The sequence below is a fragment of the Grammomys surdaster genome, unplaced genomic scaffold (genome assembly GCF_004785775.1).
Source record: "Grammomys surdaster isolate TR1022 unplaced genomic scaffold, NIH_TR_1.0 125504, whole genome shotgun sequence".
Classification (NCBI taxonomy): Eukaryota; Metazoa; Chordata; class Mammalia; order Rodentia; family Muridae; genus Grammomys; species Grammomys surdaster.
The window spans coordinates 47,341-103,342 of NW_021620360.1; the positions used below are offsets into that span (position 1 = coordinate 47,341).

At 44.7% G+C, this 56,002-nt stretch overlaps 4 protein-coding genes and 1 pseudogene across 6 annotated transcripts in view; 1 reads left to right on the forward strand and 4 right to left on the reverse strand.

Annotated features, from left to right (window-relative positions):
* LOC114638114 (rano class II histocompatibility antigen, D-1 beta chain-like) overlaps positions 1-3,582 on the reverse strand; it is a 10,752-nt gene extending 7,170 nt beyond the window's left edge. For both annotated transcript variants that reach the window (XM_028786482.1, XM_028786481.1), the window contains exon 1: positions 3,463-3,582. In XM_028786482.1, coding sequence (XP_028642315.1) covers positions 3,463-3,562 — 100 coding nt within the window. In that variant the 5' untranslated portion in view covers positions 3,563-3,582. The remainder of the gene's footprint in view (positions 1-3,462) is intronic.
* Positions 3,583-12,591: 9,009 nt separating this feature from the next.
* Positions 12,592-22,394, reverse strand: LOC114638038 (H-2 class II histocompatibility antigen, I-E beta chain-like). Of its 2 annotated transcripts, XM_028786376.1 has the most exons (6): positions 22,240-22,394; positions 17,998-18,267; positions 14,352-14,633; positions 13,634-13,744; positions 13,208-13,231; positions 12,592-12,910 (listed from the first exon to the last, which is right to left on the reverse strand). In XM_028786376.1, the coding sequence occupies exons 1-6, from the start codon at positions 22,331-22,333 to the stop codon at positions 12,897-12,899; spliced, it is 795 nt and encodes a 264-aa protein (XP_028642209.1). In that variant the 5' UTR covers positions 22,334-22,394; the 3' UTR covers positions 12,592-12,896. The 2 variants fall into 2 exon arrangements, with proteins under 2 accessions (XP_028642209.1, XP_028642208.1); XM_028786375.1 differs by lacking the exon at positions 12,592-12,910 and having other exon boundaries at positions 13,143-13,231.
* A 1,999-nt stretch (positions 22,395-24,393) lies between these two features.
* On the forward strand, positions 24,394-25,371 carry LOC114638061 (H-2 class II histocompatibility antigen, E-U alpha chain-like). The gene is made up of 2 exons (XM_028786416.1): positions 24,394-24,688; positions 25,214-25,371. The coding sequence occupies exons 1-2, from the start codon at positions 24,394-24,396 to the stop codon at positions 25,369-25,371; spliced, it is 453 nt and encodes a 150-aa protein (XP_028642249.1).
* A 4,060-nt stretch (positions 25,372-29,431) lies between these two features.
* On the reverse strand, positions 29,432-32,914 carry LOC114638062 (annotated as a pseudogene).
* Positions 32,915-40,180: 7,266 nt separating this feature from the next.
* Positions 40,181-49,952, reverse strand: LOC114638039 (H-2 class II histocompatibility antigen, I-E beta chain-like). Its single transcript, XM_028786377.1, has 6 exons — positions 49,778-49,952; positions 45,553-45,822; positions 42,064-42,345; positions 41,345-41,455; positions 40,919-40,942; positions 40,181-40,627 (listed from the first exon to the last, which is right to left on the reverse strand). The coding sequence occupies exons 1-6, from the start codon at positions 49,869-49,871 to the stop codon at positions 40,614-40,616; spliced, it is 795 nt and encodes a 264-aa protein (XP_028642210.1). The 5' UTR covers positions 49,872-49,952; the 3' UTR covers positions 40,181-40,613.
* Positions 49,953-56,002: the final 6,050 nt, after the last annotated feature.

The following is a 56,002-nucleotide window of genomic DNA, read 5'->3' on the forward strand; positions in this document are numbered from 1 at the left end:
AGAGAAGAGAAGAGAAGAGAAGAGAAGAGAAGAGAAGAGAAGAGAAGAAAACTTAAGGATGGAGTAGTCCAGTAGCAGATAAATTATCAGGGAAAATCAAGGTCATTAATTCAATCTCTCATACTAGAGAGTAAGAACAACTTGGACATCAGGTCCCAGTTTACAGGTGTGTATCAGTTATTTGTCACTACTTTGACTAAATATCTCTTAAAAAACAACCTAATAGAGTCCTTAGTTTATGGGACTTCTGACATGGCAGAATAAAGGATATACAGTGTGTCATTAAGGGGAAGCCACAGAAGATGGAGCACAAGGTAGCTCTTCACATTGTCTGTGTGATCAGGAATCAGAGAGATAACAAGAAGTGGTCCAGCTATAAAGCTGCAAGGCCCACTCCCAGCAACATATCTCCTCCAGCAATGCTCTAATCCCTAAAGGTTCCGTAGCCTTCTAAAACAACATGACTGCAAGGACTGAGTGGATACAGGTGCTATGGGGTTCATTGCCTCCTCAAACCACAGCAGGGGAAACCCTGCTCTAGGGGTTACTGTAAGGTCAGCAGGAAAAGCCCTTCACACCCTGTCACAGGTAAACAGCAGCCTTCACAACAGGAGAGTGAAAGTCCTTTCACACATGACAGTTTGGGGCACTTGGGAGCCAACTAGTGATGGCTCAGCTTCAGAGAAGGGATTTGCTTTGGTTCATACATTACCCAGAACTCATGCTGCTGCCAGTTACTGTTAGGGAACTTTTTTTTTTCAGAGGGTGACTGACAGACAACCTGCTATACCAGCAGAAGCCTTGAATTAGTGTGCACCTCACTAATGCATGCAAAGAAGGAAATGGGTGGGTAGAATGGCAGACAGACAGGCAGGCAGGCAGGCAGGAAGGAAAACATAGTAAAAATAACCTCGAATACAAATGAATTGAAGTCACCAATCAACTGATATAAACTAGCTGAAAGGATAAAAATAAGACTCAACTATATACTGGTTGCAAGAAACTCATCACCTTCATGGACCTATATAGAGGCTAGGAAGGAAGGCTGAGGAAAGATACATCACACAAATGGAAACAAAAATGGAAGCAAAGTAACAATACTCATACCATGGAAAGCAGACCTTGCATTTTAACAAATGAGAGAGACAGTAAGGTCACTGAATAATGATACAATGATAAATTTAACAAAATTATGGAATGATCTTAAATAGACAAATATATGTGTGTGTGTTTGTGTGTGTGTGTATACATGCAGCTAACTTGGGAACAACACATTATATAGGTCAAATATTAATAGATCGAGAGAGAGAGAGAGAGAGAGAGAGAGAGAGAGAGAGAGAGAGAGAGAGACAGACAGACAGACAGAGACAGAGACTGGATAGATGGCTCAGAATTTCAGAACATTGACTACTCTTACAGAGGACCTGGGTTCGATTCCTAACACCGACATGATGGCTCACAACCATCTTAACTCTGGTTCTAGGTGATCTGATTCCCTCCTCTGGCTTATATAAATGTTTTAAATATATAATCTTTTTAAAATGTAAGCATCAGAAATCCAAACAAGTCAATCAAAACCCAGGAAAGACAACCTATAAAGCTACCTTTTAGAAGACATGACATGCTAATGGCCAACAACCCTTTGAGAGATACCCAGTGTCACCAACCACATGGAAAGTCCAAACCCAAACCACAGTAGGATAGTGTGACAGCCTGTGGGGCATCTCAGTGGACATTAAGAAGTGTTGGTGTGGACGGACAGAAGGAAAAATGAAGTGAAATGAAAATCAACACAAGCATCATGGTAAATGGTTGGAGAATCCTCATGTGATGGTTTGAATATGCTTGTCCCAGGGAAGTGGCATTAGAAGGAGGTGTGGCCTTGCTGGAGTGGGTGTGACTCTTTGCAGGTGGGCCTTGAGACCCTTCTCCTAGCTGTCTGGATTCCACTCTTCTCTCTTTTGCCTTCAGAACAAGGTGTAGGTACAGGGACGACCATGTTGTTGTGAGAGTTGGATCATTATGCAATGCGGACTTTTAAAAGCTCTGGCTCTCTCATCTCTTTCTCTCTCCTTGTGTCTCTGTCTCTGGCTGTCTCTCACCTCTACCTCTGTCTCCTTGTCTCACTAGCTCTCTGTCTCTCTCTCTGTCTTTCTGTCTCTCTCTCTGTCTCTCTCTCTGTCTCTCTCTCTGTCTCTCTGTCTCTCTCTCTCTGTCTCTCTCTCTCTCTCTCTCTCTCTCTCTCTCTCTCCCTCAGTTTTCTGTCCTGCATCCCTACATCCCTGCATGGAATCATGAAGCAAGCTCTCACAGTAGCTGAGAGCACTTGAACATTGCATTTCCCAGTATCTAGAACTAAAAGATACTGGCATACTCTCATGTGTGCACACACACATGCACACACACATGTGTAAATGTGTACACACACACACACACACACATATATATATATATATATATATATCTCACTAGTTGGGCTTTCTTTCAGGTCACTGTACAGCCTAAGACAACAGGGAAAGATCAGAGAGAAATCGTGAGGACCAATAATTCCACACACAGAATTGAGACCAGAAGGAGAACAGAAGGTGAGAAATAGAACCCACAAAACTTGGGGAAGTGGCACCACATTAGAGACTTTATTTCCTGATTGTCTTCTAACCCCAGGAGACTTTGCCAGCCTTCATGCTGTCTGCCTCTGGCTCTGCGAACTCAGTGTGAACCATATAAACTTGTTGATCCTGACCCCTGCTGACATATGAAACAGAACTTCACATCTGAACCCAGGTGCATCCTCTCCTTTACCCTCAGGCAGGAGTGCAGCTGGTGCTTGAGACACAGTGCAGGGTTCAGAGGAACTGTCAAGTTCGAGATACTAAGACCATCTGTGTTCCTTGTCTAGAAGAAGGCAGACTTAGGAAGTAAATTCTAGGGTCAGCTCTAGGGTGCCAACAACAGCAGAGAGAACCCTGACTACTTCCCATGGCAGCATCCCAGCACAGGGATGGCAGTTTCATAAACACCGTGGTTCAGGGAGAAGAGAAAGGCCACAGATCCCAGTGAGGGCACAACACAGTCTTCTAGGACAGAGCCCCTCAACTTCCCTTAATTGCACATGAAATCTTCAGGGAAATTTTCCATCTTAATGTTTTAGAGAGTTTGAAGACAGGTCCTTATTTTAGTGCCCTGTCTTCTTCATGTCTTCAGGCCCGTAGGAAATGTGATGTCTGGGTTGACTGGTCACATGAGGAGGGAAGGAACACGGACCATGTGTTAATTCCATTCATGGGTCTCAAAGGAACATCAGCTAAGACACTTTTACATGGAAATATATGACATTTGTATGATTAAGAGAGGTGGTCAACGAAAAACTGACAAGTTTTTAAAAGCCCATTGTAGACAAAAATGAAGCTAGCCCCTTTGTTCCCCACCCCCAGGAGCTCAGAGCATGAGAGGTGAACTTACGTCGGGGGTCCCTCACCAAAGCCCCTGGATGGCTCAGCATCAACACACCCAGGATCACAGCGGCCACACTGGTGCCTCTGGGGAGCCACAGACACAGCATGCTGGAGGAGAGGAGAGGTTGGTGGCCAGAGAGGCAGGACAACCTGGCTGACTGAGGAGGGTGAGCGACTCCACCCACTGGTGCTGGGTTGGGCACCTTCAGTGCTGAAGAACCAATCAACAGCCGAGGCGGGCAGCAGCATCAGTTTCTGGTCAGAGGTGCAGAGTGAAGGTCTTTCTGAAATTTCCAGTTTCCTTTGTTAAGCAGACAGACTGCTTCAGGTCAGGGCTGCTGAGCTTTGATGAGGTTGAGTCTGCAGCAGTCGCATGGACGCTGTGCTGAGCATCCAGTTCTGACTGAGGGGAGCCTTGACACCGTCAGTCTGCCCGAGGATATTAAACCTGTGAGAGTGCAGTCCCTGTTGGGGTTCAGCTATGACTCCCCCGTTTGCTGAGGGAAATCCTCTAACATTTGCTCCTCTTCTGCTTTATCTGAGGAGAGGTCATAAGAAGTCTTTGCTACTGCACGCATGCAAGGTTAGAAGGAAGACAATCAGTGAACACTAAGTATGAGTTACAGGTTTAAAACACAATCATACTATTTGTGAATATGAACCTTGTATTGCCCAATGATTACACATTACATTAAATAAAGGCGTTGACTTAGATTAAGGATGTGCTTTGAGTGACAGTTCAGAATAGGAACTCCAAGATTAATCCACTATTCTGATGGCTGCTCTTTATCTGTGTTGTTAGTTCTTGAAGTAGGATTTGCCACCCTGCAATGAATATCACTGGTATTTATTGAGTGAGATTTGAAGCAACTAGCTTTGTACTTAGAGCTATTCCTGGGACTTTCTCTCAAAACTTTTGTTAAAAAGAAAACTTCATACAATATACTTTGGTTGTGTTTTCCCTCAGTTCCTTTCTACCTCCTCCTCACCCACATCAACTTTATGTTCTGTCTCTCTCTCTCTCTCTCTCTCTCTCTCTCTCTCTCTCTCTCTCTCTCGTGTGTGTGTGTGTCAAATAAACCAGAACAGAGAACAAGAAACACACATAAACAGCAACCCCCATTAAATGAAAATAAGAACAAAATAAACAGAAAAACGGATGTTGAACAATTTTAAACTTTCTCTGAAGCATTTCACCTTTGAGAACTCTCTGTTTAGATCTGTAATCAGTCCTTGTATTTGGTTTGTTTATTTTCTTGATGTTTTGAGTATTTTTTAGCTCTTCATGTATATTAGATACCCTCAATCATACATATAATTGGTAAAAATGTTTTCCCATTCCATTGGCTGCCACTTTCCCCATATGATGGTATTCTTTGCAGTATAGAATATCTTCATTTTCATGAGGTCACATTTATTGATTGTTGGTCTTATTGCCTGGGCTCTCAGTGTCTTGTTCAGAATCTCTTTCCTATGCTAATGAGTTCAACCCTGTATCCCACTGTCTGTTCTGTCAGGCTCAGGTTATCTTGTCATGTGCTGAGGTCCTTGATGAGTTTGGGGTTGAGTTTTCTCCAGGGTGATAAGTATGGATCTAGCTGCCTTCTTCTGCATGCAGAATATCCCTTTTGACCGGCACCATCTGCTGAAGCAGCTGTTGTTTCTCCACTGTGTCTTTTCTACTTTTTTTGTCAAAATGTTTTCTTATGTCTTTGTCTATTGGTGGGTAGACTTATGTGGGTTCTTGTTGGGTTAAAATGTGTCCCGTGTGTGCCCAGCCATGGGACTAGGGGCAGTTGGGGAGACAGATGTGCAGGATGTTTGACTGCACTCTCCCCATGCAGGCACAGGGTGGATATTGGGCTATGGGAAGCTGCAGGACCCCACTCCTGGTGTGGGGATGCAGTCTGAGGTCCCTGGGGACTGTTGGAGTTGGCTGGGGTTCCTTGGGCCTAAAGGTTTCTAGGGACCAGCTGGTTCTCAGGCTCTTGGGCTTCTGGGCAGTGCTGGGACCCACAAAAGAGGCACAAACAAAGTGGGGCACACAGGCTGGACTAGCCTGTGACTGAAGGGGAGAGAAAGGGAGAGAAGCTCTGGCTGCACCCTGCAGGGAAGGTCCTTTGTTTGGCCTTGGTGGCTCCAAGCCTGGGAACACATAGAGGTCTTCTCTGGAAGATTAGACAGCAGCTCTGTAGGCGAAGTTCTGCTCCACTGTTCCCCACAGTGGATCCTGATGAAAAGAAGCAGTCCATGGTTTTAAGATGTTTATTGTCATGGTGGAAAGAAGATGAGAAACTGTACCCAGTATCTCAGGGTGGGCCTGAGATTAAATACCTTTTGCAGGGAGGAGTGTCTGGGAAGGAAAACTTAATTGGCTATGCCCTTTTGGCCTTTAGGTACCTCATTAATATGGAGATCTGTCTTGAGGCTCCATGGTCTGTAGTCACACCCTCTACCTGTGGAGGGGATAGGGGGTGTTGTCCTACATGAATAAAGGACCCAAATCTAAGGAGGGTTGAGGGCTCGGGTCAGCAGCCTGGAGTCTGGGGGCATCACAAAATGCCTGCCTTCCATTTGGATCACCTGGGGTCTCCAGCGCTTTCTAGCCTATGCTCGACCAGAAACCAGGCTGCCTTTCCCAGTCCAGCAGGTCCTCAGTTCCATTCCACTGATCACTGTGTCTGTTTTCATGGAGAACCGAGCTCTTTTGATGGTTGTAGCTCTGAAGGTGATTCCCCCAGCAGTTCTCTTACTATTCAGGATTGTTATCTATCCTGGGTGTTTTTGTGTTTCCTTATGGAGCAGAATGTTGTCCTTTCAATTTCTGTGAAGAATAGTGTTGAAATAATGAAGGGGCTTGCACTGGATCTGTAGATTGCTTTTGCTAGGATGACCGTTTTTGTGATATTAGTCATTGATCCAGGAGCATGGGAAGTTTTCTATCTTCTGATATCTCCTTCGATGTCTTTCTTCAATGTCTAAGAGTTTTCCTTACACAAGTCTTTCATCTGCTTGCTTGCATCATAATTCTTGAGTCTATTTGAAAGGTATTGTTCCACTGTTTTATTTTCTCAGTCTGTCATTAGTATCTAGGAAGGGTACAGATTTTTGTGTTAAGTTTTTTTTTTTTGTAATTTATTTATTTATTTTTTCAAATCGTAATTTTTACTCATTCACACAGGGGTTATAAACACAAAAAGGCAGGACGTGGGGAAGGGGATGACACTGGAGAGTGGGTGTTTGGGGGAATACAGATATTTTTCAGAACAGGGTATCGGTTGGGTGAAGGTTCAGGGGACAAGTCACTATGACTCTGCCTATAACTCGCTTGTCCTTATCTAAGTTGGTATTATCTGCCAAGGCTACCTATTTACAAGGTCTATAACTACTCAGGCTGGTAAATTTCCACAAAAGCTGCCTGTTTACATTAGCTTATAGCCATCTGTTTCAATGCTTTTCCACAGAGACCCAAAACTTGGTGTTAGTATACATGCATGACAGGCCTATTGCTGATTTTAGAGCTATGGCTGATTTTAGGCCTTCAGTGTATAAGCAGGGCTGCCCCTGACATCTCCTCCCTTCTCTAAGTATAGAAGGGCTGTGGTGATTCTAATCTTGTGAAGACGGGGATAGAGGCCTGACCTCTAGTGATTGAAGGGGACCTTGTAATGGCTCAGGTCCCCCTGTCGTTGTCCAGTGAGGCATGATGGCCATATCCATCCCGATGTCTTTTTCCTGAAGAGGGGATACTTTTGACATCAACCCCTATGCAGTCAGGGAACCCAGAGAGATATTTTTAACTTTTATTTATATTCCCTTGTAGTGCTTAGTCTCGTAGCCTAAGCAAGAATTCAGATCACCAGTCAGAAGGGGTTCTGGGTGGCCCCTCTCTGATTGGTCTAGGGACAGGAGTCTCCTCTTTTAGGTTGAGTGGAGATGGGTTTTGGGAACACCCTGGATAGAGTAACAACCTCATCTTGAGTCTCGAGGTCCTCCATAGCTAACTTATGATAATGTATCTGAATAGGTTTTGCTGCCAAATTATTTATCTGTTGTTTCACAGAGTTAGTCAGCTTATTTGAGGCCCAGGGACCAAAAGAAATAAGCAAAAATAATCCAATTAATGGTCCCAAGATGGAAGGAAGTAGGGTTGACAAACATGGAGAGGCTGAAAACCAATTCTTGTACCAGCATTCATCTTTCTCTTTCTCTCTCTGACTTTTCTCAGGGCCTTCTCTGACCTTTTTGATGTTCTCTTTAACCATCCCTGTCTTGTCTATGTAAAGGCAACATTCTTCCTTAAGGGCTGTACACAGTCAAGAGCTGTACACAGTCAAGAGCTGTACACAGCCTTTTCTATTGTAATAGAGTAAATCAAGTCCAATAAGGATCTTTGCGATTTTTGGAGGTCTCTTCAGACAGTGAAACGAGGGATTTCTTCAGATTAGTGATGTCAATCTCTAGCTGTTTGATGTTCTTGTCAATGGCCCGTTGAATGTCTGAGTAGTATAAGTTCGGAGGCCAGCACCTGGATTAGAACTTCTAACAGCAGATATCACGGGTGATTCATTTTTAACTGGAAAGGAAAAAGAAGGGACTTCTCAGGGAGATTTCTCTTCCCTGGATGTCAATTGTTATTCATCTTATTTATGGTTGGGCCTGGCTTTGTGGGGGTATCTATTTATTTCATTAATCTTTTTTGTAGCCAGTTAGCTGTGCCTTCTGTGGTATCAAATAGGCATATCAATCCTTGGCCCCATAAGGGAACTGAGTCTGGGCCATTCCCTTTAAGGGTAAGAGGGTCCTTCCCCATAGCTGTGGCATAGTTTTTATTGGTCTCAGTGATACCAGAGGCAGTCAGCAGCAGATTTGCCATGAGCTTTCAGTTTTAGAGAGTTAAAAGTGAACAAGGCATGATGGAGAATATTTCAGGGGGACTTCTTCTGGGGTGGGTACCGTTCCCCCTCTTTTGTTTTTAAAGCCAGTTTTTCAGGGTACTTGTAAAATCTGGACAGAAGTGCCAACAGCCGCTCCTTCCACACTCAGAGAGTCATGAAGACACTATTTCAAGAGATATAAACCCATATTAATAAATCTCTTTTATCAAAGGACTGTTATAGCACAGCCAACAACTAATCAGACTATACAATATATCGATTAATAATAGCTTCTTCTACTTTTTGTGAGATTACTTCTCTTTTGTCAATTAATTGATGAGGAAAATTAGGATTTACATCTCTCTTTTGTAGAGAGCTTAAAATAAGATCTTAGCCAATTAACATTTCCTAGAAACTTTTGAAAATAATTTGAAATAAGTAAACTCTCTTTTTTTTTCAGACCCTTCATCTGTTTTTTTTATTGGATATTTTACGTATTTACCTTTCAATGATATCTCCTCTCCCATTCTCCCCCAAAACCCCTTATCCCATACCCCTCCTCCTATTTTTTATGAGGGTGTGCTCCAAACATCCTCCCAGTCCCATCTTCCATCTCTCGAATTCCCCAATGGGGAATTGTGTTAAGTTTTTATCATTCTACTTATTTAAAAATTTTATCAGTTGTTGGAGTTCCCCAGTGGAATTTTTCAGGCCACTACTGTATAAAATCATGTCACATCATGACTTCTTTCCTTCCTGTTTGTATCTCCTTGATGTCCTTCAGTTGTCTTGCTGCTGTAGCTATGTCTTCAAGTACTATATCAAACACGTATGGAAAGTGTAGAAAACCATGTCTTGTTCTTGATTTTAGTGGAAATGCTTTGAGTTTTTCTCCATCTATATTGATGTTGGCTGTGGGTTTGCTGTAACTCTCTTTACCTTGTTTTGAGACATGTCCTTCATAACTCTAGTTTCTCAAAGAATTTTATCGTGAAAGGGTGTTGTAATTTGTCAAATGCCTTCTTTGCACCTGATGAGTTGATCATGAGCTTTCTGTCTTTCAGTCTCTTTAAGTGGCAGATTGCATTCATGTATGTGTGTGTGTGTGTGTATGTGTGTGTGTGTATGTGTGTGCTGAACGTGCTTGAATCTCTAGAAAGAAATCAACTAGATCATGGTGGATATTCTTTTTGATATGTTCTTCAATTTAGTTTGCAATCATTTCATTAAGAGTTTTTACACCAACATCCACAAGGGATATTGGTCTATAATTTCTTTTTTTTGCTAGGCCTCTGTATGTTTTTTTTTAAATTCACTTTACATACTTATCACTGCCCTCACCCACACACAGTTTCTTCCTACCACCCTCCCCTTCTCCTCTGAGTGGGTGGAACACTTCCCCCTACAACTAGAAGAACATATTCCACACACAGGCAACAACCTTTGGGATAGCCCCTGCTCCAGTTGTTTGGGACTCACATCTGCTACATATGTGTCTGGAGGCCTAGGTCCAGCCTATGTATGCTCTTTGGTTGGTGGATCAGACTCTGAGGGCCCCAAGTGTCCAGGTTAGTTGTCTCTGTTTGTCTTCCTGTGGAATTCCTATCCTCTTCAGGACCCTCAATCCTTCCTCCAACTCAGAATTCCCAAGCTCTGTCCAACATTTGGTTGTGGGTCTCTTCATCTGTTTCAGTCAACTGCTAATGGAGCTTCTCAGAGGGCATTTATGCTAGGCTTCTGTCTGCAAGCAAAACAGAGTGTCATTAATAGTGTCAGGGATTGATGCTTGCCCATGGGATGGGTCTCAAGTTTGACTGGTCTTGTTTTGCCAATCCCCCAATCTTTGCTCTATCCCCATCTCTGCATATCCTGTAAACAGGATAAATTTTTGTCAAAAGTTTTGTGGGTGGGTTGGTATGCGTATCACTCCACTGGGGTTCCTGCATGAATACAGGAGGTGGGCTTCTTCAGGTTCCACATTTCCACAGCTGTGAGTCTCAGCTAAGGTCACCCCCATTGTGAGCCTCCCCTACAGAAACAGAAAGAACACTGTCAAACTCTTTCTATGAGGCCACAGTTACCCTAATACCTAAACCATACAAAGACTCAACAAAGAAAGAGAATTTCATTTCAATTTATCTCATGGACACTGATGTAAAAAAAATGAACAAATAAACAAAAAACCAAACATCTCACAAACCAAATTTAGTAACACGTCAAAAACATCATCTACCATGATCAAGTAGGCTTCATCCCAGGAATGCAGGGATGCTTTAATATATGAAAATCTGTAGTTTTATTTTTTAAACCTTATTTTTAATGATGGTTTTAAAATGCCTTAACCTCTCTTTTAGCCCACCACCCACCAAAGATAGTGAAAGAAAGGTACACGGGAAGTGAACCGTTTTAGAAAGATATTTTGGAGCAACTCTCATCTGTGTTTGTCTGGAAATCAGCAGTTCAGTTCAGATTAGCAGTGTCAGCTCTATCCACCAGCAAACACCTCACAGATACACCAGCAGTCCAGTTGGGTAGTGTCAGGATAGCAAATACGAATCAGCAGTGGTGGCACTACCTAGCAAAGAGAGCCAGGCCTCAGCCTAGCTCTAGTCAGGAGGAGGGACAAGGAGGAACGCCAGGTGTTCTCAGCTGTACCTTTCTCAGGGAACTGAAGATCATCTATCCTGCTTTACAAAGGTCTGTCAGATGACTGATATTGGGCCAAAAGGTTAAAGACAGATGTTCCAACATTATAAGAAATTAGGAGGCTGTCCAGATAGTCAGCTGTCTCTTCTATTGCTTAAGTCTGACAAGCTGTGTTTAGTGCTTCCTATGTACCCAGGTAATGTATTAGTCAATCTCTGATTTCTGACAGGGTTGAAGATTAGTTATAGTCTCATAATCAAACTCAGGTTGTTCAGCATTGAGGGAGAGGTTATAGAGTGCAAGGCATGTTTTTAGATGGCATTGCAGGCTAAAATATAAACACAATTCAGGGATAAATCACAATTCTTTAAGTCAGGAATGATGGGAGAGTACTTTATCTAACTGACAAATATGATAGGCTAGATGTTGATTGTATATCATGCTTTGTAATTTACATGATTGTTGTGCTTTTGTTCAATTTATGTCTGGGTGAAGAGGGTTTTTTTGTATTTGTTGTTTGTTTAATTTTTTTATTAGACAAAAAAAAATGTGAGATGTAGAGGGTGGTTCTGATGTGAAGGTCCTGTTCCCCAACTGGTTCTTGATCAATAAATATACATACCAGTGGCCAATGACTGAGGACTGGGTGGACACTTTGAGTTGTGTGGGAGGACTCAGGGAGAGTTGGAAGAACTGGAGGAGAAGAATGAGGCAGTAGTAACAGGAGATAAAGCCAACCAGCCATGTGAGTTTTTGGTTGGAGTGGCCAATGGCCTGGGGTGGCAGGGGAGGTTTAGGAGTGCACAGTCCTTGAGTTAGCAAAGGCATTTTAAGATTAACTGGTGTGTGTGTGTGTGTGTGTGTGTGTTTAATCTGTGAATCCAGTAGAATCTGGGTGAGGACTGGTCTCATAGTTCACCTGGAACTTAAAGTGTGGTAGCAAAAACTACAGGCTACAGCTTTCATTCCTTGAGTCATCTCCCTGCTCCTCATAGGTTTACTTCCTGTATAATTTCTGTAGGAAAGATATATCTCTGAGGAAATTACCTAACAGCTTATTGACTTTTGAGTCTTCATTTTGCTTGGCTTTGGTTTTATTGTCTTTGAATTGTTACAGTTCCAGGCTCTTAATTTTTTTTTTTTTTTAATGTGGGTCCTTGTGTGCAGAGGCCAGAGCAAAGCCTCAGGTGTCTGCAGAATGGTTCATCAAGTGGAACCCCACAGCTGAACCTTCCAGATTCTCAAGCAAGTATCTTTCTCAATCCATCCAGCTGCTCCACAGAGCAAAGGACAGAGCCTGTGGGATTTGGAGTGTGGCCCCAATTGTGTTCTCACTTAGACTGTGACAAGGCCCACAGAAACATCTCCCTCCTTTACCAGCCTCTCACAGACATCCCTTCCTGTGTGCTTAAATGACTGGGTATGTACTGATCATATGTGGTTTTCTCAAACTTATTCCAATTGAGAAAAATATTTTAACTGACACGTAACAAATTAAAACTGAATTTATTTCTTGCACACTATCCTCCATGCTTATTATGAATGAATGGTTTCTTATAGTGTGCCCTTCTTTGTCTTTGCTATTTCTTCTGCTTGAAATTCTATGAGGCAGATGACTTTCATTCTTTGTTTATTTGATAAAAATGTAAGAAAGCATATGACAGCACACTGGCTCAGAAGCACCAGACAAAGGGCAAGGGACAAAGGGAGCAGGGGAGGTAAGGAGAGGGGTCTAGGTCCCAGGACTGCAAGGTCTGGGCTAAGCACCCATCAGGAGCACAGATCTCCAGGGTGGAGACTCAGGAGGATCCAGGTCCTGGGAAAGCACTGTCTCTGGAGGAATGTAGACCAAGCAGGGCATGTTTTGATAACGTGGAGACACGGGGAGAACACCTTTCTTCAGCCTTGTTCCTTCACCTCAGCTCAGGAGTCCTGCAGAGCACAGGGGACAGGGGTGTTTCCAGACCTAACTCTGCAGTGGCTTCTTTGACCACCTCAGGCCTCTCCTGACAGCATGGCAGGGAGCAGAGAGGAACTTCTCATGTCCTGAGTCAATGCTGCTTCAGAGCACAGGCCTTCAGTACGTGCACGGAGCAAGGCTCAGTGCAAACTGCCTGGCCAGACCTGGGATCTCAGTCTTCCCCATTGCTCTGCCCTGTGTCCATCACCCCAGCCCCCACACTGTAGGGAAAGCAGATCTGTCTCTGAGAGAAGACTGAAGGGTGTTACCTGTGGGCTGAAGTCCAGACTGTCCTAGAAAAGAGAGGATAAAATAGATGCTTGCATGCATGGTAGCAGATCTGTCCCCAGACACATGTTCCCAGACTCGGAGCTGCCACCTGAGATTCCTCTGGTAACACCACCCAAAGCACACAGGACCAAGAGGAGCATGGACAGAGGGAGGGGCTCAGGGAGCTCCACCCACCAGTAGTGCCCATGGCTCTTCCCCAGTCTTCCTCTGTTCTCAGGTCTCAAAACAGAATCACCTTAACCTTTGCATGTGTTATCCCCCCTCAGGGTTCAATCAAGTAACTACAGACTGTTGTGTTCAGTGTCCATTGGGAGCTCAGGTCACAGGGCCAATGCATCCTGAGTACAAATCCATAACTCTTCCCTGGAACGCTATTCAGTCGTGGCCCCCACCAGACTCCTTACCTTTCTGGTTCCTGAAGTAGATGAACAGCCCAGCTCCAAGGAAGAGCAGACCCAGCACGAAGCCCCCGACTCCACTCAGCATCTTGTTCTGTGCAGATGAGGACTGTGCCTCTGAGAAGGGAAGCCAAAGGTTTGGAGAGTTTTAGCCCAAATCTCATTTCCACTGAGGACCCCTGAGACTCAGAGCTTTGAGACCAAGGAAGAAGTGTGTTCTAGAAGAGCAGTAAGTGAACACTCCTGGTCATGTTGAGAAACAAAGCAAACAGGAATAGGCTCACACCATGAAGAGCCTTAAATATGGCCACCCTGAGCTGTGCTGACAGGAAGGCGCTGAGCTCTGAGAGTAAGAAAAGGCTGAGTTGTGACTATGTCCGTGAGTTCAGCTATGACCCTGCACTGCTCCAGGATCAAGAAGATCCCAGGACCTGTGATGTCATTGGCAGGCTCAGATGATTGTATGAGGGAATAACTGCTTTCCAGGGGACAAAGGTGCTTGTGGAAGCTTCACACACCTACCCTGTAAGCCATGCTGAAAGCCAGGACAGCACAAAACCAGTGAAAAGAGTGTGTGGGCAGAGAAAGCTGACTGGGAGGGCTAAGCCACGCCCCTCCCTGGTGGGCAGGCATTCATTGGGTCAGAGAAAGCTGACAGGCAGGGCTAAGCCACGCCCCCTCCCTGGTGGGCGGGCATTCAGAGAGTCTGGAAGTTACTACTCACTCCACTCCACTGTGACAGGGCTGGTCAGGCTGGGATGCTCCACCTGACAGGTGTAAACCTCTCCACCATGAGGAACTATCTCCAGCATCACCAGCGTCTGGAAGGTCCAGTCTCCATTTCGGATCAGGCCTGTGGACACCACTCCAGCCTTCTCCTCCTCACCATTCCGGAACCATCTAACTTCAATGCTGCCAGGGTAGAAGTCACTCACAGAGCAGACCAGGAGGTTGTGGTGTTCCAGAGGTTGTGTCTTTGCAGTGTACACAGTCACCTTGGGCTCAACTAGAGGAGAAAGAGAGGTGGGAAGGACCCATGAGGGCAGAGCTGTCCTTCCTGTGGACTGCCTGCCTGTCTCCACCCACCCAGGCTAGATTTGAGGCACGCCTAAGGTTCTACCACACAGTCGCCCAGGACTTAGGTTCTTTATTCACCATTTACTGTCAGTTCCCCTCTCAGGAGGAATCACCAGCTGGAGGTGAAGCTCCAGGCAGGGAGAGACATGCTCTTCTCTCAGCTGTGGTAATTTTACCAACAGCTAAGTGACACCCACATGTCCTGTGGGTGTAAGCACATGGGTTCTGTCTCTTCTTGTCTGTAGATGGTGACGGTTCTGTGTGTGAGGCAGGAAGACTTACCTCTTTTGGAAGACTCATCTCTTTTGGCAAAACTCTAAAAAAATCAACTTTGCCATATCTGACATCATCACTTTCTTAATGTCTGCTACACAGGGATTCACAGTCACATCGGCAGGGGCCAGACAGAGTGAGATGCAGGGATTGTGGGCTGAGCTGCAGTCTGCACACTGACCCATGCAGAGCAGTGGACAAGCTGCAGGTGGCAGTTTGTGGGGAGGGCCCTATTTCAGCTGAAGAAGCTAGGCCCTTTTTCGTGTGTGTGTGTGTGTGTGTGTGTGTGTGTGTGTTTTGTCCTGACAAGACATTTAACAGCCATTCACATAACCCATTATTGTAAATAATCTCTTGATCCATTAGTTTAAAGACGCCTTCATTTCCTTTGACTATTTTCAGTTCATCTCGCTACAATCTTCTGAAGCTGAGTGAAGAAGCTGTCATCCCATTTTGAGCTGTGCAGAAGGTGTTGTGTCTCCCACCTTGAGTTGTGCAATCAGGATTGGGGGTTTCAACATCACAAACTGTCCTGGGTAGTTTTCTGTACAATTTGCACAGCTAAAGTCACTTGAGAGCAGGGAACCTCAATTGAGGAAAAGCCTCCATAAGATTGCGCTGTAGGCAAGCCTGTAGAACATTTTCTTAGTGATTGATGGGGATGGCCCCGCCCACTATGGGCGGTGCTGTCCCTGGGCTTGTGGTCCTGGGCTCTATAAGAAAGCAGGCTGAGCAGGCTACGAGGAGCAAACCACCCTTCATGGACTCTGCATCAGCTCCTGTTTCCAAGTTCCTGCCCTGCTGGAGTTCTGTCTTGACTTCCTTTAATTATGAAAAGCATATAGAAGTGTGAGCTAAGCAAGCCCAATATTAATTGTAATTATGCTGTGGACCTCAAATCCGATCCTTGGACTTTAGACTTAGGAAGTCCACCTTGGTCTCAGCCTCTGCCTAGAGTATGGGTTCTTCTCTCGGGTCTGATCCACTCACCAGGCACTGTCAAGAGCCTTGGCTCCCAAGGACCGGAACAAAGGTCTCATATTTTCTTCTCACCAGAGTTGAGTTAGACAGTGTCTCTCAACCTGAGGGTTGTGACCCCTTTGGCAAACCTCTCTAAAAATATTTGCATTATGATTCATAACAGTAGCAAAATTACGGGTATACAGAAGCAATGAAAACAATTTTGACTAGATGTTACCACAATATGAAGAAGTATATTAAAGGGTCACACTCAAACACCTTTGACTTGAGCCTACTCTACCGTCTACCACAGTTGTACCCCAGGCAAGCTGGCAGCAGGCCACTCCATCCTCAGGTCTGGTAAAGGCTGAAAAAATGGATCCAAGGTCTAAAACCAGATGGCCAGACACCACGGTGATGTGTGCAGCAATGTTTATCTAAAGTAGGTTGGTCTCAGATATTGTCTTGATTCAAAATGACAGACTTTCTAAAACCTGCTGGCACACAGGCTTCAGTCCGACTGTCCCTGGATCCAGGATTTTGGGAACCGAGCTCTGGCAGTCCCTCCCTTCCCCCGCAGCAACACCTGTGTTCCAGCTTCAGTGGCCGCACACATGTCGATCCAGGTGCCGCCCAGCCCCACCCATGTGACCTCCCTCCTGTCCTTATACAGCATTGGCAGCACTGAGTGGCAGCCGCAGTGGCGGAAACCACCATTGGCTTCACTGTGCCTGTCCCAGCTCCTGTGCCGGAGCCTGTATACATTCTTAGTGGACAGCGGTACAGCGATGCAGTAAAACGGAACACTGTGATGGGTGCGCCCGATTTCACTGCCCACAGCTAGCTGCCAGCAACAGCTCCACGCGCCAGAAAAAAAGAAAATACATAGACACAGTAGAGGCAGGAGGGGACCTTAAGGTGCAAGCCAAACAGTGACTATGCCACCTGCTACCCATCCATATATATTCCAGGAGGACAGTGAAAACCACAAGGAAAGCATAAAGACATGACTGGTCGCCATCTTTGTTGTGGGAGGAAAAAAAAAGATAGCTTCATAGTCATCTTGGTAAAGGGCAGTCACATGACTGACTGTGCCATCTGTGTTACGGGAAAGTCATGTGTTCACTGCCATCTTTACTGAGGGTTGCCAGGTATTTTTTAGTACCTTGCTGACAGCCAAATCTAACTTTTATGTCTTTTAAACTATAGCTCTTTGGATAAACTAAGTTATACAGAAAACTACAATGGTCTATAATAGTAATGTACTAAAATACATAATATGTACTAAATATAATAAATATTATATAATAATGTATGAAATAATATAATAATTATATAATATGTACTGAGTAATAATGTATTAAATGCAGTAGGATCAGCAGAATTGCCAGCTTCTCTGTGAACTGCAGTACAATTAATAATTTTAATAGTAAAAACTTCATTTTAAAGCCTGATTTTTAAGGCCCAAACGTTACAAGTATGAAATCTAAAACCCTAGTCTTAAGAAAGCTGCTAAATTACTGTTAAGTTGCTAATGATAATTTTAAAATCCAAGAGTCATGTCCGTCCACAGCACCTCCAGAACCAGCTTGTGTATCTCTCTTATCAAGAGAGAAAAGAAAAGTAGATTTTTAGGAAAAAATTTGAGTTGCAACCTGAGATTCAAACACTGTACTTGGCTGAGTCCTTAGGCACACCGGGCAGGCTGCTCTCCCTTTGGGAGGACCTCACCCTGGGGTGCACCTTTACTTTCCTCTGTCTACCCCTCTCCTAACCCTTCTGCTTAAGGTAAAAGTATGTTTAATGCAGTTTTCACCCTGACGTCACTGTCCAGGGCATCTTGACTTTTTTCTCGGGGCCGGTGAGGAGATCAGCAGTTAACATCGCTGCTGCTCCTGCAGAAGATGAGTTCTGTTCCCCTGCCATGAGTCTGCTTAAAGCCGCCTGTGGCTCCAGCTGCAGGGAAGCCAGCCTCCCCTGTGGCTTCCGCGCACATGCGCACCCCGCTCCCGCTGCTCCCCCACCGTGGCTTCTCCCCTACCCGACCCATCCAGTCTCACCTCTCCGCTGCACAGAGAAGCTATTAAAGACCCCGTAGTTGTGTCTGCACACAGTATCCAGCTCGGCCCGCTTCCGCTCCAGGATCTCCTTCTGGCTGTTGAAGTACTCGGCCTGCAGCAGCCCCAGCTCGGTCACCGCGCGGAACTTGCCCACATCACTGTCGAAGCGCATGATCTCCTCCTGGTTGTGGATGTATCTGTCCAGATACCGCACGCGCTGCGTCCCGTTGTAGAAATAACACTCAGATTTAGCTTGTCCCAAAAACCGTGCTGTGGAGACAAGAATGATCTTCTCTGGGGACAAGATGCCTGGATCCCTCTCAGCTGCCCAAATGACCAGACCCAAGTTCGACCCAGCTCACTTCTGACATCCTCCTGACAACTTACAGGTCAAAAGGACACGCACCCCAGCTCCAGCCCAGGCTGAAGTCACTGTGTTACTGAGTGATGTGATGAAGGAACTCAGGGAACCTGCCCTCTATTCCCAGGAGAGAGGAGACAGTCCTCCCTTCAGTCCTCTCTCCTTCATTTCTTTAACCCTCATCAGGACCTCCAGTTCCTGAGCGACAGAGAGGTCGATTGGCCATTTTGTCTCCCACTGGATGCTTCTGTTTTGTTTTTTAAAATGATATTTCTCATACAATATATTCTGTTCAGTTTCCCCTCCCTCAACACCTTCCAGATCCTCCCCACCTCTCTGACCACCCAAAGCCACACTTTGTACCCTTATAGCTAAACATCAATCAATTAGAAGAAAAAGAAAAAACAAACAAAAAACAAGATGAAACAAAGAAAAATGAAAAAGAAAAGCCATAAGACATAGAGACACACACATTCAAACACAAGAATAACATAAAAACACAAAACCTGAAACCATGATGTATAAGCAAAAGATCTGTAAGACAAATAAATAAATAAATACTTTAAAAAACCTCTCCAAGAATACCATTGAGACTGCATTCTGTTGCAACATCTACTGCTGGGCTAGACGCCTGTCTGTAAGTGTGGTTCACACCCAGTGAGACTATTATTTTTGAGATTGTCACACAATAAAATCATTTCCCCTGTTCCTTTTCCTCCCCCTGAACCTTCCTATGTACACCTCCATGGTCTCTTTCAAATGCATGGCCTCTTTTGTCATTAATTGTCATATATACACATGTCATACATACATTCATTCATACATACATACATACATAAATATATATATAGACATATGAGTACATTTCTAAATACATAGACCCTCAACATACCATCTGTATGATGTTACTTGTATGTATGTTTTAGGGCTGACTATTTGGGATTGGATAACCAATAGGTGTGCTCTTCCCTGGGGAGACTATTTCTCACACCCCCAGCCTTCCTCAGCTGCCTGTGGTCCCTTGTGTAGGTCACAGTCTTGTGTGTTTCCCTGCCACAGGCTCTTGGTCAGGGCCACTCTCTCATGCTCAGTTAGGTCTGGACATTGCTGCTGGTCCTGCAGCAAAAAGGGGGAAATGGCCCATTTGGTGTAAACTTGAGAACAGAACAATCCTGTCCCAGGCCATCCAGGACAGACAGGGGTTAGTGCCCAGAATCAGTTCATTTCCCCAAAGAGCAGCACCCCACATGTGTATCTCTTGTATCTCCTGTATTCCAGCAGCACAGGGGCCAGCAGGGTGTGCCCCTCCCTGATCCCACACCTGCCCCACCTGGAGCTAAGCTGGAAACCAGGACTCACAGCTCAGAGGACACCTCCCTCCCACCTCTCATGCTCAAGTTCCTTAACACATCACATAGAACACAGTAAATCTTCCTCAGTGCCGCACTGTGCAGGCCTGCGGTGCCCATGGGAATCCAAAGAAGAGAAACAGACACCTCCGTCTAAGTCAGAGCTTTAAACTGTGAAGGTGGGGAAGAGGAGAGGGGGGGTGGAGTTCCATTAACAGGAAGCCTTGAGTGACAGGAGGGGTAGAGAAGCACTCTGAGGACTGACAGTGAGGACCTGTCACAGGTGTGTCACAAGTGTGAGCCAGAAGAGGGTGGTGGCTACAGATGTCAGAAGAAGGGATACAGGGTAGATGTGGGGACACCTCTCAGCTGAGGTAACACCTCATGTCAACACCTAGTTCATGAACAACAGACCTCAGGGCATGAGGGCAGCAGTGAGAGAGGAGGCTTTAGGATCAAGAGCAGCCCCAACTCAAAAGCCTTGGAGTTGATGGGGGCTTTCTCTAGTTTACTAAGAGGGAACGACTGGGGAAGTTTCTGCAAATTGAGACCAGGATCCCAATACTGAGCCACAATCTCTTATCTGAATTACAGATGCAGAGAATTCACAAACCTGACTGTTTTAAAATCAGATGACAAATGTGACCCTGGGGGAAAGGTGAGCGTGTATTTTCATGCGCTGGTGGGTCAGTCAGTCACATTAGCTTCTCTAGTCTCAATAGAGGAAGCCACATATGATGTCTCTTTTCGTCTTCACATTTAATCTAACGCAGAAAATGTACAAGAGGTTTGTGAAAAGCAACTGAAATAAACGCAAGCACCAGACATTATCAATCTCACAAACGCTCTGAAGGATGAAGAAGTTTGGTGCGTTTTGTGAGAAATATTTGCATCAGTCACCACTGTGGCTCATGACTTTAAAAGAGAGATCACTGAGACCTTCAGAGACGGAATCACTCATCCCTAAGTTGTATTGTCTGATACAACACAGACAATAGTGAGGAGAATGGGTTTGATTTTTATAAAATACAGAATGGAAGAAAAAGGACAGGTTGGAAGCATTAAGAATGGTCCATATGACAGACGATGATGCGAGGGCAGGAGCCTGGCCTGTGGGAGGTGTCAATGAGGTCATAGGCAGTCTGGAAGCTTCTGAGTGCCCTTTGATAACAGAGGTGATAACAGCTTACAGAGAGGAAGCACACAGTGGGGCAGCAGGACCCTAATGCTTTACACATCATCCCTCACAATCCTCAGACAGCTCAATGAAAAAGATCATTTCTCCCGAATTTTACATTTCAACCAAAGCAGACAGGGTTCAGAGGGCTTGCCCACATTCCCAACTTTCTGGGGTCACAGAATAAGTTTTTAATTATTTATTTTCATTGATATGTATTGGCGTTTTGCTTACATGTGTATCTGTGTGAAGATGTTGGAACAACTGACACTGGAGTTCAGACAGTTTGTGGTTGCTGGGAATTGAACCCAGGTTCTCTGAAAGCACAGCCGGTGCCCTTAGCTACTGAGCCATCTCTCCAGCCCAGGGTCACAGCTTTCCGCAGTGCTAATAACCCCATCTTTTACCCCCAATGTGCATAGCACAGACTTTGATTTTCTGTGTGTGATGTATGTGTGTGTTATGAAACTAGGAAGGGGATCATATGATACAAAGAGAAGTCTTGTCCTTTCCATGGGCTCAGGCCAGAGACTGTGGGAAGAAAATAATATATGAATGTGTTCAGATCACAAACACTGAACCAGCTCTAACCTGTCCCAGGGTCTCAGAAGGGGCCTCGAGTTCTTTAGAACAGCCCACAGGTGCCCATCAGTTCAAAGGCCATTTTCAGATCTAAGAACCTCAGCATTAGCTGCTGTGTGCTCCCAAGGAGAAAGGGAAACACTAACCACCACGCAGAGGTTCCGCACAGGAACAGGCTGCACAAGCACTGGAGTCAGGGAGACAGAAAGAGGAGCCCTGGATTCAGCCTCACACGTGTCCAGGCAGCCACCTCACAGCCTGCAGAGGATGCACAGGGGTCTCCTGGGATGCTCTCAATGTCCCTTGACTCTATGACACTCCCACAGAAATCTGATACCAATATTTTACTTTTTTACCTAAAGCAACAGAAAACACACATAAAAAGTAGTATAGAAACACACATAGGAAGTTCTATTTTTAAAGAGAAACCTGTTTGGCATAGTCAATACAATGAAGACAGGGCCTGTCTCAGAAGTTAATTTTCCATCATGATTTATCAATCTTTCCAGGGACCTAAGGGAATATGACACAAGGTATAGATTTTACTGGGAGAAACTTGAAAAGCAATGGCTGATACACAGGGGTGTCTCATATAGATCTGAGAACACAAACATCCAGGCTTCTATTTGGGGACATAGTGTAGAGTTCATGTGAGGACTGTGCGTGGTCACAGGAGATATCAATAGTTTCAAGGGATTTAGCCCCAACAGTGAGGAAGTTAGCTCCTTCCTTTCCCCACTTGGAGCAGCCCAGCACCTGAGGTGTGCACTTACGTGTGGGGTCTCTGGTCAAAGCCACGGGAGGGCTCAGCACTGTCAGCAACAGGATCACAACTGCCATGCAGGGAACTCTGGGAAGCCACATCATGCTGGAGGAGAGGAGACACAGGAATCGGAGGGGGAGACAAGCTTCAGACTTTAACTTTATTCTCTTTACTCATTGCTAAGATAGTAAGAACCAGGGGATTCACTGCTTTGCCGCTGGATTGGGTAAGACCCGTGCCAGGGAGCCAATCAGAAGCAAAGGCAACCAGCATCATCAGTTGCTAGTTAGAGATTCAGTGTGAGGGTCCCCTTCTGAAAGTTGCAGGAAGGAGACTCAGCCTGGGCTGCTGGCCCCTGCCTCATATCCCAGCGCTCAGGGGGCAGAGGCAGCTGGGTTTCTGTGAGTTACAGGTCAGCCTGGTCTACATAGTAAGACCCTGTCTTTAATCAACAAACAAACAAACAAACAACAACAACAACCCCTCCAAACAAATAAAGGAGAATAGGGTTTTGTTTTGGGGTTATTTGTGTTGTTGTTTTTTAAAGAAAGTAATTTGGGAGGGAGACATGTGGGAAGGTTCCAGAAGAAGCTGGGAGGCGGTCGTGGGTGGTGGATAGAATCAAAATACATTGTATGCACATACAACAACCTCAGGGTATAAATTACATATCGTTTTTTAAAGGATAATTTTTTCCCTTTTTTAAATGATGGATCCAGTTGCAGCTGAAACACTTTAATCAGGCCGTGAAGCTGGGCCCGCTCTGGGATGGTCAATCATTCATTCAGCAGTTTGAGCACCGAGGGAATAGTCACCTTTTCTACATAAAGCTGTGAGGACAACTGTGTGTTTGAAGCTGTGTGAGAGCAAAGGAGGTGAAGGAAGACGACTGTGTAGCCCGGCACCTTTAGCCTGGCGCTCACTGCACCTCAGCTCAACGGTGTAGATGTCAAAGTTATTGAAGTGTCCCTTGGACGCAGTCTTCCCAGCCATCACAGGCAGAGGTACAATCCCCATGTTTCATATTAGCGATTTTTAATTTATTCTAGTCTCACTGATGTGTTTCAGAGAGGACATAGATTGGGACATTTTAGAGTGTACATTTTACCGACATTCCCAAACTCTTGAAATTTTTTGTTCTGTTTGTCTGAAAACATTTTTTTTTTTTTGGATAAGTGGAGAAATTTCTTGTTGAAGAAAATTATTTCTTCAAATGTTATATAGAAACTCTAATACTAAATAGTGGACGGCATAGGAATTTCCCCTCGCAACAGAGGTGTAGTGGGAGGTGATAGCGAGACCAGCACGGCCCTGCTAACTCCGGACTGCCACCAGGCCAGGCAAGGCTAGCTCCCGGGCAGCCGCCATGTTCTCAATGTATCCAAAGCATTGGCTAGCCAGGAGTGCCGGCCTCGGGCCCAGGAGACATTAGCCATGGCTGCTGCCTCCGCTGATCAGCTTCGTGGAGTCCAACCCCCAAACCCATGGAATAACCGCCATCCTCCCATACCCGGGAGACATGAGACTCTTAATGCTTAAAGATTATCCGATGGATTTATATATTAGTAATGATCGATACACAAGATGCCCACACAATAGGAAGTGTTACCCAATATCTAACCTTTTGATACGTTTTATTACTTGAGACTGCTAGAGATCGTTTGTGCTGTTATTGTTATTGCTGTTATTTTTATTGTTATACTGAAGTGTTGCATTGTTATATTGTATTGCTGTTATTAAAGACTGCTAGAAATAATATTTTTCTGTTATTGTTATTGCTATTTTTGTTATTCTTGTAATGTATTGTTATATTGTTATTGTTATATTGTAGTATTATTGTAACTGAAGACTGCACAAGATCCTATTTTGCTGTTATTGTTATTGCTGTTATTGTAGTCTTGGTTTATTCATCCATTATTGTTTATGAAATCCTTGCTTCCATTCTACACAGGGGGAGTAAGGAACTGGGCTGGGGGTGTGGGTGGAACTAGCTGGGTGGTTGGATACCTCATACCTCAACACTGGCTCCAAAATGTCAGATCTGGGAATAGGGTAACACGACTGACTCCTCAGGGCACAGCTTTAGAGTCATGAGGTAGCATTGCACCACAGGCCAGCATGGGAAGAGCAGAACAAGCTTAGGGAATGAAAGCTAATTTATGCCATGTTCCCCACAGTGGCCCCAGAGGTGACTGTACTCTCCAGAAGCCCAGTGAACCTGGGAGAGCCCAGCATCCTCATCTGTTTCGTGGACAAGTTCTCCCCTCCAGTGGTCAATGTCACCTGGCTCCGGAATGGACAGCCTGTCACCAAAGGCGTGTCAGAGACAGTGTTTCTCCCGAGAGAGGACCACTTCTTCCACAAATTCCACCATCTGACCTTCCTGCCCTCCACAGAAGATTACTATGACTGTGAGGTGGATCACTGGGGTTTGGAGGAGCCGCTGCAGAAGCACTGGGGTAGGATGCATTCATTACTTCATTTCCAGGCATCCTGCTTCAATGCTGGATTCTGGACATTCAGCATTCACAGTGTAGGGCTGTGAACACAGCTCAGTGTTAGAGCAATTGTCTCATAGGTGTGTGGCTTCAAGTTCAATTACCAGCATCACAGACTAACAGAGTTCACAGTGTTTCATAACACTGACTACAATTTATATTCGTTCTCTCATAAAGCACATTCATTCACTTTGAAAAACTTATGCATGTGGGTGTTTTGCCTGTGTGTATGTCTGTGCACCATGTAAGTGCCTAGTACCCTCAGAGGTCAAAAAAAGGATGTCAGATGCCCTGCAACTGGAGCCATGTGCAGTTGTAAGCTGCCATATGGATGCTGGAAATGAAACTTAGGTCCTCTGCAAGAACACACAGTGTTTTAAACTAACGAGTCACCTCTCTAGCCCCAGTACACAGTCTGTTTCTTATATTGGCCACTGATATTTCTTACAACAGCAACTGACATCTCCTCTGCCTTATTTTCCCCAGAGTTTGAAGAGAAACCCCTCCTTCCAGAAACTAAAGAGAGTGTTGTGTGTGCTCTCGGGTTGTCTGTGGGTCTGATAGGCATCGTTGTGGGGATTATCCTCAGCATGAAGGGTATTAAAAAATGCAATGCTGCAGAACGCCACCAAGGAGGCCTGTGAGATGCCTGGAGGTGAGTTAGATGTGCTCAGAGACTGACAGATGTGTGGTGTCTGAGAGAGGAAAGCAGGGATGTGGTGCCTTTAAGAGAAGGGTGGGGGTTGTAGTGTCTCTCAATTCCTTGTATTGGAAAAGTGAGCTTTGGCATCAGATGCTACCCAAACCTACAGGATTGATGGGTCCTTTCTTCGGTGTTCCTGGAGGACTTGAGAATCTTGGAAAGTTTGTTTAGTTCCCAAGAGTGTTGACTCACAGGAGAACACAGCATCCTTGTGGCATGAGGGAATTACTCTCAAGGTTCAGGGATGTGGCACTTCCATGTATTGAGGCAGCAGCCATAGCTCCAGAGTCTGAAGCTTTTGGAAAGAGGCTCTTGGATCTGTAGCACGAATGGAAATCTCCTGAGTCCATGACTAGTGTCAGTCCTTTAGTCTGAAAGGGATCTAGGAAGGGGCAAGGGATGTTGATCTTCAGGCAAAATAAGTTTTGGGGTTCATGGTGGGAACTCAGGTCAACACTTAAGGAATTTTTAAGAGTCACATGGCCAAGAGAGACCAGGAAGGAAGCTGAGGGGCTCTCAATCCTTACTGGGAAGTCCCTGGTAATGCTGTGTGTCCCACAACAGGTGATGCCTTCAGTAAAAGCTCAGTGAAGAAACTTGTTGTGACAGCGTCTGAGGCTACCTTTTTTCTCAGTTGTTCACTTCAGCAGAGACCATATCTTCTGCAGTTTCCAGCCTTAAGCTGCAAGAATGGCGGCATGTTCTCTGGTCTAATGTCTGGCTGGGGTTCTCCATCTCCTTCCTGTATCTATATTCCATCCTCCATCATTTATGGTAATTCCTCTGTGACATACATCACAAAGTTCTTCCTCTGCTGTGGAACTTTCTTAGAATGGAGGCATCTTCTGTTCACTTATGGCTTGACATTTCTCCAAACTGTGTTCCTTTTTTTTCTACAAATAATAAACATCTTGGGTTGTGAAGTGTGTTTGTGGTGTGTGTGTGTGTGTGTGTGTGTGTGTGTGTGTGTGTGTCTGAGCAAGTTCTTGATAGAGAGTAGGAAACCTGAGGAGTATGTGTACTTCCACCCATGACTGAATATTGAGTACCTTTTACATGTTCTGAATTAATCTCAAACCCAGACTCACTAGGATTTTAAGCATCTGTAGATATTACTGCATAAGACATGTCCATCTGGTCAACCCCAGAGTGAAGCTAGAGTTGCTGTATGGCAGACTGTGGACTGATGTGTGGGGGAGTTGGAGGTGGGATATGAGAGTGAATGTGACCTTTTCCCCCTCCCATTTTATACACTCGTAAAATTCTCAAAGAATGTTAATGAGATTCTGGATGCAAGGAACAACAACATTAACTAGACTCATTATGTATCTATCTGTTTATGTGAGTGTGTGTCTGTGTGTATGAAGATACCATAAATTCTAAAAGTTTGTGAAGGTGGATAGGGCATCATGGGAGAAGCTGGATGGGAGAGGAAGGGGTGGAAATCATGTAAATAGACAAATTCAATATACTTATCTGTGAACTCCTCAAACAAAAATTTTTTTAAAGGAGAGAATGAGAATCAGTATTTGGCTTGTGAGATGGCTTTTAAGTATATCCTTAGCAGAATAATTCTCAAAAGTGAGGGCCTGGCCTTGGGTAACTAGTGAGAATGACAGAGCAGGGGCTGTTGTGGGTAGAGCTGGCAGCACACTGAGAGATCCACATGTTACAGAACACTAGTACTGACCAGAGACCTCACTACAACATCCTTTGCATTAGGAAATGGCCAGGAGACTTTGAGAGTCAGGCCTGGGTTCTATGGCAGAGTCTCATCCCTCAGATCCTCTATACTGGCTGATGGTGAAATTTGGGGAAGTGGTGAGCTTAGCCTCAGAAGTAGGTCACTGGAGTCAGGATGGTGAAGGTTTTCCTCAGTTCCTCATTGCAGCTGCAGGGGCTCTGCTTCCTGATTTGTCCACTCAGCTTCCTTTCTGTCACTGTGACAAACACTCTGAGAAAAGCAACTGTCAAAGATGCAGTTGATTTGTTGACAATTCCTATCACATCTGCAGTAACATTGAGGCAGAAACACAAGAGCCTTCCATGCACATTCAAGAGCAGAGAGAGTGGATGCTTGTAGTATAGACATGCAGAGTCAAGAGCTGAGAGAATAGATGATAGGAATACAGACATGCAGAGTCAGGAGCAGAGAGAACAGATGCTGCTGTGTGGGTGATGAGCTATCGAGATAGAGACTACATCCAGTGACATTATCAATTTATGCAGAAAGGCCAAGGTGTTCAACATTTGAAAATCAGTTCATACAGTTCGCACTAATTGAGAGATGGATATAAACAACATTTGTTCACCCAGATGGACTCATGGAATGAACGCTGATGGACTTCAGTACTGGGTCTTAAAGTTGTTGTTATTTATTTCTTTTTGCAAGAACTCATTTCTCAGGAAATCTGCAATGAAAAGCAATTTATTTGATCTGGGAAAAGATGTCTGACCTGATTCTTAAATCAGGAATGGAGAAAGAGTATCCAGAGTTTTCCCACTTGGTATGTAGAACATTATGAAATTGGGCAATGAAAAAATGGCAAAATAAATACATAAAAATTTATTAGGGTTTTAAAGAATACAAAATTGTCACAGTTTCCTCTAGATATAGCCGGATACTGAGGAAGAAAAACCCTCAGACTTCTTTGTAATAAGAAATTTAATAATGTAGAGTACAAAGTCACTTTAAAACAAATTCCGGCAGAAACAAATGAAACCAAAGTCAAGAAGATGATACTTTCAACAATAATATTAAAGAATGCCAACTGTCTACTGCATGCTGCTGCTCCTCAAAATTTAATGTCTGTATATACAAGCACAAGATATTTTTCATCAAAAAGAGGTATACATCTTTGTCTATGTATCTATCTATGTATCTATCTATGTATCTATGTATCTATCTATCTATGTATCTATATATCTATGTATCTATCTACCTATGTATCTATCTATGTATCTATCTATGTATCTATGTATCTATGTATCTATGTATGTATGTATGTATGTATGTATGTATCTATCTATCTATCTATCTATCTATCTATCTATCTATCTATGTACCTATCTATGCTAAAAAAAATGCCAAATACTCAGACAGCACTAGCAACACATGAAGAATACTTTTGTTTAGAAAACTCTAAAATATTATATGAAAAAATAAGTTGAGATAAGCACATGGATGAGTGGACTAGGAGACAGTAAGGCTGAGTGTATTTGTGACATCCACACTAAATCATTCTGTAAATACAAAACACCTCAGAAAAGCAGAGTGAGCATCTTCATTTATTTATTTATTTTTACTTTCTGGTTAGTATCCATTCATTGCCTCTGTTACTCATCCAGGGAATCATTACGCAGTGTTTAAACTCCACATGTAAACCATGAGGTTTAATTAGATAAGGAAAGTATTGGATCTAAGGTGAAGCTGCCGACTTGGTGTGAAACACATCTAACATCACTCTACGCTCACCAAATTCCTATTAGAAAATCGAGTTTACATAAATGCATAATGAACCTTAACAAATGCATAACAGAGACTTGAATTTTCCCTGACATGAAATGAATGCTATATGATTGTGTGTCAATCACCCTGCATCATCAGTCACTGTGCTGAAATAGACTTCTGGGTAACTGCTAGCTTCTTACTTTTGAAACTAACTCGTCAAACCTGACTGGGACCAACTCTCAGGTTCCTGCTCTGTGCAGGTCCACAGAGGAACAGACATCCATCATATGAACTAAGCCTCAGGTCCTCTTTAAACTTATCCAAACAGTTTCTAGCTGTCCTCATGACATCTTTGGTGCTCAGCTGCTCTTACAAGGTTTTAGATAAGAGGCAGTGTGGTAGTTTGAAGGAAAATGGCTCCCCTAGGATCAGAGGGAGTGCACTATGAGGAGATATGACCTTCTGGAGCAGGTGTGGTCTTTCTTGTTGGAGAAAATGTGTCACTGGGAGCTGGTTCTAGGTCTCAGATGCTCATCCCAGGCCCGATGTGTCATTCACTCCTGCTGCCTGCCAATCTGGAAGTGGGGCGCTCAGCTCCTTCTCCATCACCATGAGACACTGATCCTGCTAGAAGAGAAAGTGGGGAATAGCCTTGAATTCATCAGTACAGGAGACAATTTTCTGAACAGAACACCAACGGCTCAGGCTCTAAGATAAACAATTAATAAATGAGACATCATGAAACTTAGAAGCTTCTGTAAAGCAAAGGACACCATCAATAAGATATAACAGCAGCCTACAGAATGGGAAAGATTTCACCAATTCCAAATCTGGAAGAGGGCTGATTTCCAAAATATATAAAGAACCCAGGAATCTACACATCATCAAATCAAATAACACAATAACAATGGGGTACAGATCTACAAAGAGAATTCTCAAAAGAGGAATCTAAACTGCCCTAGAAGCACTTAAAGAAATGTTAACATTTTTAGTCACCAGGAAAATGCAAGTCAAAATGACTCTGAGATTCCATTCTGTACCTGTCAGAACAGCTAAGATCAAACACACAAGTGACATGCTGGCTAGGATGTGGAACAAGGGGAACACTCTTCCATTTTGGTAGCGGTTCAAACCTATGCAGTCACTATGGAAATCAATTTAGCAGGTTCCCATAAAACTGGAAATTGATCTACCTCAAGAACTATCTATACCACTCAGGGCGTATGCCCCAAAGACACCTCACAATAACACAAGGTCACTTGCTCAACCATGTTCATACCCACTTTATTTGTAATAACCCAATGTTGGAGTGAATGTAGATGTTCCTCAACTGACTCCTTACCTCTCAGATTCCTTAAGTAGACGAACAGCCCCACTGCGAGGAAGAGCAGACCTAGCACCATGCCCATGGCTCCAATCAGCATCTTGTTCTGTGCAGATGTGGACTGAGCCCCTAAGAATGGAAGCCAGGTGTGGGTTTTATCTCAAGTTCAACACCTCACATTGCAACCCTCATATCAGAGCACTGGGGGAGCTAGAACTTGTCACTTCTGGAAAGTTAATTTGGAGTCACACACAAGAACAACAGTGGAAGTCATTGACTGAAGCCATGGATGAGAATGTCAACATCTAGAGTTGTTTTATCCGTCTATGTCATCTCTTGTAATGTAACTGGTAAATCTTATCTGTTAACTGAACAGCTACAGCTGGTGGGTGGGGAGTGTTGGGTGTTACAATGTTGCCCAATAATATACTATGTACCAGAAATGTGTCCATCCTGAAGGAGCAGATCAGACCAAGAAGCCAATGGTGGTAACCACAGGCATTTTCTGAGCCATGGCCTACTGAGAGAGTCAGCCACAACATAGATCCAGAATGGAACAAGACCAAGAAGAACCAAGTACATGCTGACCCAAACATAGAGTGGCACTTTGTCCTTAACCTGTTAATGCTTCTGTCTTGTCCCAAGAGAGACAGTGTCATCTGCATATTGTCCTGTAGCAGCAGCCACCATGACCGTTGAGTGTCCCTGCAGGATGCATGTGCATATCAAGTGTTTTCAGGGGGTCACCTTCTCTTGCACTTGTGGGGTGACAAAAACCGGGAGCTACCTGTGGTTATAAGTAACTTGGTCCAGTGTTTTCTGTAGCTCTGTGGTCAACAGTGTGCTGTGGAGAACCTACATCTTACTTGAGTCCTCTACACTCTAAAGAAATAAAATTTGGAGTAATTGACCATTGACAGATATTTTGTAGGATGGCCAGCAAGCCTTTGATGGCAGCTGTACTTTGCTCTTAATAGTGGTTGCCCCTGAGGAAGTGTATCCTTCTGAGGCTGTGGATAAACCTCACAGGTTCATTTCATCCTGATCTTGACAAAGAACTGAGCTCATGCCATGTACTGTACTGGGGACATTTGTCTTCTTCACTGAAAAACTTGGCAGAGGGCACCCAGAACCTTCACTCAGTCTATCTTGATCTTTTCTTTTTCAATGAGTCTCTGTTTAGAAACATTTCCACAAGGCCTCACTCATAAACACCAAGTATACTGGGCATAGATCATTAACTAGGTGAGGAATAAAAGGTAGTAACTCAAGAATTTTATTTATCTTTCCTTGAAAACCCATGCCCTTCCCTGGAGGGTAGGGTTTTGCAGGGTCAATGGGTTTCCTACTCACTCCACTCCACTGTGACAGGACTAGTCAGGCTTGGATGCTCCACCTGGCAGGTGTGTAAACCTCTCCACCATGAGGCACCGTCTCCAGCATTACTAGGGTCTGGTAGGTCCAGTCTCCATTTGAGATCAGGCCTGTGGACATGACCCCAGCCTTCTCCTCCTCACCATTTCGGAACCATCTGACTTTAATGCTACCAGGGTAGAAGTCACTCACAGAGCAGACCAGGAGTTTGTGGTGTTCCAGAGGCTGTGTCTTTGAAGGGTACACAGTCACCTTGGGCTCAGCTAGAGGAGAAAGAGAGGTAAGAATGAGCCATGAGAGATGAGCTGTCCTCTCTGTAGGCTGACTGCCTGTTTCCATCCATCCAGGCAGAAGATCTTGCTGGATTTCAAAACCTGTCCCTCATGTAAATCCTGACATCAGAGCCTGTTGGAATTGGAAAAATAAAACCTGTAAGGAGTTATTTTGTAAGATGGAATGATAATTCATTATTGAACTGAAATATTTTCAGTTCAAAAATATGCCTGAAAGTAGTGTTTGTAGAGAGATCATGAATACATTACTTCAAAGCACATACACCACAGAACGGCTCAGGAATGGGTCTACCCTGGGAAGCAAAACAGAGAGAGAGAGATGATTTTCAGGGGTCCCAAAACAAGAAAAGTTAAATAGTCATTACAGTAAGGGCTATGGAAATGATTCAGTAGAAAAGGTGCTTGCTTCCAAAACTGATGATCTGAATTCAATTCTCATCCACATGATGGATGGAGAGAATGACTCTAGCAAGCTGTCTTATCATCTGCACACATGTGACACAGCACTCTCCTGTCTGTCTGTCTGTCTGTCTGTCTGTCTGTCTATCTGCCTTTCTCTTACACACACACACACACACACACACACACGCACACACTTTAACCCATCTACTTCTGATCTAATGCTTACCTTTTAAGTTCAACATGAAGATATCAACAAGGTCATAGTTATTTCTGCACCTGTCTACTGAGGCACGATAGTTGTCCAGCATGTCTTTCTGGTTGTTCAAGTACTCAGCTATGGGCTGCCCCAGCTCAGTCACTGCCAGGAAATTCCCAATGTTACTGTCAAAGAGGGCAAATTCTTTCTGGTTATAGATGAATCTGGTGACAGTCCAAAGACGCTCCCTCCCGTTCAAGTAGTGACACTTAGCCTTCAACTGCTCCAGAAAACGTGCTGTGGGGACAAGGACACTCTTTACTACAGGATGTCTGTGAGGACAGACATTGCCCTAGACTGTGAGTCAGTGAAGAGAACTGTGATACTTACAGAGACCTCACCCCCTGCAATCTCTGATCCCATGAGCCCACACCACGAGACCATCCTCACCACCTGACACAGAAGGAGACTCTTGAGGTTTTTTTTTTAAGTGTTGCTGTGATAAAAATCCTGACATAAAACAGTTTAGGAAAGAGAGAAATTATTTGGATTATAATTTGAGAGTATCTACTATTGCCAGCAAAGTAAGGCAAGAACTTGATGCACTGTATCCATAGTTTAGAGGAGAGAAAGAGAGAGAGAGAGAGAGAGAGAGAGAGAGAGAGAGAGAGAGAGAGAGAGAGAGAGAATAAACACATGGATTCTTACATCTCTCATCTAGTTTCTTCCTCTCTTATGCTCTTCATTAACTGTTGCCTAAGGGATGGTGCTGCCCACAGTGGGCTGAGTCTTGCTACATCAACTAAGAATCAACATAGTTCCAAATAGACATGCCTACAGGCCAGCCTGATAGATAATTCATATTTAAGGCTCTCTTCCCACATGATTTAATTGTAGTCATGTCAAGTTGACAGTTAAAACTAGCCAGCACAAAGGACATGCAAAACAGGGACTATCTTCTGATCCTGATCTATCCACCACATTCTGCCTCATCTCATGCCTACATGTCTTCTCCTTCACCTTAAATAGCACCCATGTAGAATATTATTCTATGAATCGCACCTAAGAAATGGCAGAGTGTGTCAAGCCTTGTTGCTCCTGGAAACTCTAAGAGAGAAAATTCAATCTCTCTATTCTTGAATCTTAAAATTATTGAAGTGAAGGGTTAAATTATCCAGGACAGAAAAATTCAAACATTTGTGATCTTATTAACAGAGAATGACAAGGCAGATCTCAGTGACACAACATAGAAGGACTGCTGTGTTGGTTTGAACATTTTTGGCCCAGGGAATGGCACTATTGTAGGTGTGACCTTCTTGAAGTAGGCATGGCCTTGTTGGAATAGGTGTGACCTTATAGGAAGTGTGTCACTGTGAGCATGGCCTTTAAGAACCTTGTCTTGTCTGCCTGGAAGCCAGGTTTCTAGCTGCCTTTAGAACAAGAGGTAGAAATCTCAGCTCCTCCAGCGCCATGCGTGCTTTGACACTGCCATAATTCCTGTTATGACTATAACGGAGTGAACCTCAGAATCTGTAAGCCAGCCCCAGTTAAATGTTGTATTTTATAAGAGTTACCATGGTCATGGTGTCTCTTCCCTGCATTACAACCCGAACTAAGACAACTATGGAGGAGTGGCTCTTCAGATGTGTAAGTTGATGTCAGCTGGAAGAAAGAGGGTGGTTAAGGGGAAGAGAAGCAAGTGTCGAGATAATACCAGTTGTGAAAAGCCTGAAGACATGATGGATTTCAAGAATTCAGAGGACAGCAGGGTTGAGACATTGAGGATATGAGGAAGGGATGAGGTTCTGGTGTCATCATGGTATGATGGTTTGTATATGCTTGGCCCAGGGAATGACACTATTAGGAAGTGTTGTCTTGTTGGATTAGGTGTGTCAGTGTGGATGTGGGCATTAAACCCTCATCCTAGCTTCCTAGGAGTCAGAATTGTGCTAGCAGCCTTCAGATGAAAATGTAGAACTCTCAACTGTGCCTGCACCATGCCTTCCTTGATGCTGCCATGTTCCTACCTTGATGATAATGAACTGAACCTCTGAACCTGTATGCCAGCTCCAATTAAATGTTGTTCTTTATAAGAGTTGCCTTGGTCATGGCATCTGTTCACAGCAGTAAAACCCTAACTAAGACACATGGGTATCCCCACCTCTTCATAGATTTGACTTCCAAAGAAGAAGCAAACTGTACAAAGTGGAATTTCCCTAGCTATTTTTGGGGGAAAAGCTGATGGGCCCTCACAGTGTCACTTGGGAGTGGATATTGGTTGCATTATTGGTCCATGGGTCTTCTGCCTGAAGTGGGTGCCTCAGGGAGGTGGCAGTCCACCATAGAGCAGCAGAAGCCGGCACAGGAAGCTTGGCTGCATTAGTTTCACGCTGCCCCAAGAAGACACAGTGGGGGTCGCACCCGAGTGGGGAGCAAACTCAGCCTGGTTTCTGCCAGGCGGGGCAGAGTTCGATTCCCAACACCGACATGGTGGCTCACAACCATCTTAACTCTCGTTCTCGGTGATCTGATTCCCTCCTCTGGCTTATATAAATCTTTTAAATATATAATCTTTTAAAAATGTAAGCATCAGAAATCCAAATAAGCCAATCAAAACCCAGGTGTCTGGGAAGGAAAACTTAATTGGCTATGCCCTTTTGGCCTTTAGGTACCTCATTAATATGGAGATCTATCTTGAGGCTCCATGGTCTGTAGTCATACCCTCTACCTGTTGAGGGGATAGGGGGTGTTCCCCTACATGATTACAGGACCCAAATCTATGGAGGGCTGCCTTGTGTCAGAAGCCTGGAGTCTGGGAGCATCACAAAATGTCTGCCTTCCCTTAGGATCACCTGGGGTCTCCAGCAGTTTCTAGCCTATGCTCTACCAGAAACCAGGCTGCCTTTAATGGTCCAACAGGTCCTCAGTTCCATTCGACTGATCATTGTATCTGTTTTCATGGAGCACTGAGCTCTTTTGATGACTGTAGCTCTGAAGGTGATACGCCCAGCAGTTCTCTTACTATTCAGGGTTGTTTATCTATCCTGGGTGTTGTTGTGTTTCCTTATGGAGCTGAACGTTGTCCTTTCAATTTCTGTGAAGAATAGCGTTGAAATAATGAAGGGGCTTGCACTGGATCTGTAGATTATTTTTGCTAGGATGACCATTTTCATATTAGTCATTGATCCAGGACCATGGGAACTTTTCCATCTTCTGAAATCTCCTTCAATGTCTTTCTTCAATGTCTAAGAGTTTTCCTTTTACAAGGCTTTCACCTGCTTGCCTGCATCATAATTTTTTAGTTTATTTGAAAGGTATTATTCCTTTGTTTTATTTTCTCAGTCTGTCATTAGTATCTAGGAAGGGTACTGATTTTTGTGTTAAGTTTTTATCATTCTACTTTGCTTAAATTTTATCAATTTTATCAGTTATCGGAGTTCCCCAGTGGAATTTTTAGGGCCATTAGTGTATAAAATCATGTCATATCATGACTTCTTTCCTTCCTGTTTGTAGCTCCTTGACGACTTTCAGTTGTCTTGCTGCTGTAGCTATGTCTCCAAGTACTATATCAAATAGGTATGGAGAGTGTAGAAAACCATGTCTTGTTCTTGATTTTAGAGGAAATGCTTTCAGTTCCTCTCCATCTAGATTGATGTTGGCTGTGGGTTTGTTGTAAATCTCTTCACCTTGTTTTGAGATGTATCCTTCATATCTCTAGTTTCTCAAGGAATTTTATCATGACAGGGTGTTGTAATTTGTCAAATGCCTTCTGTGCATCTAATGAGTTGATCATGGGCTTTCTGTCTTTCAGTCTCTTTAAGTGGCAGATTACATTTGTGTGTGTGTGTTTTGAACATCCTTGCATCTCTGGAAATAAATCAACTAGATCATGGTGGATATTCTTTTTGATGTGTTCTTGAATTTAGTTTACAAACGTTCATTAAGAGTTTTCTGGCCTTGAAAATAAAACGTAAATAAGAATGGAATTCATTCCTATTGAAACAAAATATGTTAAATTAAGTGCCAGGAAGCTCATGAATGGAAGGAGCCTGATGGTGTTCTAGCAAGAGGGTGATGTTATGTTTGTGCCTTTCCATGACATAAACAAGTCTGAGATGGCTGCTGCTTTGACATGTCTGACCAGAGACCACTAGTCAAGGGAAGTGAAGAGTGGGCTGATGATTTGGGGAGACATCGAAACCTGAACCCATCAAGCCAAGACTTTGGGGGAAACAACAAGGATACAATATCATTGACCCTCAAATCATGCTGCTATGTTTACTGATGGCCTTACAATGGAAAATGCAAATGCCATTGTCTGTGGGGATAAATGGCACACTATAGCATGCAGGTTTTGCTACTCTACCTTAAGCTCTGGGTAGACCATTCTACTAGCTCCACCCAGGTTCATTGGATCTGCAGATGAAATACATACACATGCACATGCACAAGCTTAAGTTTATATGATTTAGCTCAATGACAGGGCTCTTCTAAGCCTTCCTCAGCTACCTTGTGCCCTTCTTTGCTCTCCCTACTCAGCAGCCTAAATCTTTCTTCAACTATAGTTGCTCAGTTACCTTCTCCTTGTTCAGCTCCCTACATTTGCCCTGAGCTTAGTCATGTTTCTAATATCCCATCTGCTACCCCAGGCCCAGTGAGAGTAGTGGCCAAGGGCCACTCTGGCCTAGATATCACATGGTTGATGGTTCCTTCTTCCTCTGAAGCATGGCAAATACTCTCTCCTTCCTTGTGTCTGCTAGCCTGCCTGTGGAAAAACTGAAAGTCTTGCCTTTTCTACCCAGCTCATTGGCCGCTAGCATCTTTACTGATCTATCAAAAACCAATTGGAGAACAGGACCTTTAGTGTTCACATGCAGATTCCTAATCAAAACATCAGAACTGCCCCCTATATCTCACCATTTCTGTTCAATTAAAACAAAAAATTTTCTCTCAGACATAAATTGAACAAAACCATAACAACCATGTAAATTAGGAAGTATGATATACAGTTAACATCCAGGCCATCATATTTCTCAGTTAGATAAAATACTCCACTATCATGCCTGATTTAAAGAGTTATAATTGTATTCCAAAATTATATTTAGACTTCTACCTGTAACAGCACCTGAAAATCGTATCTTCCACTCTATAACCTCTCTGTCAAGGCCCCCTGCTTCCTGATACTGACCAGAGACTTACTTCCAGAACAGCTTTAGGATTGCTACTGATTCCTGATTCATCTTGATTCATCCATCATTTCAGAAAAATGTAGGCAGAACCTCAGTCAAGCTGTGAAACTTCCAAATATACTGAGACTTTATAACAGATGCCAAAGCTAACCAGTTTTTCTAATTCTTCTACTCCTCTCTGCTGCTTTAGAGAATTTCTTGTTACCCCTATTCAATAGGAAGTAGCTCAGAGAGTTATCAGCCCAATTCCCTGGCTTTGGGTTTCTCATAATGGTTATTATAGATAATGGTTGTTATTTTAAGGGATAATTAAAAAATAGTCATAGTTTTAAACAAGAAGGAAATAGATGAGATAGATTACTAAATTGTATCCTTTAACAAAACATAAAATATTGATAAATTTAATTGGTCAAAATCTTTGTAATTGATGGAAATTTAAGTTATAATTTTTTTACATTGGTTCAGGATTTATTCTGATACAGATTTTAGGTTTTCATTGGTGTGAATTTCTAATATTGATACAAAATTTGAGATTAATATTGTTATTCTTAGATAGGCATTGTGCCTATACATCTCATTTAAGAATGCAAGGCTTAGACACAGTCCTTCTAATAGCTGGTATTACAACCTGTTTTAAGATGATTAAGTAACACAAGTTAAGGGCCAGTTAGCAAACTCATGGTTATGTTAGATTCTGATTAATTATAATAAAGTACCTTCAATTTACTCACTTAGAAATGGATAAGAGTAGCTAAGATTTAACAGTTCAGGATATTTTACCTAGAGAGTCTTCGAAAACATCATGAATCCACAGAATGTAACATTTAATGTTATTTCATTATTAAGAAACATTTGACAGTGAGATGTGTCTGCTCTGGACAGTTTCCCTAATCTCTTGTAAAGAAATGAACATTTTTATGTCCAAATGAGGTTGCTTATCGTGGCAAGGACAGAAATTGCCTATTTCATCTACAGACAAAATACTGTCCAGAAAAGAACACACTATACAAAGTAGTTGACTGATAGCTCTGCCAAAACAGGGTAAACAGTCCTTCATAATCCTGCTTTACAAAGGTCTGCCAGATGATTGATCCTGGGCCAAAAGGATAAAGACAGATGTTCCAACATTATAAGAAATTAGGGAGCTGTCCGGGTAGTCATCTGTCTCTTCAATTGTTTAAGTCTGACAAGCTGTGTTTGGTGCTTCCAATGTACCCAGGAAATGTTTAAGTTGTTCTTGGATTTCTAACTGGGTTGAAGACAAGTTTTAATCTCATAATCAAACTCACGTTATTTAGCATTGAGAGAGAGGATATAGAGTGCAAGACATGGTTTTAGATGGCATTGCAGGCTAAAATATAAACACAATCCAGGGATAAATCACAATTCTTTAAGTCAGGAATGATGGGAGAGTACTTTATCTAACTTACAAATATGATAGACTAGATGTTGATTGTGTATCATACTTTGTAATTCACATGATTGTTGTGCTTTTGTTCAATCTATATCTAGGAGAAAGAGGGGTTTTCTTGTATTTGGTTCTTTTTATTGGACAGAAAGTGTGAGATATAGAGGGTGGTTCTGATGTGAAGTCCTGTTCCCCAACTGGTTCTTGATCAATCAATATACATACCAGTGACCAATGACTGAGGAGTGGGTGGGACACTTTGAGTTGTGTGGGAGGATGCAGGGAGAATTGGAAGAACTGGAGAAGAAGAATGAGGCTGTAGTAACAGGAGATAAAGCCAACCAGCCATGTGAGTTTTTGGGTGGAGTGGCCAATGGCCTAAGGTGGCAGGGGAGGTTTAGGAGTGCCTAGTCATAGAGTTAGCAAAGGCATTTTAAGATTAACTGGTGAGTGTTTGTGTGAGAGTGTATGTGTGTGTGTGTTGTTTTTTATCTGTGAATCCAAGGAAATCTGGGTAAGGGCTGGTATTTTAGTTCACCTGGAGCTTAAAGTGGGGTAGCAAAAACTATACACTATAACTATCATCCCCTGAGCCATCTCCCTGCTCCTCATAGGTTTACTTCCTGTATAATTTCTACAGGAATCATACGTTCCCTCAGGAAATTACCCAACAGCATATTGACTTTTGAGTTTTCATTTTGCTTCGCTTTTGGTTTTATTGTCCTTGAATTGTTACAGTTCATGGCTCTTAATTTTTGTTTTGTTTTTTAATGTAGGTCCTTGTGTGCAGAGGCCAGAGCAAAGCCTCAGGTGTCTTCATACTGGTTTTTCTAGTCGAATCCAACAGTAGAACATTCCAGATTCTCAAGCAAGTACCTTTCTCAACCCATCCAGCTGCTCCACAGAGCAAAGGACAGAGCCTGCAGGATTTGGAGCATGGCCCCAATTGTGTTCTCACTTAGACTGTGACAAGGCCCATAGCAGCAACTCCCTCCTATGACAGCCTCTCATGGACATCCCTTCCTGTGTGCTTAAATGACTAGGTCTGTAATGATCATATATGGTGTTCTCAAGTTTAATCCAATTCAGAAAAATACTTTAATTGACAAGTAATAAATTAGAACTGAATTTATTTCTTGGACACTGTCCCCCATGATTATTATGCATGAGCAGTGTCTTAAGGTGGGTCCTTCCTTTCTCTTTGCTAGTTCTTCTGCTGGAAACTCTATGAGGCAGATCACATTCATTCTTTGTTTATTTGTGGAAAATGTAAGAAAGCATATGACAGCACACTGGCTCAGAAGCACCAGACAAAGGCAAGGGACAAAGGGAGCAGGGGGTTAAGAAGAGGGTCTTCTGTCCTGGGGCTGCAAGGTCTGGGCAGGGTCTAAGCAGCCATCAGGACCACAGATCTCCAGGGTGCAGAATTAGGAGGAGCCAGGTCCTGGGAGAGCACTGTCTCTGAAGGAATGTGGGCCAAAAAGGACATGTTTTGATGACATGGAGACAGGGGAAGAACTCCTTTCTTCAGTCTTGTGGCCTCACCTCAGCTCAGGAGTCCTGCAGAACACAGGGGACAGGGGTGTTTCAGGCCTAACTCTGCAGTGGCTTCTCTGACCACCTCAGGCCTCTCCTGACAGCATGGTAGGGAGCAGAGAGGAACTTCTCATGTCCCGAGTCAACGCTGCTTCAGAGCACAGGCCTTCAGTAAGTAGAGGGAGCAAGGCTGAATGCAAACTGTCTGGCCAGGCCTGGATCTCAGTCTTCCCCATTTCTCTGCCCTGTGTCCATCACCCCAGCCCACTGTAGGGAAAGCATATCTGTCTCTGAGAGAAGACTGAAGGGTGTTACCTGTGGGCTGAAGTCCAGACTGTCCTAGAAAAGAGAGAATAAAATAGATGCTTACATGCATGGTAGCAGATCTGTCCCTAGACACATGTTCCCAGACTCTGAGCTGCCACCTGAGATTCCTCTGGTAACACCACCCAAAGCACACAGGACCAAGAGGAACATGGACAGAGGGAGGGGCTCAGGGAGCTCCAGCCACCAGTAGTGCCCATGGCTCTTCCCCAGTCTTCCTCTTTCCTCAGGTCTCAAGCCAGAATCACCTTAACCTTCGCATGTGTTATCCCTCCTCAGGGTTCAATCAAGTAACTACAGACTGTTGTCTTTAGAGTCCATTGAGAGCTGAGGGCACAGGGCCAATGGCATCCTGAGAACAAAGCTATGGCTCTTCCCTGGAATGCTATGGAGTCATGGCCCCACCAGGCTCCTTACCTTTCTGGTTCCTGAAGTAGATGAACAGCCCAGCTCCAAGGAAGAGCAGACCCAGCACGAAGCCCCCGACTCCACTCAGCATCTTGTTCTGTGCAGATGAGGACTGTGCCTCTGAGAAGGGAAGCCAAAGGTTTGGAGAGTTTTAGCCCAAATCCCATTTCCACTGAGGACCTTGAGACTCAGAGCTTCGAGACCAAGGAAGAAGCATGTTCTAGAAGAGCAGTAAGTGAACAACTCCTGGTTATCTTGAGAAACCAACCAAACAGGAAGAGGCTCACACCATGAAGAGCCTTAAATATGGCCACCCTGAGCTGCGCTGACAGGAAGACGCTGAGCTCTGAGAGTAAGAAAAGGCTGAGTTGTGACTATGTCCCTGAGGTCAGCTGTGACCCTGCACTGCTCCAGGATCAAGAATATTCCAGGATCTGTGATGTCACTGGCAGGCTCAGATGAGTGTATGAGGGAATAACTGCTTTCCAGGGGACAAAGATGCTTGTAGAAGCTTCACACACCTACCCTGTAAGCCATGCTGAAAGCCAGGACAGTACAAAACCAGTGAAAAGATTGTGTGGGCAGAGAAAACTGACAGGGAGGGCAAAGCCACGTCCCCTCCCTGGTGGGCAGGCATTCATTGAGTCAGAGAAAGCTGACAGGCAGAACTAAGCCACGCCCCCTCCCTGGTGGGCGGGCATTCAAATAGTCAGGAAGTTACCACTCACTCCACTCCACTGTGACAGGGCTGGCCAGGCTGGGATGCTCCACCTGGCAGGTGTAAACCTCTCCACCATGAGGAACCGTCTCCAGCATCACCAGCGTCTGGAAGGTCCAGTCTCCATTTGGGATCAGGCCCGTGGACACCACTCCAGCCTTCTCCTCCTCACCATTCCGGAACCATCTTACTTCAATGCTGCCAGGGTAGAAGTCAATCACAGAGCAGACCAGGAGGTTGTGGTGTTCCAGAGGCTGTGTCTTTGTGGGGTACACAGTCACCTTGGGCTCAACTAGAGGAGAAAGAGAGGTGGGAAGGAGCCATGAGGGCAGAGCTGTCCTCCCTGTAGGCTGCCTGCTTGCCTCCATCCACCCTGTCTAGAGTTGAGGCACGCCTAAGGTTCTTCCACACAGTCGCCCAGGACTTAGGATCTGTTTTCACAATTTACTGTCAGCTCCCCTCTCAGGAGGAATCACCAGGTGGACGTGAATCTCCAGGCAGGGAGAGACAGGCTCTCCTCTCAGCTAAGTGATATTCACATGTCCTGTGGTGTAAGACATGGGTTCTGTCTCTTCTTGCCTGTAGATGGTGATGGTTCTGTGTGTGAGGCAGGATGACTTACTGAGAGTTACTCTTCTCTCATCTATTTTGGCAGAACTCTAAATAAGTCAACTTTGCAATATCTGACATCATTACTATCTTAATGTCTGCTGCACAGGGATTCACAGTCACTTCATCAGAGGCCAAACATTGTTCAATGCTGGGATTGTTGTCCAAGCTGCAATCTGCACCCTGACCCATGCAGAGCAGAGGACAAGAGGCAGGTGGCAGTTCTGGGGGAGGATCCTATCCCAGCTGAAGAAGCCAGGCTATTTTTCTTATATTGTTTTTTGCTTTTTGTCTAGACAAGACATTTAACAGCCATTCGCATAACCCATTATTGTAAATAATCTTTTGATCCATTAAAATTAGTTTAAAGACGCCTTCATTTTCTTTGTTTATTTTCAGTTCATCTCACTACACTCTTCTGAAGCTGAGTGAAGAAGCTGTCATCCCGTCTTGAGCTCTGCAGAAGTTGTTGTGTCCCCCTACCTTGAGTTATGCAGTCAGGATTGGGGGTTTCAACATCACTAACTGTCCTGGGTAGTTTTCTGTTGAATTGACACAGCTAAAGTCATTTGAGAGGAGGGAACCTCAATTGGGGAAACGCCTCCATAAGATTGGGATGTAGGCAAGCCTGTAGGACATTTTCTTAATTAGTGATTGATGGGAGTGGCCCTGCCCACTATGGGCGGTGCTGTTCCTGGGCTGGTGGTCCTGGGCTCTATAAGAAAGCAGGCTGAGCAGGTTATGAGGAGCAAACCACCCTTCATGGCCTCTGTAACAGCTCCTATTTCCAAGTTCTTGCCGTGCTGGAGTTCCTTTCTTGGCTTCCTTTAATTATGAAAAGCATATAGAAGTGTTAGCTAAGTAAGCTCAATATTAATTGTAATTAGGCTGTGGGCATAAAATCCCAACCTTGGACTTTAGACTTAGGAAGTCCACCTCAGTCTCAGCCTCTGCCTAGTAGTATGGGTTCTCCTCTTGGGTCCAACCAGGACCTGCCAAGAGCCTTGGCTTGCAAGGAGCCGAACAAAGGTCTGATCTTTTCTTCTCACCAGAGGAGAGTTCAAACCCCTTTGACTTGAGCGTACCCTACCGTCTATCCCAGGCTAGCAGGCAGGAGGCCACTCCATCCTCGTGTCTGGTAAAGGCTGAAAACATGGATACAAGGTCTAAAACCTCAATGGCCAGACACTGGCAACGTGTGCAGCAATGTTTATCTAAACTAGGTTGGTGTCAGACATTGCCTCCATTCAAAACGACAGACTTTCTAAAACCTGTTGACACACAGGCTTCAGTCTGAATTTCCCTGGGTCCAGGATTTTGGGAACCGAGCTCTGGCAGTCCCTCCCTTTTCCCAGAGCAACACCTCTGTTCCTGCTTCAGTGGCTGCACACACGTGGATCCTGGCGCCACCTAGGCGCCCGCCCACACACGCTCACGTGACCTCCCTCCTGTCCTTACGCAGCATTGGCGGCACTGAGTGGCAGCCGCAGTGGCGTAAACCGCCATTGGCTTCACTGTGCCTGTCCCAGACCCTGTGCTGCAGCCTGTGTGAATCCCTGGTGGACAGCAGCAGAGCGATACAGTAAAACAGAACACTGCGCTGGGCGTGCCGCTTCCGCTGCCCACAGCTAGCTGCCAGCAGCAGTTCCACGTGCTGAAGAAAAGGTAGACACAGTAAAGGCAGGAGGGGACCTTAAGGTGCAAGTCAAACAATGACTATGCTACCTGCTACTCATCCTTTTATATTCCAGAACAGTTAAAACCACAAGGAAAGCATAAAGACATGACTGATCGCCATCTTTTTGTGGGAGGAAAAAAAAAAGCCATAATTTTGTAGCCATCTTGGTTAAGGGCAGGCCATGAATGTCAGCCATCTTGGTAAAGGGCACTCATATGCCTGGACTGTTTGTTCCGTCTGTGTTATGAGTCTTCACTGCATCTTTACTGAGGGCTGCCAGGTGTTTTCAGTATCTTGCTGACAGCCAAATGTAAGTTATCTGTCTTTTAAACTATAGCTCTTTGGATAAATTAAGTCATACAGAGAAAACTACAATGGTCTATAATAATAATGTCCTAAAATGCATAATATGTACTAAATATAAGTATTATATAATAATGTACTAAATCATATAATTATATATAATATGTACTAAGTACATAACAATGTCCTATAATACAGAAGGAGCAGCAAAATTGCCAGTTTCTCCGTGAACTGCAATATAATTAATAATTTTAATAGTAAAAGCTTCATTTTAAAACGTGATTTTTTAAGGCCCAAACGTTATAGGTATTAAACCTAAATTCCTAGTCTAAAGAAAGCTACTGAATTATTGTAAGTTGTTGATGATAATTTTAAAATGCAAGAGTCATGTCCGTCCAAGGCACCTGCAGAACCAGCTTGTGTATCTCTCTTATCAAGAGAGACAGAGGGGGAAAAAGTAAATTTTTAGGAAAAAAAAATTGAGTTGCAACCTGAGATTCAAACACTGTACTTGGCTGAGGCCTTAGGCACACCGGGCAGGCTGCTCTCCCTTTGGGAGGACCTCACCCTGGGGTGCGGCTTTACTTTCCTCTGTCCACCCTCTCCTAACTCTTCTGCTTTAGGTAAAAGTATGTTTAATGTAGTTTTCACCCTCACGTCACAGTCCCGGGCATCTTGACTTTTTTCTCGGGGCCGGTGAGGAGATCAGCAGTTAACAGCGCTGCTGCTCCTGCAGAAGATGAGTTCTGTTCCCCAAGTCCTGCAGCTCCTTAAAGCCGCCTGTGAGTCCATCTGCGGAGAGCCCAGCATCCCCTGCGGCTCCCGCGCACATGCGCACCCCGCTCCTGCTGCTCCCTCACAGTCCCACCCTCACCGTGGCTCCGCCCCACCCGCCCCGTCCAGTCTCACCTCTCCGCTGCACAGTGAAGCTCTCCACGACCCCGTAGTTGTGTCTGCAGTATGTGTCCACGGAGGCCCGCTCATCCTCCAGGATCTCCTTCCGGCTGTTCCAGTCCTCGGCTATGCCCCGCCCCAGCTCGGTCACCACGCGGTACTCGCCCACATCGCTGTCGAAGCGCACGAACTCCTCCCGGTTGTAGAAGTATCTCTCCAGAAACCGCACGCGCTGCGTCCCGTTGTGGAAATGACACTCACATTTAGCTTGTCCCAAAAACCGTGCTGTGGAGACAAGAATTCTTCTCTGGGGACAAGATGCCTGGGTCCCTCTCAGCGGCCCAAATGACCAGACCCGAGTCCGACCCAGCTCACTTCTGACGTCGTGACAACTTACAGGTCAAAAGGACACGCACCCCAGCTCCAGCCCAGGCTGAAGTCACTGTGTTACTGAGTGATGTGATGGAGGAGCTCGGGAACCCGCCCTCTATTCCCAGGAGAGAGGAGACAGTCCTCCCTTCAGTCCTCTCCCCCTGGTTTCTTTAGCTCTCATCACGACCTGAGTGAGCAACAGATCCAGTTGCCATTTTATCTCCCACTGGATGCTTCTGTTTTGTTTTTTAAATGATTTTTTTCTCATATAATATATTCTGTTCACAGTTTCCCCTCCCTCGACTCCTTCCAGATCCTCCCCACCTCTCCGACCACCCAAAGCCACACTTTGTCCCCTTATAGATTAGAAAACAGTCAGTTAGGACAAAACAAAAAAACACAAACAAACAAAAAACAGGATGAAACAAACAAAAAAAGAAAAAGAAAAAAGACACACACATTGAAACTCACAAGAATAACATAAAAACACAAAATCTGAAACCATAATATATACCCAAAAGATCTGTAAGACAAATAAATAAATAAATAAATATTTTTGAAAACCTCTCCAAGAATACCATTGAATTCGCTTTCTGTTGCAACATCTACTGCTGAGCTAGAGGCCTGCCTGTAAGTGTGGTTCACACCCAGTGAGACTCTTATACTTGAGATTGTCACATAATTAAATCATTTCCCCTGTTCCTTTTCCTCCCCCTGCACCTTCCTATGTACACCTCCATGTTCTCTTTCAAATTCATGTTCTCTTTTGTCATTAATTGTTGTTACATACATACATACATACATGTACATACACATCATACACATAAACATATACAATGTGAATACATTCCTAAATACATAAGTAGACCCTCAACATAACATCTGTATGATGTTACTTGCATGTATGTTTTAGGGCTGACTATTTGGGATTGGATAACCAATTGGTGTGCTCTTCCCTGGGGAGACTATTTCTCACACACCCAGCAGACCTCAGCTGCCTGTGGTCCCTTGTGTAGGGCTACAGTCCTGTGTGTTTCCCTGTCACAGGCTCTTAGTCAGGGCCACTCTCCCCTGCTCAGGTAGGTCTGGACGTTGCTGCTGGTCCTGCAGCAAAAAGGAAAAATGTCCCATTTGGTATAAACTTGAGAAGAGAACAATCCTGTCCCAGGCCATCCAGGAGGAACAGGGGTTAGTGTCCAGAATCAGGTCACTTCCCCAAAGAACAGCACCCCACATATGTATCTCTTCTATTCCCGCAGCACAGGGGCCAGCAGGGTGTGCCCCTCCCTGACCCCACACCTGCCCCACCTGGAGCTAAGCTGGAAACCAGGACTCACAGCTCAGAGGACACCTCCCTCCCACCTCTCATGCTCAAGTTCCTTAACACACCACATAGAACACAGTAAATATTCCTCAGGGCCCACCCTGTGCAGGCCTGCGCTGCCCATGGGAATCCAAAGAGGAAAAACAGACGCTTCCCTCCATGTCAGAGCTTTAAACTGTGAAGGTGGAGAAGAGGAGAGGGGGGTGGAGTTCCAATAACAGGAAGCTTTGAGTGACAGGAGGGGCAGAGAAGCACTCTGTGGACTGACTGTGAAGACCTGTCACAGGTGTGTCACAGATGTGAGCCAGAAGAGGGTGGTGGCTGCAAATGTCAGAAGAGAGGATACAGGGGAGATGTAGGACACCTCTCAGCTGAGGTAACACCTCATGCCAACACTGAGTTCATGAACAACAAACCACAGGGCATGAGGGCAGCGGTGAAAGATGAGGCTTTGGGGACCAAGAGCGGCCCCAACTCAGACGCCTTGGTGTTGATGGGGGCTTTCTCTAGTTTAGTGAGAGGGAGCTACTGGGGAAGTTTCTGGAAACTGAGACCATGATCCCAATACTGAGCCACAATCTCTTATCTGAATTACAGATGCAGAGAATTCACAAACCTGACTGTTTTAAAAATCAGATGTCAAATGTGACCCCAAGAAAAAGGTGAGGGTGTGTCTCCACGCTCTGGTGGGTCAGTCAGTCACGTGAGCTTCTCTAGTCTCAATAGAGGAAGACACATCAGATATATGTCTTTTCATCTTCACATTTAATATAACTCATATTTGTGAAAAGCAACTGAAATAAGCGCAAGCAGCAGACACTATCCATCTCACAAACGCTCTGAAGGGTGAAGACGTTTGCTTCGTTTCCTGAGAAACATTAGCATCAGTCATCACTGTGCCTCAGGACTTTAAAGAGAGATCGCTGAGAGTTTCAGAGACAGAATCACTCGTCCCTGAGTTGTATCGTCTGATAGAACACAGACGATAGTGAGGAGGATGGGTTTGATTTTTATAAAATACAGAATGGAAGAAAAAGGACAGGTTGGAACCATTAAGAATGGTCCATGTGACAGACGATGATGCAAGGGCAGGAGCCTGGCCTGTGGGAGGTGTCAATGAGGTCAGAGGTCGTGTGGAAGCTTCTGAGTGCCCTTTGATAACAGAGATGATAACAGCTTACAGAGAGGAAGCACACAGTGGGGCAGCAGGACCCTAACGCTTTACACACCATCCCTCCCAATCCTCAGACAGCTCAATGTAAAAGATCATCTCTCCTGCATTTCACATTTCAGTCAAAACAGAGAGGGCTCAGAGGGCTTGGCCACATTCCCAGCTTTCTGGGGTCACAGATTAAGTTTTTAATTATTTATTTTCATTTTATGTGTATTGGTGCTTTGCCTGCAAGTGTGTCAGTGTGAAGATGTTGGAACTCCTAGACCTGGAGTTCAGACTGTGGTGAGCTGCCATGTGGGTGCTGGGAATTGAACCCAGGCTCTCTGAAAGCACAGCCTGTGCCCTTAACCACTGAGCCGTCTCTCCAGCCCAGGGTCACAGAGTTTAACAATGTTAGTAACCCTATCTTTTACCCCCCCATGTGCATCTCACAGACTTTGATTTTTCTGTGTGTGATGTATGTGTGGGTCATGAAATTAGAAAGGGGACCATACAATGTAAAGAGAAATCGTGTCCTTTTCATGGGCTCAGGCCAGAGAATGTGGGAGAAAAATAAAATACATATATGCTCAAATCGCAAACACTGAAAGGTTCTAACCCACCCTGGGGTCTCAGAAGGGGCCTCAAGTTCTCTAGAACAGCCCACAGATGCCCATCATCTCGAAAGCCATTTTCAGATCTAAGAATCTCAGCCTTAGCTGCTGTGTGCTCCCAAAGAGAAAGGGAAACACTAACCACCACCCAGAGGTTCCGCACGGGAACAGGCTGCACAAGGGGTCAGGAAGAGAGAAAGAGGAAGCCATGGGTTCAGCCTCACAGGTGGCCAGGCAGCTGCCTCAGAGCCTGCAGAGGATGCACAGGGGTATCCCTGCGATGCCCTCACTGTCTCGACTCTATTTGACACTTCCACAGAAATCTTCTGATTAGGTCAATGTTTTACTTTTTTCCCCTAAAACAACAGAAAACACACATAAAAAGTAGCATAGAAACACACGTAGGAAGCTCTACTTTTAAAGAGAAACCTCTTTGTCTAGCGTAGCTCAACACAATAAAGAAAGGGACTGTCCCAGAAGTTAATTTAACATCATGGTTTATCAATCTTCCCAGGGACCTAAGGGAACATGACACAAGGTATAGATTTTACTGGGAGAAACTTGAAAAGCAATGGCTGATACACAGGGTGTCTCACACAGATCTGAGAACACAAACATCCAGGCTTCTATTTGGGGACATAGTTTTTAGAATTTATGTGAAAATTGTGCGGGTCTCAGAAAACATTAATAGTTTCAAGAGACTTGGTCTGGACAGTGAGGAAGTTAGCTCCTTCCTTCCCCCACCCGGAGCAGACAGCATCCACGGTGTACACTTACGTGTGGGGTCTCTGATCAAAGCCACGGGAGGGCTCAGCACTGTCAGCAACAGGATCACAACTGCCACGCAGGGAACTCTGGGGAGACACATCATGCTGGAGGAGAGGAGACGCAGGAGTCAGAGGGGAAGACAAGCTTCAGACTGTAACTTTATTCTCTTTAGTCATTGCTAAGATAGTAAGAACCAGGGGATTCACTTCTTTGCCACTGGATTGGGTAAGACCAGTGCCGGGGAGCCAATCAGAAGCAAAGGAGACTAGCGTCATTAGTTGCTAGTTAGAGATTCAGCACGATGGTCCCTTTCAGAAACTTGCAGAAAGGAGACTCAGCCTGGGCTGCTGGCCCCTGCCTCATATTCCAGCACTCAGGAGGCAGAGGCAGCTGGGTTTCTGTGAGTTACAGGTCAGCCTGGTCTACATAGTAAGACCCTGTCTCTAATCAAAAAACAAACAAACGTCAACAACAACAAAAAACCCCAAACAAATAAAAGGAGAGAGTAGGGTTTGGTTTGGTGGTGGGTTGTTTTTTTTGTTTTTGTTTTTAAGAAGAGGAAATGAATTTGAGAGGGAGACATGTAGGAAGGTTCTAGAAGAAGCTGGAAGGAGGTAGTGGGTTGTGGATAGGGTCAAAATACATTGTATACACATATAACTTCTTCAGGGTATAAATTATATATTGTTTTTTAACAGAATCATTTTTTTCCCTTTTTAAAATGCTGGATCCAGTTGCAGCTGAAACACTTTAATCAGGCCGCGGAGTTGGGCCCGCTCTGGGATGGTCAGTCATTCACTCAGCAGTTTGAGCACCGGGGAAATAGTCACCTTTCCTACATAAAGCTGTGGGGACAACTGTGTGTTTGAAGCTGTGTGAGAGCAAAGGAGGTGAAGGAAGACGACCGTGTAGCCCGGCACCTTTAGCCTGGCGCTCACTGCACCTCAGCTCGACGGTGTAGTTGTCAAAAGTGATTTAAGAGCACCCACTTCAGGCGAAGTCGTCTCACATCCTTGAGCTGCGGACGCCTCTGGGAGCAGCCTTCCCTGGTAACTGATGACGTGGATGAACTCGGCTTCCTGATTGGACCGTGGAGTCTGCACTTCTTCAGTTGGGGAAATTCTAACAAGCTAATGGAAAATTAAGGTAAGTCATGGTGTAACCCTGACACAAGAGGCATGTCCAGCTTGCCGCAACCCTGAACTGTTACTGATTTCAGTGGCACCCTCAAAATCACAGAGGAGGGTCCCAGTTGTTATCCAAAGCCCAGTCCTCAATCGAGACACTCAAAGCTGGGCATCCTGGGGAGATGAGGGTGGGGTTCAGTTAAAGTGCTGAGAGAGGGAGTGTGGAGAGCATGGCAGAGCTGGATCAGGACTGAAGCAGTTCTCTGACTTGATGGATGGCCTTGGGAAATTCGTTCATCTATCTGTTAGCACCACAGGCTGAGGTCAGATCTAGAGTTGTCATGGATGCTCAGGGAGGGAACTAGACTTCTCACAGGCCTGAAGATTAATATTGTACATGGGAAGAGTTTTAAGTTGTTTCCCCATCTGGATCTCTTGTCAGCTGCTCCATGGCAAAGCATCGACCTCCTTAAAGTTTAAACTAACACTGGGTAGGTTAAAGTATTAGGGGTTGAATCTAAGACTGCATGCATCCTGGACAATCATCTCCCACTGAGCTACAGGCCGAAATCTCAATCTCTCTCTCTCTCTCTCTCTCTCTCTCTCTCTCTCTCTCTCTCTCTGTCTCTCTCTCTGTCTCCTTTGAGGCAGGATTCATTAATTGCCCAGGTTAGCCTTAAACTTGTGACCCTCCTTAACCTCTGGACTTGCTCAGATCACAGACTTGTGTTAAAAGGCACAAGGGGGGTGGAAGATGATTAAGTTTTAAATTTTTATTATATGTATTTATCTAGTGTACACACACATGTGTATGTGTGTGTGTGAGAGAGAGACAGAGACAGAGAGACAGAGACAGAGAGACAGAGAGGTCACAGCATGCCTGTCCCGTGTGGTGGTTAAAGCTCAACATTCATGACTCGTTTTCTCCTTGTGGGACCTGGAGCCTGAACCCCTCCGGCTTGGCAGCAGATTGCTCTCCCTGCTGAGCCACCTCTGCAGACATCTGGAAGATTAGTTTTCAGAATCTGATTTCACCATCTGACCAACTCCCTGACCAGTAATTGCATGTGGGGTGCACACTGTAGAAACTGACTACCTTGGGTGGAAGTGGCTCAATTGGTAAGGTGTATGCCATACAGGATGAGAACCTAAGTTGGGCTACACAGCACCCACATAAAAAGCAGGCATAGTGTTCTCTTCTAGTCCCAACACTGAGTGACTGAGACAGATGGGTCCCCGGGGCTCAGTGGCCTGCCAGCCTAAAATCTCTAGGTCTCTGTGATAGACCCTGTCTCAAAAGGAGGCTGATAGCAACTGAGAAGAGACACCAGACACTGACCTCTGCCTTCCACATGCACACAGACACACTTGTTCATACATCTGCACATGCACATGTTCGTAGTCTGCACACACACTTGCACACACACACACACAGAGACAGAGACAGAGAGACAGAGAAAGACAGAGACAGAGAGACAGAGAGAGAGGGAGGGAGAGAATATTGGTAAGCCTGCTTATCCTGTCTTTTCAAATAAATCTGTAAGATGAGCATCCTTATTAAAAATAAATGATAAAGTAGTTACTTTTCTGATAGTGCCCCCTCTAGATGACGAATAAGCATCTAAACAACAGCCTGAAATTATTCACGTTGATGACATTTTACATAAACAAAATCAACTTAAATATTTTTAAGTTTGTTGATGGGATGGGGGCATTGGGACATTTGATGGTTCTCATAGGCTGATCAAGGAAGACTCTGGACAGGAGCTGAGCCATGCTTGCCTCACAGGTGGGGACTGAGGGAAGGAGAGGAAAGCACTGTGTGTGCAGGAGAGTAAGGAATCAGTCTCCAGGAAACCCAAATAGAAGAAACGGTAAGTAGTAATTGGGGAAAACAGTTTTATAAAAGACAAATATTGTCTGTCTCTTTCCCGCATACTCCCATGTCTGAATATTGAACATCAGAAAGTATCGACATGTACTGTGTGTCTGCTGTTCTCATTCACCAGCCAGTGAGGTTTACATGAGGGACCAGCACGTGTGTTACACAGGCAGCCTGGTGCACACACTCAGGTCACAAATGTCAGTCTTCACCATGAGTATCTTTTAATTCTGGGATGGAGAAGGTCTGATCCAGATCTGATTTCACAGGACGCTGGGACCCACAGTAAAGACAGTCTAATAAAATCAATAAAAATAGTGTGACAAGATGTGTATTAGACACGTCTATATGGACTGATAAGAACACAAGGGGGTTCCCATCTTTTTTTTTTTTTCTTTCTGTTCTTGAGACTGAATCTGTGCCCTAGGCATTCTAAGCAGGTTCTCCAGCCCTGACCTGTATCCTCAGCCTGGTTCTGTTACTTTAAAATGATTTTATTTATTTATTTATTTATTTATTTATTTGGTATGCGTGTGTGTGTGTGTGTGTGTGTGTGTGTGTGTGTGTGTGTGTGTGTTGTGTGCCCCATGTGCACACAAAGCCAATAGGGGAAGAAGGCCTCGGATTTCCTGGAACTGGAGCTAGAGCACTTAATGTGGTTGCTGGGAACTGAACTCAGGTCCTCTGGAACAGCAGTGCATGCTCTTAACCTCTGAGCCATCTCCCCAGCCCCATGGCTGCATTACTTTTACAGACAAAACAGAATGGTTAAAGTTAAACCAAACCCAATATTTACATGAAGAAAGAAGGATTTAGCTGGACATGGTGCTTGTCTGTAATCCTGGCACTCAGGAGGCTGAGGCAAGAGGTCTGCTGTGAGTCTGAGGCCAGCCTGGCCTACGTAGGGAGTTTCAGGCTACCCTGAGGTACAGAGTGAGACCTTGTCTGAAACCCCCTTCCACAAAGGAGGATGTGTATAGCTGTGTTCCAGAGGAAGTGAGATTTGGGAGTGGTAAAGGGGTCATGTTTCAGGCTGGTTAGGGACAAGAGTTAAGCTGGAGAGTGAGAACAACACAGAAAAGGTGCGTGTGAGGTGCAGGGTGAGGAGGGGCCGGACAGAGCAGAATCCTGATGAGCGGGAATAGGAAGTTCTTAAATTATGCAGGGTGCTCAGTTGCACCTGCTGTTGACACCCACTACGAAAGATGGTGGACTTTTGACAAAATAATAAATTAATTAATTAATTAATTAAAAGTTGCATCTTTCAGAAAGGTGGGACTAGTAGAAAAAAATGATAACTGGTCGAACTCTCATCAGGAAAGGCTGTTGGGAAGGGCTGCATACAGAGGTTCAGCAGAGACAGCAGGAACACAAGGGAGGGAGAATTTCTGTGCTTCTCTTTGTTTCTCAAGGGTGTTGTAAAAACTGCAAAATACGGACGAGTACAGAGACCTTCCCTTCAGGGGTGGTACCCAAAGGGACCAACCCTTCCTTTAGTCCAAGTGAGGTTCCTGGGTTTGGTGAGACACTGAAGAGAAACTCACTGGAAATCCCCTCCTGTCTCAGATAACTCCCCGTCACCAATGAGGATGGGAGGCAAGGCAGCGTCAGCTGTCTCCAGCAGACCCGTGTGACCAGAAGGTCCTTTGTGAATCTCCAGAGAGACTGGCATGTGACAGTTAATGTTGATTTCGTGTATTGTTCCGTGTTGGAGGTTGAACTTTGAACCTCATGTGTTCTAGGTACTCCACCACTGAGCCTTGCTCCCAAGCCACGTGCTTATCTATTTTTTAAGAATGATAATTTCCTTTCATGGAAGAATTAGGACCTGACTGTGTGGTGTGTAAAGAGAAAGTGTTTGCTGAGTAACGCAAAGCAGGAGGAGGCTGGAGGACCACGCTGAAGTTTCTCTGCTCTGTTCCTGAGCACCATAGCAGGGACCACGACAGACCTGGTACCTCAGCTCCGGCCACCACGGGCTCACACACAAACGCGGGCGTCTCACACGGCGAGTCATTTACCCCTACCGAAGCCCGAGTTAAGAAGCACCTTCCAATCTCAACGCAGCCCAGCAGAGGTGGAGCTATCGTGCTGTTTCCCATAGACCACTGCAAGCCCACGGGAAATTTACTAAACACTGAATTACTAAGAAGTGACCAGAAAATGAAATACTTTACAATTTTAACACTATATAGTGAGATAGAAAGTGTGGACAGGAGAAATTAATGTACAACGCACTTATTCTAATCCCAACATCTGTAGATGCGCCCAGACCAAAAGCCAGCACCAGTGACAGAGAAAGCAAATGTGCCTCTTCCGGTCCACACTACCCTCCTTTCCCATCAAGACAACCCACTCCTCCAGTTGATGTGGAATGTCTCCCCCAGGCTCATGTACTTAAAGACTTGGCTCCCGGATGGTGTTTCAGGAGGCTGTGTGTCTAGTCGGTGCAGGAAGGGCACAGGGGTGTTAATGTGAGGGTATGGTCCCGCCCACTCCCGCCAGGCACTCCGCTCCTGCCTGCTGCCTGGATATGAGCAGCAGCCTAGACTTTGTGCTCCTGTGCACGGCTCTCTCAGTTCCTGGAGAGACGCCTGGCTCAAACCAGAAACACTCAACTGTTTAAAATTCACAAATCATACATTAATAAATGTTAGCATTTGTGAGGTTGGAGAGGTGGCTCAGAGGTTAAGAGTGCTGCGGCTCTTACAGACAGCCAGAGTTCAGGTGCCGGCACCCATTTCCAGGGACTCATGACTCTTACAACTGCCTGTAAATCCAGCTCCAGGGGAACACACATGCACGCGCGCGTACACACACACACACACACAAATAAAAATAAAATAAATCTTTAAAAGTATAGATATGTACAACAGTGAAAATACAAATTACAACATTTTAAACTAATATTTAAGAGTAGTAGAGAGGGCCGGAGAGGTGGGCAGTAGTTAAGAGGCTGCTCTTGCAGAGGACCCAGGTTCAGCTCTGAGCATGCATGTGTCGGCTCACAACCGTCTGTAACCAGCCAGTTCCAGGGGATCTGATGCCCTCTACCGAGTTCTGTAGGTAGTAGAGTACACGTGCTACACGGACACATATACAGGCAAACACTCATACACATCCAAATGAATAGAAGGGAAGAGAAGGGAAGGGGAGGGGACCAGACGGCAGGAGAAGTAGGGAAGGGGAGGAGGAGTGGAGGGGGAGAAGAGGAGAGGAGAGGAG

What these genes read in the sequence shown, in the direction of transcription:
- LOC114638038 (XM_028786375.1), bottom strand. Translation starts at nt 22,333, where the DNA reads ATGATGTGGCTTCCCAGAGTTCCCTGCATGGCAGTTGTGATCCTGTTG. An exon ending in TTTGACCAGAGACCCCACAC is followed by an intron (nt 18,268 to 22,239) that starts GTAAGTGCACAC and finishes TTGTCTCCACAG; the next exon opens with CACGGTTTTTGGGACAAGCT. An exon ending in CTTCTCTGTGCAGCGGAGAG is followed by an intron (nt 14,634 to 17,997) that starts GTGAGACTGGAT and finishes TTTCTCCTCTAG; the next exon opens with TTGAGCCCAAGGTGACTGTG.
- LOC114638061 (XM_028786416.1), top strand. Translation starts at nt 24,394, where the DNA reads ATGTTCCCCACAGTGGCCCCAGAGGTGACTGTACTCTCCAGAAGCCCA. An exon ending in GCCGCTGCAGAAGCACTGGG is followed by an intron (nt 24,689 to 25,213) that starts GTAGGATGCATT and finishes TATTTTCCCCAG; the next exon opens with AGTTTGAAGAGAAACCCCTC.
- LOC114638039 (XM_028786377.1), bottom strand. Translation starts at nt 49,871, where the DNA reads ATGATGTGTCTCCCCAGAGTTCCCTGCGTGGCAGTTGTGATCCTGTTG. An exon ending in CTTCACTGTGCAGCGGAGAG is followed by an intron (nt 42,346 to 45,552) that starts GTGAGACTGGAC and finishes TTTCTCCTCTAG; the next exon opens with TTGAGCCCAAGGTGACTGTG. An exon ending in CCCTGTCACAGTGGAGTGGA is followed by an intron (nt 41,456 to 42,063) that starts GTGAGTGGTAAC and finishes TTCCCTTCTCAG; the next exon opens with AGGCACAGTCCTCATCTGCA.